Here is a 72089-nt window from a genome sequence, read left to right as displayed (position 1 = left end):
GTGAAGGCAATAATGTGTCATAACATATAGCAATCTCAGTGTTATTTTAAATAATATGGAACCAGGTGACCATGGCATACTGAATGTATGCATTCTAAGTAAATTCTTCTAGTTACAAAAATGGAATATTTTAATGTTGCAGTAAATATTTTTGCATGCTATCCTGTAATAAACAATAACTTTGGTGATAACTGAGCCCATACATAGCAAGACTGATTGACTTATTGCCTATTGCAATGATCAAGATCTATTGGAGCAGACATATATGCTTGATAGAAAGGATAGACATACCCTATGGATTGATGCCCTGAAATTTGGTAAGATTAACTTCATCACAGATATACTATGATCTTGCTTGCATTCAGCCATGATCCATACTTAACTCTGTGCTTTCCTGAGGTGTGGCACTCATTCCTGTTGCATCTCTTTCCCTGTCAATGTCCTTAGCAGCTGTGTAGAACAAGAATGAGAAGAATAAGATGCATGATAAATTACTGCATTGCCTAGCCAATGCATAGTATTGTACCGGCTGCTGAAGTCTCTCCATACTTATACAGCTCAGGGGTATTTTTGCAGTTCCAAATTCTACCTCCCATCAGCTCAGAAAGTCCTGCTTGCACCTCTTCATGTCACTGTAATTGTGATGACATTGTTCTCCAGTGCATGGAATGCCACTCATACTGGAGACAGCCTTGGCCATGCCATTCAAACTTTGCCCTACTGAGACCCAGTGTAGTCTTCCTACAGAACTCTATGTCTGCAGTTCTTTATGAGTAGAGCCACAAAAATCCTGGACTCCTCTACACACCACCTTTGGGCTATAAATGTAGCATTGCCATCAACCTTGCCTGCCATATCTTCTGAAAGACACTTAGAAATATGGCAATAATTTGCACCCAATTCAGATCTTATGTGCACCAGAATGTGCTCAATAACAAACAACTTGGCCAGCTGCATTTGCATGATTAAAAAAAAATCACCTGGTAGAGAAAACAAAAATGATTCCTTCAAAATACACTGGCTATGTGAAATATGGCAGTGAGACTTAGCCATATGTGATGCTCACTGTTTTATGTATGTTCTACTGTAAAATCTTCAAATAGTTTAGGATGATGATAACTGAATTACATTGCAAAAGAAATGTTGTCATCTCTACACATGTTCTCTGTTATGGTGGATGATAATCATTCATACAGTCTTCTGAAACAGTGAGATGACATGTCATATAATGTATTATGTTGGTGATAATCAGAGTTGATTACAGGGAAAATGTTATGACCTGGGACATAATCAATTGGAGGGACATACAAACTCCAAACTTTGAGTAATACCACCTGAGAATTAAACGTATGACTCTAAAGCCCTATCTGTGCTTTGTTAACTGTTAATGCCACAGGAGAACTAGCATTTTAATTGTATGTTGAGTTGTAACAAATTCAACATCCGTAGAGAGTTAATTATGACAAGCCTTTATGTGTGTGACTTTCACTTGTTATGCTATTTGAGTTTTATGCAAAGCCAGTATTTATTTCTATAAATCAATTTCATATGCATTGAGCTGTATGACCTGAGTAAAACATGTTGGGGTAGGTGCCATACATACTTTACATGACATGCTGTCCTACACACCTAATAGTTATACATGTTAAATTATATTTTATTTCAGTAACTATTTCTTAGATTATACATATGCAAATGTAGTTTATAGTGTCTAGCACTGTTATGCTTAACATACTTTACACAGGTTATAGTTGACTTATTTAGCAATCATTACACAGAGCTATGTGGCAAATGTAACTATTGGACAGTTTTAATTCACGTTAGATTCCCAACAAAAATTCAATGGAAATACTTATTCTGACTCCCTCACTAAAATTCTATGTCAACTAAATTCATATCCTGTATTACTTCTGTTGTTTCTCTAAACTTACTGTATTAACACCTTAAGCCACAAGGGAATGCAATCAACAGGTGTGTTTTCTGCACTCAGTACCGTCCAGAGTGCTGACTGAAGCGCAAAGGCATCAGTCTCCTTTGCACCACTAATGACAGTACAAATTAGATTTCTGAGCTTTTGCTTTCAGAAATGAACTATAGCTCACTTGTAATGACTGCTGTCAGTCAACAAAGTGCAATGCCAAAAGCTACACCAATACAGACTCCAAAAATAAGATTTTAAAATAATAAACATATAAAACATAATCCAAATAAAATTATATCTAAAAATTAACCCAGTACTTATGGCACTACCCTGACACATTCAACCTTTTAACAATGTTTTTCACATGATAACTTATATTTCTGTTGAAAGGGTCCATACATGAAATTACAGAGGCTCATTTTTGACACACCATATACAAGAAGCATGTCTTCTAAAAAAGGAAATGTACTACTGTCATGATTACTACTTCAGAAATTTGTATAATTAATCCAGAATATTATAAATATTTTCACATTCATCGTTTAACTGATTTTTTTCTCACACCTTATACATTATGTATATCAAATGTTGTTGTTGCTACTAAGAATGCTTCAGTTTCCAACATAAATCATTAGTGTCACTGTGAAGAGTATATTCAAATTATTAAAATCTAGAACCAAGCCCTTCATTATTGTTGCTGTTACACAAATGTTAGGGCATTAACACTTTGAGCCACAGAGAATCTTACATAGCAAATGTTGCCAGTCATTAAGTTGTTTAGCATTATGCATGTGAAACTATCATTTCAGTTAAATACAAGAAGTGCTATGTTTAACACAAACTCACACAGAGTACAGGCAATGTATTTGATATTCATTACACATAGTTGGGTCATTCAATTCACTATAAAAAGTAGGTGACTTATTTCATTATGACCCCCTCACTAAAACTATCTGTAGGGTAGATTTAAACCCTGCATTATCTCTTCTGTTTTTCCAAACTTACTGCACTAACACCTTGAGCCACAGTGAAATGTCATTAAGATAACTGTAAGGTATATTTTACTTACTCAGTATTGTCCACAGTGCTGACAGGAATGCATCAGAATTGGTCTTATTTGCACTCCTAATTTCATTACAAATTAAAATTGTAACTTATTGCCTTGCAAAGTGAACCATCATTCACTGCTAGTGACTGTTGACAGTCACTGAGGCACTATGTCAAAAAAAAAATGTAAACGTGTCTGTTTGATGATTCCCCAATTCTATGCTCTTATATCACGAACATGTGAACACTAAGGATCCCTTATTTACACACAGATATCACTCATCCTTTGACATTCTAACCCTTTATATTTCTGGACCAATATATCCATGTTATCAGAGTTGTGCTTTTGTCATTTCACAGTTGACATCTGCATGCTTTTTATATTTGTAGCAGTTAAACCAAGCCATGTCACAGTAATGACAAATGATAGTTATGGGGATTCATTAACACATATGTACATATTGCTCTAAGCCTACATGCTCTACTGATGTCAGTACAAGTAGCAGTGATGCTCATTGAGTATGCAAGCTGTTAAGCAAGCCTACACATTCAGTAGCTCCTATTCATGGCTGGAACACCTGAGAGTGGCCAAGAACAGGTTCATGGAAATTTGAGTACATAATATAAATAACGAGCTGTGTATACAAGCAACTCCAGTAAGTGAGCATGTACATACAGTACACAAAGGCAAGGGCTAATTGAATGACACAATTAAAGAAGGTTAAGGAGGAAAGTGTAGTTAGATATAAATTAATAACCTATCACCATTCTGAGTCTCTTCTCCTATCTCAAGATTCACTGAAAATTGATCCAGTTTTGAAATTAATGTATACATTGTACATTAACCTCTGCTTGCTTGCACACTGCATTTTGCTTGTTCATTGGAATATATATATACACAGTGTTTTTTTTTTCTATGTAATTATTCTAAACTATTCTGTTATGGTTAACATTTCTGCATTTTTTGTTTGTGAAGTGTTTTGCATTTCACCCAGGACAAGCTTGAATTTGTTCAGTATTGACCAGTGCACTATCCCATTAAATAAATATAACTAAGAAACTAAATAAATATATGTCTAGAAAAAAAAACAGTAATTAAATTTATTATTATACATATAACTAATCCTGTCCACTTTGGGACACATATACATAATAAAAAGGAAATGCTGATAAATGCTGATAAAAGATGTGGGAGGGATAAACTGTAGTGCAACAAAGGGGAGTAAATGTGATGCATGTAAAACTGATTTAAAGTACAGAGTTGCAAAATCAGTTACAAAGGACAGTAGATACATTAGAGGATATTGTAAATACTGTACTTTTCCCCATCAGATGTGTATCCAGAAAGTAACATAATGTAACTGTTATGCTGTAATCCCTGCTTATCATGTAAAATAATCTAAATGGACTCTATAGGTGTTTCCCATGCACTTCAAAAAAGTTTTTTATTGCCATTTGTCATCACTTGTAACCATAGCAAGGCTAGGGCACAGTTAAAGTTGGGTTAGCAAAGCATGTGCTGTATATTAATATACTTTACAGAACAGTTTATACAGATATAAAATCTAACTGTATGTTTTCCACAACACATTTCTTGAGGCATGTTCAGTAAATTGTTGTACTCACATGATTATATTCAAAATACCTACATCCATGTGCACATGTATAGAACTGCTCTACAATCCTAATTTATACTGTGGGAGATATGAAATGAAATACATTCTACCCACATGATTGATGCTAGATCATATATACAGGTTAAACAATTGAAAGGCTTTCAGTGCCTTATGTGTATGAAGTTAACAATACTGAAGATGTTATGGCAGTGTACACATCTGTGACAATGTGGAAATACTGAGAAGAATCATGGACCCCTGTGTAATCATTCTAATAATAGTAATAATTCAGGAAAAAAAGCATTTGTTGCAGCAACCTGCAGGCTGTGAATAGTAGAAAATGTGGAAGGACTTAATACATACACAGAAGTGTCACACTGACCAGGATATAAGCAGAATAATTATCTGATATACATTGTGTAAGTATAGTAGATGTGACATAAGTATATGCAAAGTAAGGCATGCGGCCATATGACATATGTGAACATGCACATAAATCAGGGTAGCACACATGTGTGGTCAGGCCCCTGAAAAATGCACCACATGTGTATGAATGCCATTATGTATATCACTATACATAGGATGTATTATGTGCATAAAACAAGTGGACAGGTAGCCTAGATAAGACATATACAAAACAAAATTACATGACAGCATTATGATATTATTTCATCAGCTACTGGAGAAATTAAGTAAATGTCAGGTTACAATTATATGAGTATGATGCATTCATGTTACTGTAACCAGTGATATGATGTGTGCCCTTTCTGCTCCAAGTGGCACTCCATAAATGTTGACATAAAAAAGTGCATCAAGGCATACTTGTGAATGCATATACCATGATGTAACTGATATTAGACCCAAAATGAACCTCCTTAAACACTTTATAATGCCTTTATAACACTACAGTAACATACATCATCCCCAAATAAAACAGTAACATGTATTACTGAGTGACCTGTTGACAATTTTAATTTTGCATGCACTGACTGTGCACTGGTGTGTGGCAGATGATGTCATTTTTTTTGTAAATAAACCCATACATCAGTTGCACGGACGCTGACAAAACTGACCTTCCAGTGGCTAATTCTATTTCTATTTTACAAGCAAGAACAAATGGCAAGAATGATCTCAGGTCACTGATTACTTAATTTGCTGTGTGCTAAATAGCTTCATATAATATATCATTATACTGGGTATGCCCATAAGGAAGTTCAGTAAAGACTACAATAACATCAACTACTGAAGACAAAACAAGAGTATCATAACACAGCTCCCCTCACACTTTGTGAAATATTCACTGCGTGGCACACATTAACAAATGATGAATAAGGCCTCATCTCCTTTAAAGCCCTAGAGTATAAACAAAATAACAGAATGTATATGTAAATGTTTTCATAAAGTTATGCAATACAGATCCTTATTTCTGGGAAAATAAATCATGCCTGTGAGCATTTACTCACATACTCAGCAGTTATGCCTCGCCAGACTTGAACACATGCTAAAGTAATACTTCAGAGAGAAGTATATCAACCATTGACGTCACAGACAAAGGCATATCTGATGTGTCATAAGGAACAAACTTGAAGGGTTGACTTCAATATCCTAGTATAATGGTTATGGCTCCCCTAAAATGGAGTGTGTGACCAAAAAAAACAGGCCCTCCTACTGTGACCTATCACAAGTCTGTGGCTATGCCACTCCTGTCTGTTACAGTTGCCTGACAGACAGCCCTTACTAGATTCAACCTCCTGCTGCTCATGTTCCAAACTCTGCAGAGCTGTGTAGTAATTGTGTCTGCCACAGGAGATAGCAATAGTGCCACTTAGAAAACACATCAAGATGTGAAGTAAGAAAGTCTTCTAATGTTCATTAATGTTCATTTATCCAATACAAATACTTCTAAGGAATCAAAAGGATGTAGCAATGTCATTGTTTGCAGAAGTGTGCTTTACAAATATAATTTTTGGTGGGCTAAAACGCCCTTGCCTTTCCATATTGTTTTGCACATATACATTCTCAGATTTGGGTCACTACCTGTCTGGGTACATATGATATACAAGTCAGTATTAACTGTACTGCACCACATATTTGACTGACTTGAAATCCACAAGTATTTGAAAGGATTTTGTTAGAAATAAAAATGGGCAGAAATAACCTGCTGCTGTTCTATGTGTCATGACAGTATACTCGCGTTATGTTGTCCTTTGTTGGAGTTGAATAGCTTTCTATGTAAGTCCATAATCTACAGAAATGCATATTAGCCACATGTACTACATGCAAAATCTTATCACAAGTGTGACACAGAACATAATTTAAGGAATGAAATCAGTATAGTGGTGCAAAGCAGTTGTATGAGCTAAAAGTAAAAGAGGAGTCCTCTCCCAATGTAACTGTACTCATTAACTCTGTGAGACATTTGTTTACAAGTGTGACAGTGCACATATGAAAGGATGATATCACCATAGGTTTTATGGGGTGATGCATCTGCTAAAAGTGAATGAAAGTGGTGGAAGAGCACACTATCACTGTAAAGCTATACATCATGTATGTAGTTGAAGCAATTCCTACAATAGAAGCACACACACACTTTCACAGTAAGTCACTGGTGGAGTCATACCATCTACCTATCTAGGTTACAAAACAAGAGAACATAGTATCAACAGAAATTGCCAAAGGAGAAGCCTAATTACAACACTGAGATAGTGCACATGTGAAAGCATTACCTTTCACTGAGTTAAACAAAATGAGTTTTGGCTAAAAATGCAATAAATTGATGGCTCATCCCTCTCCCAGTTTAAATATGTCTTGTATGTGGAAGTGTGCATAATGCATCTTTTGCTAGAGCCAGTTCTGGCAGTACATGCACACACACACACACACACACACACACACACACACGCACACACACGCACACACACACACACGCACACACACACACACACACACACACACACACACACACACACACACACACACACACACACACACACACACACACACACAATCAAAGCATTCACACAATGCTGGATTTAAACACACCTATCTTTTGAGTTATACAATCTGGAGTATGTAGCATCAATCACAAGTGTCACAGTAGAAGTCCTAATGTAAGAGTGATTTATAACACATTTGAAAGGTTGACCTCATCAGTGTGTAGCAGAACAAATGTTACTGTTAAAAGGGTAAGAAACTAATGTGGGAGCATTCTCCCAGATTATATGCATCTCCTGAGCTGAAGTGTATAAATCAGATCTGCTGTTTGAAGCCATACTTACCTAACACTATACACGCACACTCTACTTCAATACTGTTAAATTTGAACCAGTAAGCAAAAAAGGTGTCTGCATGCAACAAGGAACAGTTAAACAACAACAAAAGTAAACTAAGCACAAGTTGTTTGGACACCATATAAAAATCCAAAATAAAAAGTCTGAAGGCATTTTATTATCACTACCAAATTGATTAAGTGCTTTTGTCTCATGAATAAGACTTCGAGAATATAGTCCTTTTAACATCACTTTATTTAATAAACTATTACAATCCCATATAAAAATTTTTTAAAAAAAGTTACTTAAAAAATTCAATTTTATTAGTAGAAACTTCCAGAAGGCAAACATCCAGAATATAATAATAAAACAAGTCTTACAAAATATCTACAAAAATAGTACTAAGTATATATATATATATATATATATATATATATATATATATATATATATATATTTATATATATGTACTAAACACACAATTTGCAATTAACAGTGCATAACTTCAAAACTGTATAAATCAATTTAAAAGGTCTGCAGATAAAAAAATTAATAAATATAAGGATATTATATTAAATGTTTAATTCACAATTTAGCTGCACATAGCTTCAAACTGGCTGAATCAATAAATAATCATTCAAATTGGGGACGGGTAGTGACATCTAGTCAGAACTGCCATTGAAGGTCTTTAAATTCTTAATTGCACCCCCCACTGTGGTTTCTGTTCTACTTTTTCCATAACTCCACATGTTTAACTAGAGTGTTATTCGTATTATTTTTCTGAATATCATAATAGTGCTTTTATATCCTCTTCCTAAGAGGTCTCTCTATTTTACCAATATAAAAACTTGAGCATTCCAAAAGCTTCACTAAATAAACCACTACATGAGTGAAGTAGTTATCTTCTTGTAAAGTTAAAGTTGAACACACTCTATTTTAATGACAGAATCCCTTTCTAAAATGTAAGGGCACTGCTTACAAAATCCACATCCGTTGGCACCAGACTTGAGTTAATTACACCATTTTTCTTTCTTTCTCATTATTTTATAATACATTTAAAATTATGACCTGTTTTAAAAACAAACACAGATTCATATCAAACAGTTGTAAACACCACGTAATTTCCTCTCATGATATTCTAATTTTTATCAATAATATTTTAATTGATCGTGCCCAGTCATTATTATCCACTACATATGCTCTTTCAAAATTAACATCCTCATTAAAAGAATCTGCCCATTGACTAGCTGTTGCTACCAATTTTATACACAAAAAGTGTTTGTACATTTTACCTCTCTCATCTATAACATTTTTAATTATTTTTTTGACCGAAGACTTTGGATATTCCCTACCAATGAACATATTCTTTAATTTAGCAAGTTCCACCCTGAGATCATCAGTTGTTGGAGTCATCCTAGCAACTGTGATACATTGTTCTTTCACCAAACATTTTTTTAAATCAATGTGTTAAAACTCTCAAAAAATAAATAAGAGTTGCTAAATGTGGACTTTATCAATACCTTTGATTTAGATCCTATATCAGAGTGTTGGATAATAACATTAATATATTTAACACTTTGGTTGTTAAAATTAAACATACATTTTAAAACATGTTATAAAATTGTTTGCAACTTCTTCTAGACCATCCCATAAAATAAATACATCATCCAAGTACCTAAGATATAACTTACAACATTTATAAAGTCACAGTTGAATATATAGTATTTACCCTAAGCCAGAAAGACTAAATTTGCATGTATCGGGCACATAAGATTTGTGAGTTTTTTTGGCTAGGCTAACAAATGATATTTGGAAAGGTGATCTGGGTTTCTTCATGATAGACATATTTGATCTTTTTGCATTGATCCCTATGGAACAGGAGCTTTTACTATTTCAAGTTTGTTTAATTGATTGTGACTTCCTTACAGGTGAAAATAATCTAATTATGGATTTCATCTCTTTGCTTTTTGGACAACAGTTATATATGTGAAATTCTCAAACATCAAGGCAGTTGTTACTGGGGTTGCATTGACTTATTTAGCAATTATTTCACATAGCTGTGTTGCAAATGTAACATTTTTTAATAATCATTTTTACTTCATAGTCAATTCTAATAAAAATTTGTTGATATGAACTACTTTTTTCCCTTTAGTAAGACTATCTGCAATTTGGATCCAGACTCTGCATTGACTTTGCTGTTTCTCTAAACTCAATGCATTAACACCTTGAGCAACATAACAAGGTAATCTGCAGGTGTGTTTTCTTCACTCAGTACTGTCCAGAGTGCTGATGGAAGCACAGCAATATTAATCTCAGTTGTGCTACTGACAGAAGCCCAAATCAAATTTTTGAATTTTTGCCTTTAGCCATGAATCATTGTTGCCCACTGCTAAGTGGTGTTTAAATGAAGAAGCCAAAAGAATCAAAATTAAATGAAAATCAAGCAATAAAATAATCCAAGTAAAGGGTATATCTAGAAATGACCACAAAACCTGTGACATTAACATGACACATTCATCATGTTTACAGTTTTTGAACATAAGTTGCATTTTTGTTATACAACATCAGGCTTTCAGATAATGTCACTTCTTAAGAAAGAGGCCACACAGGAGATTACATAAGTCTCATTTTTGCACACCATATACAAGTAATAACAAGGAAATGTACTACTGCCATGATTACTACTTGGGAGATATGGATAATTAATTTAGAATATATAATAAATATTTCTAAATTTATCTTGTTAATGATTTTTTCTCACACTTTTGTAAATATCCGTTGTTACATCATGCGTATCAAAATTAGGCATTACTACTACAAATACTTTATTTTCCAAAAATATACCATTTGTGTTGCTGTGAGACGTACCTTGAAATTAACAAAAGCTGGAGTTAAACCCTGCAGTATTGCTACTATCACACATATGTTATTGCATTAACATGTTTTGCCAGAGAAAGTTACATAATGACTGTATTTTTATCAATCACCACTATGTATTTTTAGCAGTATGCATATGAAGGTGTTATTTCAATTAAATATGATCAGTGATATACTTAAGAGCAAGTCACACAGACAATCTGTATTGTATTTAGCATTCAATGGAAAAAGCTGGGTTGTCCGATTCATAATAAAAATGTTGTGGTGCTACTTATTCTAACACCATTAGTAAAAGTATTAGTAGGCTGGATTCAGACCCAGCATTACCTCTGCTTCATTTTCAGCCTTATTGCCTTAACACCTTGTACCGCAGACAGAGTTAGTTAAGAGGTGCATTTTTTCCACTCAGTTTTGTCCAGAGTGATGATGGACATGCACCAGCACCAGTATTATTTGAATTACTGATTTTTTTATCTTGGGAAGTGAAACACCATTTACTGTTAGTGACCGCTGACAGCCAACAGTATATAATCCAAGCAGCATGCAGCGGATGAAGTAAAAAATTATTTTTAACTAAAAAATATTTTTATCTGTCTCTTTGTGATGTTTTCTCAAATTCGTTGGCCTATATCATCCAAATATGTACATTAAATATCATGCTTTCACATAAAAAGCACACTGTCTGGAGTTGAACCTTGAAATCTTGCCATTAATATGATACATTTGAGATGATTTATATTATTTGCCATATGCACATACACACTATGAAGAGGAAATATTACTCTATGCTCAAGCTGTGATATTGAATCATTTTACATTGAGGTTCTAAGACAACTATTTTCTCACAGTTGTTCTTTGTAATCTGTTAGCAGATGTGTAGATGAATTGGATATTTCCACCAGTTAAGCTAATAATTATTGTCACAGTAGTAACAAATGTCTGTAATACAAGAATGTTTTTTTTTTACTTCTTTAGTCAGCAATACTCTGTGTTTATGTGTTTATACAATAAATTCCATCTAAATTGTATTTAGTCAGAAAATGTCTGTATATTTAAGTAGGTACTTGATATGAAGTACAGACAAATTTTTGCTCATAAACACAGTTAGGTCATAAAGATTTATTCATAAAGCTGTTATAAAGGTGATCTCCTAAGTCAATCAATGCAATACCAGATCTTCTGTTAAGACTATTTTCTCTACTCAGTAATAAATTAATTTTGTTAATGATGTCTGCATACAGTCATATTTGTTATGTTGCAAGTCACTTTAGCTCTTTTCTGATACATGCTAACAGTGTTGGCCAAATTAATAAAAACTGGTGTTTTTATTGCTTGTATTTTTGTTTTTATTGTTGTTTCGCCATATAATTCAATACAAGTATATGAAATGGCAAACAATATAATTCATGTTATATGAGAAAATGTTCTAATACAATGTTATAATATTTTGTGAATGACCCTTTGACCATTAGTAAGGATTTAACTCATTGAGGCATAGAACAGACAAGTTTATGGCAATGATCAGTCATAGAAGCATTGCGTGCCCAAGCTGAAATGAGTTCTTCAATCAGTCGCTGCTTGTTTGCTATGGTCTTTATTACCTGGCCATGGTAACACTTTAACCTTTGTGACATGGGATACCATTGTGCATGAAGATGAAGTCCTCTGTCCTGGTAAATCCCGTCTTCTTTGCCCAGTGACACAGCTGAGGGAGAAGAAGTTGCTGTAGTGTGGTTCTGTACTCTTTCTGCTTCATGTTTACCTGAACAGTGTACAGCCAACCAGTTCTGAAGATGCTCATAATGCTCCACTCCATCACTTGAGTGGGGTGCTTGATGCGCTGAATGATGCAGTCATCCCTCATCTGCTCTCCATAGGTTCATAGGTTCATAGGTAGGTACTAGACTATCTTCCCGAAGGCATTTATAAGCCTATCCAGAATGTGTTGGCTTTCGCCGCCCCTTAGATTAGTTCCTTGTGCCTCTGTCCAGCAGAGTCACTGAAGTTATCCCCGGGGTAAACTTTCTGATTCCCATCCACTCGTCAAGGTTTCTCTTGAAGAGTGCTAGCGAGGATTGTCATCTGACATGTTGTTGCTGATCTGAACACTGTATTATGCTCTTGTCACTGAAAACAACCCATTCCCAATCTTCTTCTGACCAGTTTTGAAACTCTTCCAAGCAGCACAGTCTTTTTGCCTTCATTTGGTTGGGGAAATTCTATTTCTTCAGAGGCCTGCAAGCTTGAAGCCCAACATGTAGAAGACTCCATCGAACAGTTCTGGAACTCGTGGAACACCCTGTTGTTCCAGCATCCCCTGCAGCTGTCTACTGGATGTTTTACGATTCTAATGGGATTCTCTGATCAGATATGAATCATCCAGAGGAGTTGTGGAAATTCTGCAACCACATCTGCCAGAACATCTTGGTGACAACCCTTCACCAGTATTCAGTTTCTTCTAGATTTGGCTGACAGACAGCTGACTAACTCCAACCTTCTTGGCAATTTCTGATCCAGGAACACTTTCTTTGAGCAGAATCTCTCAACTTTTACATGCTTTTGTGGCATTGAATTATCCAATTTAACCATTTTTAAGACTATGGAGCCGTGCCATTATGACATCATTTATCTTTAAATAGGTAAGTAACCTGTAGTAATTTCATGCTAAACAGTTTTTCTTAAAGAATTAGCAAACTGAAATGATTCTGTGAATTTCTAAAAAAGCCAGACTGAAAATCACTAAACAACTAAGACATTTCCATTATTAGTCAATATTTCTATTAATTTGGCCAACACTGTATATATATATATATATATATATGGGTCTACCTGACAACGTCGACAGCTGAGAACGCCGACAACCAGTTTACCGACGCCAGAAGATCGACAGTTGAGAAGACCGACGGATGAAAACACCGACGCTGAGAACACCGACATGGGAAAAGGCTGTGTAAGTATGCGGTAGTGACGGACGTTAGGGTGCGAGTAAGGTAAGTGTGCGATATTGACGGTCTGTGGGGATAGGGGTGGGTTAAGTGAGTTAGGGTTAGGTTAGGTAAGTGTGCGGTAGTGATAGTCTTTGGGTTAGGTTAAGTGAGTTAGGTTAGGCGGTTAGGTAAGTGCGGTAGTGATAGTCTTTGGGTTAGGGCGGTTAAGTGAGTTAGGGTTAGGCCGGGTTAGGTAAGTGTGCGTAGTGATAGTCTTTGGGTTAGGGCGGTTAAGTGAGTTAGGGTTAGGTTAGGTAAGTGTGTGATAGTGACGGACCTTAGGGTTAGGGTTTGGGTTAAGGTTGTAGATAGTTGTGTATGTGAGGTTTAGTGTGGGTTTGTAAGGATTTTGGTGTTGTTGTGTTGTGTGTGTGCTTTTGGACAGGGGATTTGTTTTGATGTGCTGTCGGTAAAATGGTTGTCGATGTTGTGGCTTTTCGATCTTGTGGACTGTCGGTTATGTGGTGTCGGTAAACTGGTTGTCGATGTTGTGGCTTGTCGACGTTGTCAGGTAGACCCATATATATATATATATATATATATATATATATATATATATATATATATATATATATATATATATAAATCTCTCTCTCTCTCTCTCTCTATATATATATATATATATATATATATAGATAGATAGATATAGATATATATATATATATATATATATATATATATCCCAAACAGTGAAATAACTCAAAAAAATATGGGCTATGCAAACTAGCATTCACATCTGCTGAGAAAGAGGTGATAGTGTAGCCACTCTGTCAAACTGGATTGTGCATATTAGAAAAAGTCTTAGCTGACAAACCCTTTTGTGACTGTATCTGGCAGCAGATGGTCAATGATGCTAATAATGTGGGTGGTCATAAGTGTAAACAGATCAGGCATTGAGCCAGTAGCATGATCACCAAAGCAAAGAAAAGAGCCACTTCTATAACACAGGATCATAGGGTTACTGGTGGTGCTGGCCATCCTACTACTGAATCAGCACTCACTGTGATAGAATAGCTCTGTACACTGTGAGAGATCTAGGCTGCTCATCAAATGTTGTCAATATAGTGCTTGCCATAGGTACTGAGGTGGATGATGGCCAAAGAGTGTCTACTAGAGAAGCTTCATTTATATCATTAAGTATCAAAACCAAAACTGGACACAACCACCACGATGTTATAAAACCAGTATTTAATGTCAAAGTAAAACAAAATGAGATAAAATAAGCACTTTCACATGCTACACAGGCATGCTTCTTCAGATTTCACAACCACATTTTCAAACAGTTCTTAAATACTAACTGCACAACCAAATAATTTAATAATGGATTCAATAATTGAATTCAATAATTGATTGATTGAGCAAGCAATATTTTAAGGCAACCAGCTCCTGGTTGAAAGCCAGATATAAAGTGAATCATATATAATGAAATGTGTGTATGTGTATCCTGAATACAAAAAATACAATGTGATAAGCAATATAAAGTAATAGTTAACGAACTAAAAATTAATAATTTAAACAAAACACAATTTGCAACATCATATTACACTATTCGATATAAAAAAAATATATAAAATATATCAAAACACTATTTACTAAAATGCTAATGTGCATCTAAACCCAGGGTATAAATTTGGGTCCTTAGGCATGTCCAGTGCTTATAATTCATTACCTCTTAAAACATTAACGTAGGCAATATTAATAATATATATAGTATGTAGTATATATATATATATATATATATATATATATATATATATATATATATATATATATATATATATATATATCTATATGGTTGAATCCAAAAATACATCTAAATACGTGCATCCAGTATTGGTTTAATGCTAATAGACTGGTTGAGCCCTGGTTCTACATGTGCTCTCATTCTAAAGATCCATTCAAGCTCAACTGATTCTAAGTGATTCAGGTTACTACCCCCTCGTTTATTCTGCAATATCATCTGTAACACCCTGAACCTAAAAGTATGACCTACATTTAAACTAACATGTCTGGCCAACGCGTTCTGGTTGTTCATTTTCCTGATATCGTATATATGATTATATATTCTGTCTTTTAACTTCCTCGCTGTCATGCCTACATAAATCCCTGTACATTTTGTGCATGTAGCTAAATAAATTAGATTCTTACTATCGCATGTAGCATAGAACTTAGGTTTAAACTCAAACATCATGGTAGGGTGAACAAAATGTTGTTCGAATGTTATATATCTACACATGTTACATCTCATACAACAAAAAGTACCCATTTTATTTATACTTAATCTATTGATTCTATCTTTTGTGTGTTCCTTACATAATAGCCTTTTTAAATTCTTACTATTCCTATAGTTGAATCTTGGTTTATGTCCCACTATATTCAATGTTTTAGCATCTATGGTGAGTACACTCCAATGTTTGCTTATTATGTCCACCACTTTCCTGTTGTCATTAGTGTATCTGGTAATAAACGGGGTTATATTATCATAACTCCCTCCTGACCTATTATTTGCATGATTCATGGTGATTTTAGTATTCTCATTTATATTATCCATAATGGAACATCTAACTTTATTTATCATAGAATCATTATACCCCCTGTCTAAAAACAGGGTGTGTAGATCATCAAGCTGCCTCTGTAGGTCAGGATTTTCTTTACATAACCTATATATTCTGACAAACTGTCCTTTTACCACATTAGGAAAGACATGTCTAGGGTGCATGCTACTATAACATAAAAGTGTATTCCTCCAACAAGGTTTTCTGTATAGACTCGTGGAGAGACCACCATCCATCATCCTGGTTATTTTAACATCCAAGAAACATACTTCTCTTGCAGAGATTTCTGAGGTAAATCTCAAAAAATCAGTAGTCGACTCCAAGAAACTGATAAACTCTAAGAGATCCAAGCGCTTATTTTATCTCATTTTGTTTTACTTCGACATTAAATACTGGTTTTATAACATTGTGGTGGTTGTGTCCAGTTTTGGTTTTGATACTTTTCTCTTTGGGAACTACAACCTTCAGACGGTAGCAGCACTTATTTTTCTCTATATCATTAAGTATCTTTTACAGGGAAAGAAAGAGAGAAAAGGAGAAAGGGAGGGAGAGAGTGAGAGAGAGATACATAAGGAAATGGAAAGTGCACCAGAACTCGTCGAAGATTTAGGATGCACGACTAGGCTTAAAAAGGCCCTTGTAATCATTAGCCTAGTAAACAGCTATGAACCTAACAGAGAATGTATTGAGATAAGTGTGTAAGATCTTTATTAATATGCAAAAGTATTTAAGGTTTTTGTTGCATCTTCATTGCAATGCCCATTGTCCTTCTTTCCATCTACATTTTGTCTGTCTAGGCCCATCTAGTACTGAGGTTCCATGTCCGCTTGCAAATAGTATGACATAACTTTTTTAATAATATTAAATATATGGGATTTATCTTGAAGTCTAAATTAATTTGTTTTTAAACTGCACTTGCATCTATTGTTTCTTAACTGAGGGTAATGTAGTAGAAGTCAAATCATTTTTTCCTGTATTTGACTATTTGTTGTGTTTTATTCCTTTATTCTCATGTGAGACTGCCTCCAGCACTGTAGAAATCCTACCACCTGATATCAGAGTATTGGTAGCCTCTGACAATGATGATGGTGCTGAAGAATCACAGTCTTGGGCTGTAGAGGGTCAGTCTGTCTCTGAAGTTGTGGCATCCACATCGCCTGTCATATTTTGGACAGAGCCAATATGTATGGACTACCCGTGACATTGAGCCATAAGAGATAGGGCAGGTTGAGGGTAACATGGTTTATCAGGGTAGAGTGGTAACACCACTTGCAGAACTGGCTGAATCTTTCCTAGCCATCATGAAGGTGAATTGCCACAGAGGCATGTTGGCAGAGAAGGCCTGCTTTCCACCCTCCACCTGATACTGGTGTGTCAGTAGATGCCATGCAACTTATGTGTAGGGCCATCATAAAGGCTCAGGTATGTTTCCTTAGGAGCCAGCATGTTGTGCATTCTGAAGAGTGAGACTGCCTGGACTGTGTGGGTCACTCCTTGGAATGGATGAATGACACTCTGGATTGTGCAGTATATGCAATGAAATGTCTGTTGGGGATGGATCAGCATCCACTTGGATGGAGAGCCACTACGTCCTCAGGTGATAGCCAACATGGCCATGCTAGATCCTGCTTCCATAATGACACTACTTCAATTGCTCCCTCATTGATTGATGTGTCCACACCCAGACATGGCAGATCACGTTTCATGGTCAAGGACATAGTTGTCATGAGATCTCATTCAGCAGACATTGTTCACAGACCTACACACAGTAAAAGTTGGATTGCTCATACCACCTCACACACACAAACACACACACACACACACACACACACACACACACACACACACACACACACACACACACACACACACACACACACACACACACACACACACACACACACACACATATATTAACATTACTAATAAATGATTTATATTTGTTGTTACTGGCCTTGACAATGGCTCCTTGCAGATAAACTGACTTCTCAGTCACACACTCTCACTTCTTTGGTGTCATGCTTGCCCTCCTGTGACCCCCTCTGCCCCCCACCCTGTGGAAGTGATGATGACTGTGTCCTGCCCTTTGCACATTTCTTTGTGACTTAGGGTTGCCTTTTGTCTGATGCACAGAGTGGATATCTAATGCTTGCTTACTCAGATGCTTTAATCAAATGTGTTACACTTCTATTACATTTCTTTTTCCTCTTCAATTTAAAATGATTTGTTAAGCAAAGCTTATTCCTCATTGTATCTATACTATATTTCCTATTAATGCAGTAGAACTGAATAGTAATCAGTGCCTGCTCAGCACCTTATGCAAATAGTTCTGAGATTGCCCTGGTCTATGCTGAGGTATCTATGTTGGGCAACTTTAATGCATGATGCTTTAAACATTATGATATTGGGCCGATTCATCTTTACGTCGAATGTATCACTCATGAGTTTCTGCTAAACCTCCTGTACAGTAGAGCCATGTTTCATGTTACTGACATACAATACTTGCATATAAGGGTGATTATTTACATCTCTTCTTTACCATTTCAGCACTTATTGGCACCCAACCCACATTACTTAATTGGGAAATTGGTTCACAAAAATCAGTGGAAGGTTATCTGAGGATATTGTACCATTGTACTATATTTGTGAAATAATAATTTTAGTCAAGCAGATGCAGAGGAGGGGTATACCAGCAGCATATTTAAGTTTTGACACTAAAAAGACTGAATAGTATACAGTAGGATTTTCTTTCCTCTGTGTTGACCATCTGCCAGTTCTCTCACAGCTGATCTACATATTAAAAGTCTTTTACTCAAGCTCTTGATGGTAATAACAATAGTTATTAGAGATGTCCCGCATCCCACAAGGAAACCAGGTACAATTGTACAATTATTTTTCTTTTATTATTTTTCTTTGTGATGAAAATGTTTATGGTATGGCTCAGGAATAATACAGACTATTAACTGTTCTTATCAGGAGTAAAGTGTTGAACGTAAGTCACATTGCTGATGACTTGTTGATTTATCTACCGACTCCTGATTAGTCCATACATCACATAAGGAATGTTCTCAGAAATCATAGCATTTGCTCAGATTTTGTTTCACATTTAGAATAGATGGTTGCCCTTATTTATGGTTACTTCGTGCTCACTATAAGTTTCAGTGATGTAAAAGATGCTTTGATTTAGTCAAGAGTTCACACCATAGGGATGAGTAATGATATAGTCAGACATGACATTAATTAATTAATATTAAGGGATATTGAGTCTTTTTAAGCAGAGAAACATATTTCCGAAAGCTCAACACTTGCTAGAGTGCCTGGTGTTATGATATAAAGTGAGTCTTTTCTGGCATAAATTTAATATGATTCTGAAGGAAGTTACTCTCTGATAGTTCTGCTATGTTTAGTTATCTATCGTTTCTGTTTGATGCTAATTAAAAACTATCTGTATAGACACATTCTTTTTGTATATTTTACTGTAGAATGCAACCCTGCTGTAGTAGGGGAAGGCAAGACTTTAAACCATTCATCTGGAGTACCTTTAAAGTTGATATGATTTTACAGTTTCTTTAAATAACTCTATTAGCTGCGTAAATAGCTCCTTCTCTGTTCTTTTTTTGCATGATTTATGTTTTCTAGTATACATGTTGTTGGACAGGATTAAAAAACAAAGAAAGTATGCTAACAAGACAGGATGTTGACATACCTTTCACTATTTTGTAATGCTTTTTGAATCTATGCTAATGTGTCTCTTTACATAAATATAATCTGGTATGGATCAGGAATAATCCAGACAATTAAGTGTTCCTATCAGGAATTTGTTAGAATATGTTATTTGAAACATGTCATTACAACCAAAAATATATGAAGATTTAGGCAGAACATTAGTAATACTCATTTTTAATGCACTTGTCATAGAGAACGTTGCTGTACTAAGAAAAGGCACACTAGTCAAAAAAGTCATGTTAATATCTGTCATGATTTATTAATGTAATATGATACTGAGTGTGTAGTATTTTACATTTCTCCTATGTCATCTCTATAAAATTTGTTTATGTCAAAGAGAAGTCTAAAAAAGCTATTACTAATGAAGAAAAAAACTGAAATTATTGACATATGGAATTGCATGTTTTGCATAAAACAGTATACAAAAGTGCATGTGTTGTATCTGCAGGAAGATATTACCTTCACAACATCTTGTGAAAGTTAACTAGCATCTCACATCTTGGCAAAGATGAAAACTGGAAGACATCTGCTTGTTTCTATATTTGCTTTACTTTAATGAGCATATGATTTCTTCTGTTGTTTCCTGTATATTTGGCAGGTTTAATATACTTTAACCTCCTTATTTTTTTCTTTGTGCACTGACTCTGTACTGTGATCTCCACTGCAGGGTTAGTTTACTGTAATTGCTCCGTACTCAAACAGATTGTTCATTACTGCCACCACACTTGGGACTATCACTTTGATTTAGCACTATGCTCAGTTCCTGTGCTTTGGCTCATTGCTTGGCAATGTCGTAGCAAAAACTAAGCATGGTATGCTGTATAAATAATACATGCTTGTTGCTGCATCTTTTCAGTTAGCACAAAATAAATTAGCCAGTGCTGGGTCAGATGTGAATATGATCTTGCCCTTCATTTCACTTAGGGTTTTCCTCTACGTATTATTGAACGTGTTTATTTATTTTATGGTACCAATTTAGGTAGGCAGTAAGGAAAGCTCATTTTTATGCATGGATCTGAAGATTATAAATGTAAATAGCCACAGATTAAATGTCATATTACAAGAGAGGAACTGTATCTCAGTTTATGACAGCCACAACTAAATTCAATCAAAATGACCCTGCTTCATAGTTGATAGAGGCAAAATATTGCATTATATGAAACTTGTGCAGGAAATGACAAGTGCTGATTATATGTACCTGGGAAGGCAATAATGGTTATATAGTTGATGTTCTAAATAAGGAATGTGTTAGAATATGTTACTTGAAACACAACAGGCTGAAATTTAAAGTGATTCATGAAATGAAAGCATCATATGTATCCGAACACAAGAGAGTCACTTGTTACACTTTACTTTATAGTTCTATACCAAACACACACACACAGAAACACACACTTTCAGTTCTGTACTTTAGCACTGATAGTAAAAGTAAAGGTGTAATCACAGACACCCACACATACACACATGCGTATGCACTTGTATTCCATTTCAGTTCTCTACTGCATTACTGGTAATAAAATAAAACACATACTTGCACATGCAAACTCATGTACACACATAATTTCAGTTATGTACTGTAGCACTGGTAGCTAAATTACATGTGTTATCGCAGGCACACAAGCATACACACATGCATGTGCACTTATGTATCATTTCTGGTCTCTACTGCAATACTGTTAGTAAAATAAAACACAAATACATACACATGCAAACACATGCATGTGCATATCAATTCAATGTCCTTCTTTATTACTGTTTGTAAAAATGAAATGTGACATGATATACAGACACAAACTCACATAAACATACAGACACACACACTCACACACACACACACACACACACACACACACACACACACACACACACACTCACACACGCGCACACATGTGCACACACACGCACACACACGCACACACACACACGCACACACACACACACGCACACACACACACACACATGCACACACAGGCACATATGCACAAAGACAAAGGCAATATGCACACTCACCATTTCTATTCTCTAACAGTATTCGCTATAATATTTAATGAGATGATACGCTTACTCAAAACTAGCTTAATAATGCAAATGTCATTTCTGTTTCTAAAATAAATTGACAACTATACTATTACCATGCAATGCAATCAGTAAATTTTTAATCACCACTTTAAAAATAAGTCTGGTAATCCAATATGTGTGGCTCAGTTGTTCATTGGCATACAGAAGACATTAAATCTTTAACACAAATTGTGCTAATTATGCTTTGTTCAGTGATGTATTTCTGATCCATTACTGGAATTCATTCTACTTTCATTAGCATTAATGCATCTGTTATCTATTCAGATTTATGCCCCACAGTTTAGTATCAATTAGATATTTACTATTTATTTGACTCCTGTAATGAAGGGATGGCTCAGACCTTATTTTTAATTAACATAGTTTTGCCTGCAGCACAATTTATGTCAGTATCAGCTTACTCTATTCTGTTATCCTCCTAAGATGCCTATGTGCAACTACATGACATTTACAAACAGGCATACTATAGATTTCAATTAAACCCTCAGTTCTGTGTGACTATTTTAGAAAATATAAAGGAAAAAAAGCAGCGATTCTTTAAATAGACTAACAATCCAAAAATCTTTGTGTGAAAGTATTGTTTTCAGAGCGCTGTTACTTATGAACATAAAGGTGGCCTAATGTGTGTGTTTTATTTTAATTTTTCTTTTTCTTTAATGTCTGTCTGTCTGTCAGTCTTTCCAAATGTCTTAGCGTATGTCTGTTTATCAATGCATTTGTTATCTGTTCTTTTGCAGATTTCCTTTAGATTATCTTTCAGGTTATTTAGGTCCATGTTTTTCATACGCAGCCATCTTGAGTAAGTCCATTAGCTAGAAAACTGAACTTGGTGCATAATGGATGAACATGTGACCAAAGTGGTAAGAAAATCATTCTGTCACTCAACTTGTAGGTAAGGGCATGACATCTAGATACAGGGACATCATTGTGCCACTTTACTCAGCCATCATCAGACCCATCCTTGAATATAATGCCTCCATCGGTATATACCTGACCAGACATATGAGACAACTGGAACATCCACAGAGGGTCCTCACAAAAAGAATACAGGGCATACATACAATGTCCTGTGCAGATTGTGTCAAAGCCCAATCTCTATATCTGTTTACTATAGATTACTGAGAGACAATTTACGTCTGACATATAAGACATCCTTGGATCCTGCTTTGATGGATCTTTTGCATAACCATAAAATGAACAGGACTAGAACTACTAGATCTAAGGATTTAAACTTTGCTTGTGACTTAAATAGGACATGTTGGAGGGACACGTATGTATCACAGAGAATCCCCATTTTCTGGAATAGGCTTTTCATCCATGTGAAGCAGAACCCTTCCATAACTATATTCAAGTTCAACCCAGACCAGTGGATGGGAAATTAGAAATTCACACCTTGTATGACACCTATGTCTCTAATGGACAGAGGTAACTGTTAAGTCATGCCCTAACATACACCCCTTAAAATAAGCTTTAAGGCAGAATAACTTGTGGGATACATTGGGTTGCATGACTAGGCTTATAAAGGCCCAGTGGTTGTTAGCCTGGTATACCCTTATGAATTTGTAAATCTATGAGTAGAAATAATAACTCCTAATCCCTGCCCCCCCCCCCAAAAAAAAAAAAAAATAACACAGACAAAAATTGTTAGTCTTTTGCAATGAGGATGATACTGTTAGTACAAACCATTGTACACTTTCAGGTTTTTGACATATGAAATGTTTTATTGTCCATTTTTTAAGGTATATAACTTAACTAGGATACAGTATCATGTTCAAGTATAGAAACTAGAATGCATTTTGCGAACTGTTTATATATTACAAACAGTTTAAAATAAAATGTTAGTTATGCAGAAGGACTGTTTTACGGGAGAATATGAAACAACAAACTGCCATTTTCCAGTAGTAAATAAATGAATTAAGATTATGCATTCTAGTTTCCGTAGTTGAACAAGATACTGTATCATAGTTAATTTTGTACCTTAGAAACAGTAAATCATTTCATTTGTCAGGAACTTGAAAGTGTACAATGGTTTGTATTAGATTTTGTGACAACAGAAACAGGTCTGCTGCTTTCCAAGGTGCCTGCAAACTGTTTGTCAAAGCACAGCAGTGAAGTGCTCCCTGTGACATTCGCATTAAGTATGCTAGAGTGTCTCCCGGTCTCTCAGCAGGCAAAAGAAATATGTCTGAAACATTTTTTCAGAATATTCTGAGCCCAACTCATATTTTTTTTTACACTAGAGCAAAGCCCCTCACACTTATCATGTAGCTTGTTTCACTCCCCTTAACTAAAATAATTTACTCAGTGGTCTCCAGCTCTTAAAGTATCGCCTTGGGCAGTCATGGTTCACTGTAAAGGGACTTGACTAAGCAAATGATAAGCAAATGAATGCAAACTGATTTGAAAGCATCAATTAAGATATTGACTAAACATTCTAATATCTGTTCCTCAAATTCTCTCGCCTTAAAGCAACAAAATAAAAAAAGTCATGACTGCAATTTTCTTGACTAGAGTGACTCTCTTTTGTGTAAAACTCTCTATTTTAGAAGTTGTGTACTGAAAAAAGTAATATTTCTTTAGCTGAAAAAGCTCATTATGATACTATAGGAAAGAAACGCTCAAATTTGGCAAAAATGAGTTTTTATTTTTGGTATAGAAAATGTGTCTTTTAATAGGGTTGTAAGTATGATTGCTGTTCAAAATCTCACATTTTGATATCCAAAGGTGGGTTTGTTATAAATGTTAAGGTCTTTGCCTCATAATCACATCATACAGAGTTTGATTCTAACCCTAGTTTATTAGTAAGCTCAAAATGGCCCTTCAGGGCAATTTGCTTAATATTCACTTATTGACCTATGAAGTTTCAGCATTTGCAAAAGTGCAACCTAAGCCATGACTTTACCAGACCTTGCTAACCATATTAGGCTGATTAATTTAATCAGATGAAATGTTGAATGCCTGGAACCTTACTACCATATAAACATCTGCCTATGAGGGGCGTTAGTACAGTGAATATGGTCTGGCGAAGGATAATATCAATGTCTAAAGGAAGTGCTTGGCCACATTCAAACTGCTGATGTTCTCAAGATCTTATATGACGGATTGTGCATAAAATGAACAGGATATTGCAATCAGAAATGTCAGAGAATGCTAACAATAAAAATGATCGACGTAGCTAATTAAAATGTGCAATTCTGGGGCAGTACAATAGGTATTTATTTATTAAAGAAATCAAATTACAAAAAGCAGCAGATCATATAGTCTTCCAAAGTTTAAGAGATTTAATGCGCACTGAGTTCCTTGGCTGACAGAAGAGTCTGCAAGCATGTTCACTCCATTATATCAATTTACTACTGGTATGGTGGTAGAAATGGTGGTGATACTGTAACAGGAAAGGACAGGACACATAGTGTTACATATTTACATTAGCCTTTTAAACTTACTTCAGTGATAAATGTTGTAATGTGACAGTGTAAAGAGTACACTAGGCCTCTGAAAAGAAACAATGAACATGTTATTAAATTGGCCATATTAGGATCATGTACAATTAGTAAATACAGAAGGCCTGGAGGGATTTTTTTTTTGCCTTTTTGTAGAAGACAATTTATGCAACTAGGTTAATACAAAGGGAAAAAAAAGAAATTAACATTTTTTTTTCCAACGGTGAAGTATATTATAAAGAATGTCCTCTTGACTTCTGTGTAGTATTATTCACATTAATGCATGTGGTAAGCAGAAAAACATGGAGTTGTGGGAAGTTTCAAATGAAAAAAGGGTTATCTGGTCATAGTTTCATCAAATGGCATAAGAGCAACATGAAAGAGAAATCAAGGAGTAATGCTGGAGAAATCAGAGATGTATGTAAAGAAGCACAGTCTGTAGAATAGAAGAAGTGTATTATTCCTTTCCCTAGAAAGCGGGAAGGCCTCTGTCTAGAGTACACTGTGTAGCTCTGGAGACTGTATCTGCATAGAAGAATTAAAAAATATATTCATTGTCAGATCAGAAGTCATGCAAAGGAAGTTACTAAAAGATATTAGCATGAATAATGTGATGGAAAGGATATGGAGTGTGAGGAAAACATTTAAACTCCTCCAGAGACTCAGCAGATTAAATGTAGTCACAATATTTGAAAAAAGTGAGAGGTAAGAACGAAACAAAGAGCACAGTCTTTGAGCACAAGGGAAGCAACTCAGAAATGACACAATTTTTTTAGGGATGTCAGATAATATAGCTGCTGTAGTAAAGAAGAAATAGAGTTATAATAAATGAATTATGGAATGAATCAAGCATACATACAGCCATTTATGAGAGAGGTGGGAGTGGGGAAAAGTGACAATCTGTGTAGATGTTCCTCCCTGAGATTATCCTGCTTAATAATGGGTAAACACAGACAGCTCTGTGATATGGGGCAATACATTACTCACTATGGATAAGCTGTGACAGATATAATATGGGATAATACAGTGATGACCATGGGTAAGTTAGGACAGCGCTGTAATATGGAATGATACAGTACAGACTTTGACCTAGATGTCCTGGCTTTGATTTCTGGTCCAAGTAGCAATGGAGCTGGCCTACTATATCCAATAATCATAGGCCTATGGTATTTCAGCCCATGAATGGATTTGTGCTGTTGTCGTGTTTACCACATTCCTCTGTTCAATAAATAAACTGTTAATAACATTTATATGTCTAGTAAGCAACTGGACATCCTGTTTGTGTGTTGAGTGTTAATCTTGGTGGCTTTGAAATTGCCTGCCCCTCTTGTAAATTTATATTTGGATATAACTTCTGGGCCCATCTCATTTGCTCACTCAACTGAGTGCAGTGAGGTCATATTCTGATTTCAGGCACTCCTATCCACTGTGTACAAAGAGAGCATTTAGGAAGGACAACCCTTGTAGACTGTTAATCCTGCTCTGTTCCCTCACTCAAAAAAAAAAAAAAAAAAACTTTAGTCAGCTATTCTTACTGTAACTGTCTTAGTTTGCTGTACTGTGTGCTGTTATCTGTTCAGTTGCTCTTACTCTGCACTTATTACTGCTTGTTAATAGCCTTGCAATTTACTGCCTTCTGCACTTGTTTTTACTCATTTATTAATTTAATTTAATTACACTTATTAAAACTATACTTGCCGTAATATTGCTACATACAGTTTTTCAGTACTTAATAAATAAGCACCTATTCAGGCATGTCTAAGGGTCAGCTCCCAGTGTTTTCTCCTGTCTACCTGATGAATCTGGGCATCTTGGGGAAATGCAGCAATTGCCTCATTTACACAGACAACCATCTCCTCCTACCACCCAACACTACAATCTGTGAGAGATGCACTTATATAGCCAAACTGGAAGCAAAGCTCTCTTCACCCAAGACTGGACTAGACAGTCAAGAGGAGAAGGTAAACACTTGCACCACACCACACTCATCACATAGTCCCTCAAAACCTACACCACCAAAACACACACACACACACAAACACAAAACACACACCTACATTCACGGAGGCTCTCAATAAAAATGTGCCAAACAACAGAGACCTCCAAAGCAGAAACGCAAGCAAACTCCACCCCCCAACACAACCTAAATGACACATAGCCCACAAATTCAGTGTGCCACTCAAGCACAGCCCATAAGGCATAACAACGTACCCAAAACTCTAGTCATAGGTGACTCTATAGTCAGGCACATTGATGTTCCACTCACCAGGCTAAACAAGGAGAAAGTTGCTGTCAGCTGCCTGTCAGGTGCCAGGATCTGCCAGATAATGCATGTACTCAGGTCACTCCACAACAAGTACAAATATGACTCTGTCATTGTCCATGTTGGTGTGAATGACCTGAGACGTACCTCCCTGGACTACATGAAAAGAGACATGAAAGAGCTCTCCGATCTTGTAGCCCAGGCAGGAATGACCCTAGCCCTGAGTAGCATCCTGCCATAATGCAGAATGATACCACAGTACAAGGACAAAATGTTTGATTCCAACAATTGGCTAAGCTTCTGGTGTCATTCTAAGGGGATCCAGTATTTGTCTGCCTGGGATGACATGATCGACAGACCACGATGCTTTGCCAGAGATAGTCTGCACCTGTTGCCCTTGGGATTCTGGATACTGGCTAAGGCTCTTGCCACCCCTATAGTGCCTTTTTTAGGCAAGATTCAAATGACAAATTTACCACTGTAACAGGTGCAAGCAAGCAAAATCTGAGGGTAATGCTAGAAGTCTAAACCTCAAAATGCACTCACTCGAGGCACTCCTTAAAATGGAGAACATCAACATCTGTGCAGTGACAGAGACCTGGTTCAAAGCTCCAGAGAGCACCCCTGCATTACCAGGCTATAATTCATACCACACCTTTCGGCCACCTAACCCGGACCGAAGCACTAGAGGTGGAGGTGTGTCCATATTCATTAAGGATATCCACACCTACAGGCTAGTTGCACAGTATAATGCATCCGAGATTATCCAAGTGCAACTAACTCTGGCCAAGACCGCAATCCAAATTGTAGCTTGCTACAGACCCCCCACCATGCCCCAGGATTCCAGCTCCTCATTTACTGATACACTGGAAAATATTAGGGTACAACCCAACACCGTAATAATGGGTGATTTCAACTACCCCACCATTAACTGGGAAAACTACTCATGTACCAACTCTTTTGTTCAACATTTTGTGGAATTCATAAATTCCAATGCCTTGGATCAACTTATTCACACACCGACCAGGGGCTGCAATATCCTAGACCTGGTCATTACCAACATGGGCAACCGATGTTCCACACCAGAGGTCAATTCCTCGTTGGTCAGATCCGACCACAAACTAATCACCCTAGACATCCACATACCATCCCCCACCCCCCATTAGGGAAACCACCATAAAAAACTTCTCCAAAGCCAACTTCACACTTCTTAAGATAGAAGTGGCAAACTTCATGGCACCCATGCAGCGGACAATAGAGGTACGACTGGTGAATCCTACACAAATGCACTTTATAAGCATTTACACAAGTGCATGGATCATGCTATCCCTAACAGAACCAAGATGCTATCCTCCAAAAAAGGAAGCCAATCTGGTGGTCCTCTGCCATAAACAAACTCTACAACAGAAGAAAGAAACTGTTGCAAAAAAGAGTAAAATCCCATGACTGTAGGAACTCTCTGGTCAGCCTCAGTAAGAAGCTGAGATCCCTCATAAAATCCTGCAAAGCTAGTTATGAAAACAAAATCGCCACTGACTTTAAAGACAGCCACAAAGCATTCCATAGCTATGTCAAGAATCTCAATGGCAACACTCAGATCTGCTCTGAGTTACAGCACAATGGCACTAAATATACAGAACCAACTGATATTGCCAACATCTTGGCAGATAGGTTCAGTGGTAACTTTACCCCCCTCTCACCCCCTAGAGGGCCCATCTCTATACCAGAAGAATGCAAAGTTCCTGTAATCATGGCTGCACAGGTAAAAATCACACTCTCCAAAGCCAAGAACACAGCATCCATGGGACCTGACAATATCTCAGACTGTATTCTACATGAACTACAGAACAAACTGGCAACCCACCTAAGTACCATGTTCAATCATAGCCTCACCTCAGGCTTTGTGCCCACTGAATGGCGCACCACGACAGTTATCCCACTCTATGATGGACCCCGGGAACTACCGCCCCATTAGCCTGACAAGCCTGGTCTGCAAGGCCATGGAATGTATCATCCTGGAACTCATAAACAAAGACATTGGTAATCTCCAAACTCTGGACCCCACCCAGTTTGGGTTTGTAAAAGTCAGACCATGTCTCCTAAACCTGATAGACTTCTTTGAAGCAGTCACCAAATCCATAGATGAGGGTAAGGTGGTTCACACAGCCTATCTAGATCTCGCCAAGGCATTCAACACCATCCCCCACTCTGGAATAATAAATAAACTCACTAAACTAGGTATAAATCCCTAGGTCACAAGATGGGTTGCCAACTGGCTCATGGACAGAACCTACATTGTGAAAGTAGCAGACTCCAAATCCGACTTCAGACCAGTGACAAGTGGAGTACCACAAGGTTCAGTCCTGGGTCTTCTTCTGTTTGGTATCTACTTCTCAGAAGTACAGGCTAACACAGGTCTTTGGCTAATGAAGTTTGCAGATGACTACAAACTAGGAGTCATAATTGAAACTCCTAATGATGTGGATATCCTACAAAAGGGTCTCACTGAGACAGATGCCCGGTGTCAAAGCCATGGCCTGAAGCTCAATGCCAAAAAGTGTATTATCATCCCCTTTGGTAAAAACTCTGTACCCATGAACTACCACATAGGTGGTAGTCTACTTAACATTGAAAGTGTGATAAGAGACCTTGGGACACAGGAGGACAGTAGTCTCTCCTTTGATAATCACATCACTGCAGTGGTCTGGAAATCCTTCTACGTGGCACACCTCATCAGAAAAGGCTTCTCATCCAGAAAAAAAGAGTTCATTCTTCCCCTCTACTCATCACTCATTAGACCCATTATAGAGTACACTGTCCCTTTTGGTATGTATCTCACAAGACATCTACAACAACTGGAAAGGCCACAGAAATACCTCACAAAGAGGATTACTGGCCTCAAACAGATGCCCTATGCAGACCGTCTCAAAAAACTCCAGCTTTACTCCATCGGATATCACCTACTTAGAGACGATCTCTGCCTAACATACAAAGCTATGTCAAACCCAGAGCTGTTGGACATGCTCCACTTAAAGAAATCCCAATCCCTCCAAGCTACACGCTGTAGGGACCTAAACCTTGCCACCACAATAAACAGAACATGCTGGAGGGATAGATTCCTGTCCCAGAGACTTCCCATACTCGGGAACAGGCTACCTATCTATGTTAAACAGAGCTCCTCATTAGCACTCTTCAAAAAAAATCTTGATGATTGGATGGGAAATAGGGAATTCACCCCGCGGATCACTTCTGTGGCTCTGCTCGACAGGGGCACAGGAAAATAATTTTCTTGGGTGGCGAAAGTCATGGTACCTTTTTGGCTAGGCTTATATAGGCCCTAGGGCCGATAGCCTAGTACCTATCTATGAACCTATAAACTTACATTTCCTGCTTTAGAGATCATGATAATCTTTTATTGCAAAAACTAAAGAAAGTTCATCTTTTTTTATTTGATACTTTCCTTTAGTAGTTTAAAAAGTTTTATGCGTAAGCTGTTGTTTCTTCATTTTTGGAGGCATGACATGATGAAGCATTGCACTTATTGAATAAGTGAGCCACCACAACAAAATGATACTGATAATTTTTGATTGAATGTACTAGCACCTTTTTACATGCCAACCTTTCTTTTCTTCTCTTGAATTTTTTTTTCCATAGTTGCCAGTGCCATGATACATTATCCTTCAGCAACTTACACAGCAGTATTAAAGCCATACTTTGGTTGGGCATGATATTTCTATAATAGTTAGTAAAATCTTCTTTCAGCTTTTCCTGGTTAGGGGTCGCCACTGTGGAGCTCTGGTCCACTAATGATTGGCAGTGGTTTTTTATGGTGCCGAGTTGCCAGCCCGATGCCCAACCTTCAAAGAAGGCACACCCATTCATGCATGCACCTACATGCATGTCTTGTCACTTGACCACGGGAAGGATATACAGATTCCACACAGAAGGTGCTCCAGCCGAGAATCGAACGGGAGAACCTCTTGCTGTGAGGTGACAATGCTAACCGCTGCACCACCATGGCATGATATTTCTATAATAGTTAGTGAATTTAAGAAAATGGCCATAAATCAACCATTTACAATGCAGCATCCATCACAAGGCAACATAGCCAGCTGCCAAGGGTTTGGTGCTATCTAGGGGGGCCACATAAATATTAATATAAAAAATCTTCCAGTTCATTTAAAAAATAAAAAAATACTAGTTTCCACTCCACTGTTTTTTCCTTTTCACATGTAGTAGATCTAGTTTCTTCTCTTTTATTGGTCCTACATTAGACCAAATGAAAGAGAGACTTCTGGAAACTATCAAAACAGACCAATAACCTGTAGTCTTGGTCTAGTGTGGCAAAAAGCTTGTTCCATACTCTACTGAAAAGACTCCAATGATGCTTATTGTGAATTGGCTAAGTAATTTGGGGGAAGATGATTTCAGGATGCAGAACTATCAGTAATTACAAAAGAATCCTATACTTTCAAGACAAACCAGTGCACCAAATTAAAAGAAAAAATGATTATGTACAGTTTGAACCTTCTTTTGCTTCTTGTGCAAATGGAGAGGATTTTACATATATAGCAGGTCATGTGCTTTTCGTAACATATCTAACAGAATATTGTAGATAGATTTTAACTTGCTTGTCTCTGGCAAAAAAGGAAGTTGTCCTGGGGATGAGAAGATTATTTGCCACCAAGACTGGAGCTTTTTTTTTTTTTTTAAGATATAGGGGAGAATTTAATAAAGCCTACATATTTTTTCCCATGTAGGCATCGCGGCGAGCTGCTTAAATGGGTTCAAACATGGTTAGACCTCTGTAAGTGCTGCTGAGCTGCATGCATGCATGCTCTAACATGAATACTTCCATGGCATGCATATCATCTCATAAGCAGGTGAATGTCATACAAATGAGTCAGGTACAGCAATCCAGAAAGCATCTGTTGTGACCCCTTGTCAGTGCCTGCAGTGTACATGCAAAAATTCAGTGTATAGGAGTGTAGACAGACAAAAGGGGTTGTAAAAATTGAGATATATGGACAGAAATGTCATGCCAAATACACATATGGGCAAAACTATTATCCTGTATGTTGGAAAATTAAAGGAATATGTTAAATTAAACCTGTTTCTTAATAATCTGGGCATATTTGCGCAGTGAGCAGCAGTGCACAAACATGGTTTATAGAAAAAAAAATTGGAAAAAAAAATTAAATTATGTGACAGAGATGTATTACAGGACTGTGCACGGGGTCCCTACAATGGTGCATTGGTACTGTTGCTAATGTGGTTGGGCCATGGAGTGTGTAATTTCCAGGCTGTGAGCATGGATACCTATGCAAATGAGATGGAGGTAATGAATAGCAGAAAGGAGTAATCTTGTCTGCATATCCCCTTCATGTAGGCTTAGACCCATGTTGCTGTTTAGACAGGATGTAGCTGACCCCAGGAGGGGTGTGTCTACTGACTTTTAAGCTAATTTCAGCTTAGGTGCACATGTTTGCTCGATGCACCTCCTGGCTGACTGTGCCCTTTCAGGGGGTGCATCTCCTAACTTCTAAGCTTTCTTTACCTTCTGTGTACATGTTTGGGTAGCACTCTGCCATGCCGAGCATATCTGAAAAAAAAAAGGTATTTAATTTGCTTTGAACCTTGTTTAACCTAATATAGGGCCATGAAATAATGTTAACTATATTGTAAGCAGGTGGAATGCATCATATTCAGCCAATCATACATTATGCACCTACAGCAGAGCTCTATAAAGTATACATACACCCGACATTCTGATTTTTCCCTAGTACTCTGGACTATTGGAGTACAGACTTGGGAATTTAACTGAGAGAATGCTAGGGGGTGCTGCAGGTCTGCTACACCTGTATGTGCTAGATGCTGATACTGCTGCTGCTGACAATAGGCCTAGACAGAGAAGGAAAAGAGTGTTCAGGCCCAGGGTAACCTTCCAGGAGCTACATGAGCTGGATATTGTACAGTGCTACAGGGTGGACATGGACATATTACAAGAAATCACTGAGCTCTGTCACCCTCAGCTCAGACCCAGAGCCAATAGAGGGGAAGTCATCCCATTGGAAACAAAGGTATGTGTAGCCATTAGGATACCACCTATAGTACTCCCCAAAGACCAACTGGGAGCATGATTGGGTTATCACAGGCATCAGCATCCAGGGTACTCCACCATTTCCTGGATGCCATGCTATCACACGCCAGTGAACACATTTCTTTTCCCCCTCACCACTGAGGCAAGGGCCAACAATATGCAACACTTCTACCATGTAGCACACTACCCTGAAGTACACATCAGGGCACCACCCAGTTAAGAGGGTAGAATCTATGTCAACCACAAGGGTATCACTCCATCAACTGCCAGGTCATGTGCAATGCCCAGGGGATTATCATGAATGTGTGTGCTGGCACCCCTGGCAGTTATCATGACTCCCATATTTGGCATGCATCACCGCTGTACCAGACGTTTGCTAGGAGGACAATCCCCCATGACCATTTAATGGGGATGCTGGCTATACCCTGGAACTGTGGATGATGACACCCATCAGAAATGCACATACATCCATGGAAAAATGCCATAATGAGGCATATGTATAAACTAGGAACATCATAGAGTGTATGTCTGGGCTTCTGAAGTCATGGTTCCAGCGCCTCGATATATCTAGTGGAGCCCTGCAGTACTCTCCAGCCACATGTGCGCAAATGTTCACAGTATGTGCTTTGCTACACAGTATGATCCTGTGGAAACAGCTGCAGCAGGATCAGCAAAGGGAAGAGATGCACAGCCCCCCCACCAGTGCCTAGATCACCACATCCACAGACACGGGAAGACTTGGAGGAGGAACCCCATGATGATGCCCCTGTAGGCAGACATAAGTGTGCCCAATATGCCCTGGCTTTGACTGAGAGACAACACATAACACATTCACTGACAACCTAGGGCCCTAGGGACTGACACCTTACTCCTACTCACATATATATAGTAAACCCTATGCCAGGCAATCCACACAACCTGTACCTATCCATGTATTGACTATGTACTGCTAGCATCAGACAGAGTTAGCCCTAAGCTACAGTTCTGTCAACTACTGCATTCACAAGGTAAGTCCCTAACCTACACACTACTTGTAAGGATTACTATAATATGCTATTTTATGTATGGATCTGCATTTATGCAAGAACATATAGTGGGCTATTTGGACACAAGTAACATCCACATTGGACTACAGTTACCTAGTACACTAGTATGTGTACCTTAAGATTCACTAGCCCTCGTGGTTGGAATATGCACTACATCAATCAAGGGAGATGTTAAACAGTGGGGTCATGTGATAGTTGGACTACTGTGTATCCCAGCAGATCATGTGCTGTTGCTCCCCCACACCCAATACAGCAGCTTTCCTATATGACTGCTTTAACAGTAGGTCATCAGTGGTATATCAGCAGACCAGGGAAACTCAGGGCAGTAACACAGGAATCAATCACACATTGTATGTCTCACTTAACGCAGGAAAAACAACATACATATGTATGCTGTTGATTGTGTCATAGTTTCATAGTTTCATAGTTTAGTACTAGGCTATCTGCCCTGGGGCATTTATAAGCCTAGCCATAGTGATGTGGCTTTTGCCACCCCATGTAATGGTACAAAAGTGTACAGAACAGATTTAGAATACTGTGACTCTGTCTAGTAGTGACACAGTGAAGACCCCTTTACATAATATAATTAGTTTACTGTGCCTCTGTCTAGTAGTGACACAGAGATTACCCCTGGGGTAAACCTACAATCTCCCATCCACTCATCAAGATTTCTCTTGAAGAGAGTCAGTGAGGGGCTCTGCCTAACATGAACTGGGATTCTGTTCCAGAGTATGGGAAGCCTCTGAGTTATGAATCTGTCCCTCCAGCATGTCCTATTCATATTTGTGAGGTTTAAATCTTTAGCTCTCGTGGTTCTGATGGATTTGGATTTTTTGAGGTGGAGCATGTCCATCAATTCCTGATTGGACATGGCCTTGTACGTCAGGCACAGATCACCTCTGAGTAGGTGGTATGCTACTGAATAGAGCTGGAGTTTCTTTAGTCTGGCAGCATATGACATATGTTGGAGACCCTTGATCCTCTTGGTGAGGTACTTTTGGCGTCTCTCTAGCTGTTGCAAGTGCCGGGTGAGGTACACACCAAATGGGGCATTGTACTCAATCATGGGCCTGATAAGGGAGGAGTATAGGTGTACAATGACCTCCTTTGATCTGGATGTGAATCCCTTCATGATAAGGTGGGCAAAGTAGAAAGTCTTTCTAACCACTTTGGCAACGTGGGTGTCAAATGAGAGGTCACTATCGACTTGGGTCCCCAGGTCTCTGATTACTTTTTCCGTACTCAGTGGGTTACTGTCTATGTGATAATTTGTGGGTACTTTGTTTTTCCCAAAGGGGGTGACTATACATTTTTTGGCATTTAGTTTAAGGCCATGACTCCAGCACCAGTTGTCCATTTCAGTGAGGCCTTTCTGTAGGATGTATGTGTCAGCTGGTGTATCGACTATGGCACCTAGTTTGCAGTCATCTGCGAACTTTGTCAGCCACAACCCTCCCATGTTTGCTTTCACATCTGAGAAATAAATGCCGAACAAGAGGGGTCCCAGGACAGAGCCCTGTGGGACACCACTTGTGACTGGCTTTGAGTCTGACATGGCTCCAGCGATTTTGACTTGATGGATTCTATCCTTTAGCCAGTTTGCAACCCATCTTGTAACATATGGATTTACATTTAAGCTGTTGAGCTTGTCTATGATGCCAGAGTGGGGTATTGTGTCAAAAGCTTTAGCCAAGTCCAGGTAGGCTGTATGGACTGTCTTGCCCTCATCAATGGCTCTAGTGATTGTTTTGAAAAAGTCAACCAGGTTCAAAAGGCAGGATCTGCCCTTTACAAAGTCGAACTGGTTGGGATCAAGTGTCTGTAAGTCCCCAATGTCTCTGTTTATGAGTTCCATAATGATTCCTTCCGTAGCTTTGCAGACCAGGCTGGTTAAGCTTATGGGGCGGTAGTTACCAGGGTCTATAGAGGTGCCTCCGGACTACTGTTGCTGTACGCCAGTGTTCAGGTTCATATCCTGTAGTAAGGCTAAGGTTAAATAGCATTTTTATGTGTGGGTTTAGCTCCTCTTGGAGTTCACGTAGCACGCAACCCGGGATACCGTCAGGTCCCATTGATGCTGTGTTTTTAGCTTTGCTGAGGGCGGTTCTCACCTGGACATCTGAGATAACAGGGAAGTTACATTCAGCTGGGATAAGTATTTCTTCTTTTGGGGGTGAGGGAGGGGAGAAATTTGCACTGAACCTGTCTGCCAGAATGTTGGCAATATCTGTGGGTTCAGTGTATTTTTTGTCATTGTGAACTAACTCTGAACATATCTGAGGGTTTCCGCCCAGGTTTCTAACATAGCAGAAGAAGGCCTTGTGGTTATCTTTAGTGTCCATAGCATTTTTTCTCTCAAAGTTGGCCTTGGATGTTTTTATGAGAGAACATAGCTTTCTACTAGTGCTGGTCAGAGATGCCTTCTCTTTATGGGATTTTGCTCTGTCGTGCAGTAGCTTCCTTCTTTTGTTATACAATTTGTTTATGGCTGGGGTCCACCAGACAGGACGCCTGCCCTTGGTGGAGAGGGTCTTGGTTTTATTTGGGATTGCATGATCCATGCATTCTTGGAGATGTCCGTAGAAAGCATTTGTGTAGGATTCTGCATTGTGGGATGTGGTTTCCACTGGCCCAGTGGGCTTAAAGGATACCATCTCAGTTTTAAGAAGTGTAAAGTTGGCTTTTGAGAAGTTTTTCACTGTAGTCTTTTGTGTTGGGGATGGAAGTGGGATATGTATATCCAGGGTGATTAGTTTGTGGTCAGATCTCACTAGTGAGGGGTATACTTCCGGTGTGGAGCACTTTGTCCCCATGTTTGTGAGGATCAGGTCTAGTATATTGTCTCCCCTTGTAGGAGAGGTGACTAGTTGTTTCACTGCATTTGAATTTATGAATTCCAGGAACCTTTGGGCTAGGGTGTTTGGGCTAGAATAATGCACCCAGTCTATGTTAGGGTAGTTGAAGTCTCCCAATATGATGGTGTTTTTTGAGACATTCATATCCTCCAATGTCTTCAGGAAGGCTGAATGGGGTTCCTGAGATTGGGAGGGTGGTCTGTAACATGCTACCAGTTGTAAAGCAGTTTTGCCTACGGTTAGTTGCACCTGGATGGTCTCTGGTGCTTCATATGTTGCCACTAACCTGGAGGTGTGGGTGTCCTTGATGAATATGGACACTCCCCCTCCCTTTTTTGTTTGCCCCGAGTTTTGGGGCCGAAAAGCATGATACGAGGTATAGCCTGGTAGTGCTGGGGTGCTCTCAGGAGCCTTGAACCAGGTTTCAGTTACTGCACAGACATCGATGTTCTCCATACTGAGGAGTGCTTCGAGAGCCTGCATCTTGAGATTTAGACTTCTGGCATTGAGCAGCATTATCCTTAATTTTTTTCCATTTTTGTTTTCTAAGGAGGTGGGTTTGTCTTTTGAGCCTTGCCTAAAAAAGGCACTATGGGGGTGGCAAGAGCCTTAGCCAATATCCGGAAGCCCAGTGGTGACAGATGCAAGCCGTCCCTTGCGAAGCAGTATGGCTTGTCCAGCATGTCATCCCAAGCAGACAGACATTGGATCCCCCTAGAATGACACCAGTATTTGAGCCAATTATTAAAGCTGATCATCTTGTCTTTGTATTGTGGCATCATTCTTGGTGAGGGCAAGATGCTGCTCAGGGTCAGGGTCATACCAGCCTGGGCTACATAATCAGAGAGCTCCTCTATGTCTCTTTTCATGTAGTCCAGTGAGGTACGTCTCAGGTCATTCATGCCGGCATGGACAATGACGGAGTCATATTTGTATTTGCTTTGGAGTGACCTGAGTGTGTGTGTTATGTGGCGGATCCTAGCTCCCGATAGGCAGCTCACCATTACCCTCTCCTTGTTCAGCCTGGTAAGTGGAACGTCAGTGTGTCTGACTATAGAGTCACCTATTACTAGTGTATCAGGCATGGTGTTTGGCCTTAAGGGCTGTGATTGTTTGACACACTGATTTATTGAAGTATGTGTTGCATGTGTTATGTTTTGAGGTGGTGGATTTTTGGGTGTCTGCTTTGGGAGCCTCTGTTGTTTTGGTAAGTTTTTTGTTAGAGCCTCTGAGTATGTCTTTGTGTTATTATGTGTTTGGTTTGCAGTTGTGGTAGGTCTATGTGGGACTGGGTTTGGTGTGTGTGTGGTTACCTTCTCCTCCTGTCTGGTCTTGCCAGTCCTGAGTTGAGAGAGTTCAGCCTCCAGTTTGGCTATATAGTTGCATCTCTCACATGTATTTGTGTTTGTTGGGAGGAGGAGAGGATTGTCTGTGTACATGAGGCAATTGTAGCATTGCCTCAAGATTCCCAGATTAAACAGCTGAACCGGAGAGAATGCTAGTAATCTACCACTCGACATGCTAGAATATTATAAGGGAGTGCTGTGCCTTTAAGGGAAGTGGGTACTCAAAGGGGTGGTAGGTGGATGTAGTGCTTACTTTAGTTAGCGAGTGCTTACTTAGAAGAGAGGTTTTGAGAACAAGTGCTAGGCTTATAATAAAGCGAGTAGACTGATTATTATAAGAGTAGAGCTTTCTTAAGGGAAAATTTGAAGAGCAGACTTGGCGGAGCCAGAAAAAGTTTAACCTTGTTTAACCGGTGCTGCGCTATGCGCACAAACGTGGATTTTAAACAGGGAACTTCAAAAGAGCTAGAAATGGTCCAAAACAACCAATTACTACAAGCTCTTGTGCTGAGGTCACTCCATCAGGGACAGATAGGCTGCTCAAGGCTCCCTACTCCCACTGGTGAGCAAAGAAACTTCCTTCTATCCAAGTAAGGCAATGGACAACACAGGAACTACACCACAGCCCAGAATACAGCAAAGCCTGTATACTGGTCTAAACTAGTTGAGGAGAGGCGGGAAAACAAGGATTTTTTTTGTTTTTGAGATAGAAAGCACACAGAAATGCAGGAAACAGTAATAAATCAGTTGCACAGGCTAACACACTTTAGTGGGCAGCCTCAACAGTTAAATTTAACAAACAAACAAACAACTTTCGAACAATTTTCGACTAAATGAAACTTTAAGTGCAGATAATATATAATGCAACAAACAGTAAAAGAAAACAGTTTAAGCTTGTTCAAAGTAAGCAAGAGAAGGTGTTTCAGGTAAAAAACAGCAAAAAATACTTAAATCAGGAAAGTAGTCGCTTTTCTTAGTTCTCTGCTGCTAGGACCACTCTGCAGGACCATGAGGAGCTGTTTCTGAGTAGTATATCATGAATTACTTCTTTCTGGCTGGCAGCTTGTCTGGCTAAGTGGACTAGGGAAGTTAGCATGGGTGATGACATTGGTGGGTCAAATTTGAAATATCCACATCTTTTTAATGTGAGGTATTATTATGTTAGTGTTTTCACAGACTGTCATTCTGTGTGTGGTGTAACATTATGAACCTCTGTCTCATATTAATTAAATCAGACAGCTGGAGAACGCCATGGGCATTTTGAGAGAAGTGCAGTACTGCAGAAACAGGGACAGATGTCAGTGTCTGTAACACACAAATTCCTGGACTGGAGTGGAGGTAGGTGTGGCCTGGAGTCACTTTATAAGTACTCACAGTCCCAACTGTGCATGCCCATACCCTTAGTTAAATTGAGGGCAATCCTATTGCCCCTTGATCAAAATGACATGTTAAGTATACATATATTTGTACATACATACATATATGTATACATATCAATCTGTCACTCTCTCTGTCTCACATATATAGAGTATATCTGTCTATGCATTTTCAAATAGATATATACCTATATGGGTTCTATTTAGATGCTCGAAAGTCCTTTTATGTGAATATGAAAAGAGTGACACATTGCGCGAACCACGGAAATGCAGAATGTCCAAAACCACGAAATTCAAAATGTCGAAGAGTCATGGTTGGCCGGTCTGCAGTATAGCTCCGTAAGGTAAGTGTGCGATAGTTACGGACCATAGGGTTAGGGTGCAGGTTAAGGTAAGTGCATAGATAGGTAATGTATGTAAGCTTTAGTGTAGGGTTAGAATTAGGGTTTTGTTAAATGTATGTGTGTGGATTATTTATTTTGTTTTGGTATATCTCTGTAGGGTAAGTGTGCGATAGTTACGGACCTTAGGGTTAGGGTGCAGGTTAAGGTAAGTGCATAGATAGTAATGTATGTAAGGTTTAGTGTAGGATTAGAAGTAGGGTTTTGGTGCTTTACTTTAGGGTTAGAAGTAGGGTTTTGGTTCATGTATATATGTGGTTTATTTATTTTGTTTGGGTAGGCAGTATGCAGTGGAAGGTGGAGTTGGTCGACTATGGGGATTCGACTTTTTGAGTTTTGTGGTTTAGTGCGTTCGGCATATTCACAGTTCATGCAATATGTGTCTGTGTTTTTGCATTCGCTTAAAAGGATTTTCGCTAATATAATATAGACCCTACTATATATATATATATATATATATATATATATATATATATATATATATATATGAATTCCATACACTAGATCGAAGGTTCACTACTTCGAAAAAGTGTATGGAATGCACAGTGCAGCAAAAGTGCACTCAATCGAAAGTGCACCTATGCGAAGTTCAGTACAATGAACGGGCATTGTACTGACCTTCTGTGCAGTACTCACGGACCTTAGAGTTAGGGCATGGGTAATGGTAAGGGGATACCCCTACGGGCTATCCCCTTACCATGACGCATGCCCTAACCCTAAGGTCCATGATGACTGCAGTGCAGTGAAGGACATAGCAATGTCCTCCACTATGGTGCGATAATCACGAACCTTAGGGTTAGGGCATGGGTTAGGGTAAGGGGATAGCTTTTCTAACTATCCACTTACCCTAACCAATGCCCTAACCCAAAGGTTCATGAGTATCGCACCATAGTGGAGGACATGGCTTGTTTTTTGATGTCCTTTCGTTAAAGTGAACTTTCGCGAAGTGAGGCTTCCTATTATAAATTCAAAGTTGTGAACTTTCTTTCTTGGAATAGGAATCCATATATATATATATATATATATATATATATATATATATATATATATATAGATAGATATATAAACATACATCTCAGTCTCTCCCCATATAGCTACATATCACATATACATATCATGCACACAGAGCTACATTTATATATATACATCCCTGATATATATATATATATATATATATATATATATATATATATATATATATATATATATGTATATATACAGAAATATGTGTGTGGATGCCTGTATTGTCCTACATACCCTCATAATGGTGAGTAAAGCTGCTCTATGACACATCTGTAATGTTGCACAAAGGATCCAAAGTAAGGCCTCAATAGTACATAATGCACTTACCTACAGACCCCTGTACCTGCTGAATGTCACCACATAGACAGCAACAGGTAAGCAGGTGGTCTAATTTATAATGTTGTCTATGCACGCATAGACAAGCCACATTGTTCCTGGCCACAGGCTTGCCCATCCAAGTGCAAACAGCCACATATGGCCAGATTGGTAACTGTAGACGCATAGCTAGGATAATAACAGTTATCTCACTGCTAAGATACTAGATGCAGATAACAGTATAAAGCAATATCACTCAGAAGGCCACTGATGCTGTTCAACACAAGCCTAGTTTGTGTAACCCACAAGTAATTTGCCTGCAATCATACGTAAAACAGACATCAACCGTGTTGCATGCGATAAGTATTGTGATCTGTAGTTCTAATTTCACTGTAGGCCACTGTGTGTTTGTGTGTGTGTGTGTGTGTGTGTGTGTGTGTGTGTGTGTGTGTGTGTGTGTGTGTGTGTGTGTGTTTACCCTCCCCCATGCAAACTCCTCCACAGCCATAAAATTGCAATGTTTATGCAGTTTGTGGCTCTGTAAGTTGCTGCTGGCTTCCAAACTGACATCTTCTACAAGGCCTGATGATGTCATCTACCTTAAGATTACCAGCTGCCATTATAGCATTCAGCTTAAGCTGTGGCACATGTTATAAGTATTATGATTTATAGTATGTAAAACTTGATAAACAGGAGCACAAATCTCACTCCAGTCCATTTGATGAATGGGTGTGTCCATATCACATAAGTATGATCACCTCAGTAACTGAGAAAGTGTTAGGGTTTTGCAGAATTTTATTTGTAGCAGGTGATGTGGCCCTCCAAATGCCTGACCACAACTAGGCCTGCTGATGTCATCAAGCATAACATTTCCTAAACCAATAGTACTATCAGACATGAGGTGTGTTGTGTGCATCACGTGCTGTGATCTGTAGTGTGTACCATTACATAGGTAAATTTTTGAATCTACATACAGCCTACCTGCACTAGGTGTGCCCCATGCCATGTCCTGTAAGCAGTAATTGGAAGAGGTACTATCCTCAATGTAGCCATATTTGTGTGTGTGTGTGTGTGTGTGTGTGTGTGTGTGTGTGTGTGTGTGTGTGTGTGTGTGTGTGTGTGTGTGTGTGTGTGTGTGTGTGTGTGTGTGTGTGTGTGTGTGTGTGTGTGTGTGTGTGTGTGTGTGTGTGTGTGTGGCTGTTAGAGCAATTTACTTCAGCTTATGGAATTGTAGGATGTTTGAACTTCAGTACCATAATGGTCATATAGCCATCACAATAGTATACAACTGTATACCCTTATTTACATGATCAGCATACAGTGACCCAGTCCAAGAGAGACACAGGCAGAAGCTCTGTTGTAAAATGATGGTTGCCCAGCCAGTCATACAGATGGCATGTGCTGAGGTGCACTAAGATGCTCTGTTTCCTATTAGCAAGGATTCTGTTTCAATGATGGGTTAAAGTCTGCTAGACAAATCTCTCCCACCAGCATGTATTAGTAATGTCACATATTAGGTTAATGCCTTAGAGTGATTAATCCATGTACTCTGCCACCAACAGATATGGAGCATTTACAATCAAGCAGGGTTACATACTGTCCCATATGCAAGGCAGAGAACACCTCTGAGTAGACTATATGCCACAAGTTACAATGACACTCAGTTCAGACGATCCCCATTGAACACATGCTGAAAACATGAAGTTCCCTTGTGAGGGGCCATACTGCTTTGTGCAAATGCCAGTACTACTTGGAAAGGTCCATTAGCAAATGGCCATTGCACTCAGATATTGGCATGCTGAGAGAAGAGTACATGGAGGTTATAAGTATGTCATTTACGGGTAATTGTGCCCTCAGCTATGACATATGATTCCCGTCATACCACTGGGGAGACATGGTGATCTCAGGCACATTAGGTGTAAACATGTGTGGCCAGGTCTGTGTGGCTATTTCTTTTACCTCTGCGTATGTGCATCACTTGTTGCGACTGATGTGCAACCTACCAGGTACATAGGCGCTAGCGATGGAAATGATACTACATATATATTTGCATGGAATTTATGACCATTACTATGTTAACAGGCATGTGTACATCAAGACCCTCTTGAAGGATATTGATAAAATTCACAAACTCCATGAGTGCTCAGAGTTTGCAGGCATCAGCCAATATTGTTAGCCAGTGACAGTCAGTATTCACTTTATTGTGGTTAAATGGATTCCAAGCAGTAGAGGACCCAGAACTGAGCCTGTTCAACACTGCTGCTTACAGATCAGCTATTGGAGGCAGATGTCCCTATGGTGAGTATGTGTGCCATTAATGGGCCACTAAGTGACCCCTACAATAATAGTCCCATGGATGCCTAAGCGGGTGCTTTGTAAATGATGCCTGAGTGGTGGATATAGTCAGATGGCTTGGCTCAGTCCAGGGGGTTGTATGCCCTGATGTCCCCTCACCCAGGTCCTTGGTGATTGCCTCGGAAATGTCCACCACATTTAACAGTCATGATCCCCCCGTCAGACATCCAAACTGTGTACAGTCAACTGTGTGTAGATCACATATATGTGTGCTGACAAGCTCCATGATGATTGTCCCTATGGACATACAGATACTGTTACTTCAGCAAAGAGATCTACAGTTCTGGTGGTCTGTGCATGCGCCACCTCTGTGCAAGGGTATAACAATTGTCATTGTCCATTTAGCTGGGGTCCAGCCAGTGACTTCAGTATGATTGCAAGGTGTTCCCAATGATGTTAGTAGTCTTTGTCTGATCTCATGTAGGATGCATCCTGGGATGTTAGCATGTCCAGTAGATGCTGTGTATCCTCCACATTTATAACCTGCTCTGTAGATATGCAAGTTACAGGACAGGTTATAGGAATGTCATATGTCATGTGGTAGGGACAGGGGAGTGATTTTGATGCAGACATATGGGAGTACAGGTTAGCTATGAGTACAGATCCATTCTGTGTGGCATCATTATGCATTAGTTCACCAACAATCTGGGCCTGCCCTTTGAGGTTGCACAGGTAACTACACTGTGCATTGTGGTTCTGCTTTGTGTGGCTGGCTAATTTTGTCACTTATTGTGTCTACACAACATCACAACAACACTATGTGGTTGTTTTAGCTGAGGAAGTCGTGCCACCATTTTAGGGGGCACCCTCACCCCAACTGTCACACAGCAATGTCCATATCTTTTTGTACAGCCTGATAATGGCAGCTGTCCACAAGGAAGGTTCATTTTGCCATGGGGAGCCTGTGTTCCTCCTGTCAGGTACAGCTGAGTTCATGCAGTTCTAATGCTGGTGGCATAATGCATGGGTGTGGAGCTCTGCATACTTGCCTGTCCCATCAGAGATGGGCGGTACAGTCAAACTATGTAAACCATCCCACAGGAGGTAATAAATGGCTTTGTTGAAATATGTGTCTGTATTGCCTGCAAGGGGGGTTAGTGATGGTAGTTTTAATGACACTGATCTGTGGTCAAATCACACCAGGGAGGATCTTACATGGGGGGGCTGCAGTGGTCATCCATATTGGTAAATACATGATACAATACATTGGTTCCCCTTGGGGGGATGTCACCGCACTGCTCCAGATCATTGTAGTTAAAGACGTAGACTAACATTTAGGCAAGTGAGCTGCTGCATAACTAAGCAACACAGCTGGTGGTCACGTAATGCAACCCCACAGCATAATGTAATGATATATCTTGAAAACACACATATATAAAAATACACACAATGGGAGTTTGGATTCATGGCACTAATCCTGTAGCCAGTTATTGCTTGATTATGTGCCCCTCCAGTACTGAATGGTGCCTGTAGTGTCCCTGGGAAATCACAGTGTTTCACAACATCTGGATATGCATCTATTCTTTGTATGTGTACACCACCTGCATTACATTGAACACTGTTATTTTGAGATGTGAAGATGTGGATGGGTATGTAGTCTGGTATGGCTGTGGTGCTGTCCACAGCCTTGAAGCAGATGTCCTTGACTGCACACATCTGTATAATCTGGGGTAGGCACACATTCCACAGAGTGGAGTTCAGTGTTGCCATACCCACCGTGTAACAGCATAACCATGATGTTGTATAAAGATGGTGTTTTCATTGCCAACTTTTCCCTCTACAGTGCATCTCAGATGCATTGTGGAAGTGTCAGTAGCCATGGCTGTTACTCCAAATCTCAGGGCTGAGAGATAAACACCATCACTGGTGAAACATTGATGTCTGTTGAGCAAGGCATCCCAGGCAGACATATAGTAGATACCCTGACAATGACCCCCCCATGCTAAGGCAATTATTGACTTCAATCAGTTTCTGTGTGCATGCAGGCATCATCTTAGGTGAGGGTCAACTGCATCCGAAAGCTATATGTATACCCGCGAGAGACAATGACTGGCTAAGCACAGTCATGTGTCTGCATACAGGCCAGTGATCTATGTCCCAAGTCATACACCCCTGCAAGAGCTATGATGTCAACATTATGTCAACTGATATCCCTTGATTTGCAGCAATGTGTGGTAAGGCCTATTGTGTCAACCCATAGACAGCTGTCTGTGATCTTTCCCATATGTAGCCACTTGACACAGACATCAATGTGTCTCACAATGTAATCACCTCTGACTAAGAGGTGTGATTTTGTGTTTTGTCTCTGGTGTTTGAGCAGTGAGAGTGTGGTGCATGCAGTATTATGTGTATTGTAAAATCCAGAGGCAGGATGTTCTCAGGTGTCTGTTTGTCAATGTGTCTGGTAAGGAGCTGCACACATGCAGATGTGTGTGATGTGGGTGTGAGTGGTGCAGGAAGTGAGCTGTGCATGTTAGCATAATGCCATCACTGCCATATATAATGACTGCTGTTGGAGACCATGGCAACAAGGTTTCAAATGCAGTCACATCTGTCACATGTTTTGTTTGTGTGTCATAGGAGTAGAAGAGTGAGGACACTCACAACATGTCAGCAGCAGGTCCTGCAAAGGTAGGGTCATGCTGCCACATCCTTAGGTTGACAGCCTGATATACAGTGCTTGTAGGCACACCTTGCAGTGAAAATGTGGATGCCTGTGCATCCATAGGTTGATAGGTTCATAGGTAGGTAATAGGCTATCGGCCCAAGGGCCTAAGTAAGCCTAGCCAACAAAGTTCCCAGGCTTACGCCAACCCAAGAAAGTTAATTTTCTGTGACCCTGTCGAGCAGAGCCACAGAAGTGATCCCCAGGGTACATTTCCTATTTCCCATCCACTCATCAAGATTTTTCTTGAAGACTGTTACTGAGGAACTTTGCTTGACATAGATGGGTAGCTTGTTCGAGAGTGTGGGAAGTCTCTGGGACAGGAATTTATCCATCCAGCATGTCCTGTTTATTGTGGTGACAAGGTTTAAGTCCCCAGAGCGTGTAGCTTGGAGGGATTGGGATTTCTTTAGGTGTAGCATGTCCAACAGCTCTGGGTTTTACATAGCTTTATATGTTAGGCATAGATCACCTCGGAGTAGGTGATATGCTATGGAGTAAAGCTGGAGTTTTTTGAGATGTTCAGTGTAGGGCATTTGTTTGAGGCCAGTAATACTCTTTGTGAGGTACTTAGGTTCACAGGTTCATAGGTAGGTAGGTACTAGGCTATATGCCCAAAGGCATTTATAAGCCTAGCCGGAATGTGTTGGCTTTTGCCACCCCCTTAAATTAGTTCCCTGTGCCTCTGTCCAGCAGAGCCATTGAAGTGATCCCTGGGGTAAACTTTCTGTTTCCCATCCACTCGTCAAGGTTTCTCTTGAAGAGGGTTAGCGAGGAGTTCTGCCTAATGTAGATTGGAATCTTGTTCCAGAGCATGGGAAGTCTCTGGGACAGGAATCTATCTCTCCAGCATGTTCTATTTATTGTTGTGGTGAGGTTTATATCCCTGGAGCATGTGGCTTGAGGAGATATGGTTTTCATTACGTGGAACATGCCCATCAATTCTGGGTTGGACATGGCCTTGTATATCAGGCAGAGATCACCTCTGAGTAGACGGTATGCAACCGAGTACAGCTGGAGTTTCTTCAGTCGAGCTGCATAGGGCATCTGCTTGATGCCAGTGATCCTCTTGGTGAGGAACTTCTGTGGTCTTTCCAGTTGTTGCAGGTGTCTTGTAAGGTACATCCCAAATGGGGCATTGTACTCTATGGTGGGTCTTATGAGTGAAGCGTAGAGGGGCCCAATGACCTCATTCAATCTGGATGCAAACCATTTTGTGATTAGGTGGGCCACATTGAAGGATTTTCTAACCACTTTGGCAATGTGATTATCAAAGGAGAGATTACTATCTACTTGGGTCCCCAGATCCCTTATTATGTCTTCTGTGTTTAAGGGGCTACCACCAATGTGGTAGTTTGTGGGTACTTTGTTTTTTCCAAAGGGGATGACTATGCACTTTTTCACATTTAGCTTGAGGCCATGATTTTGACACCAGGTATCTGTCTCAGTGAGACCCTTTTGGAGGATGTCTGTGTCAGCCGGAGAGTCAATTATAGCCCCTAGTTTGCAATCGTCTGTGGACTTGGTCAGCCATAGTCCTCCTGTGCTTGCCTGAACCTCTGAGACATATATGCCGAACAGGAGGGGTCCTAGGACTGAGCCCTGGGGAATGCCACTTGTAACCGATTTAGAGTCAGATCTAGCTCCCACACTCTTACCATGTGGGTTCTGTCCATGAGCCAGTTGGCAATGCATTTCATGAAGTATGGGGATATGTTCAGGCTGGTGAGCTTGTCTATAGTACCAGAGTGGGGAATGGTGTTGAAGGCCTTTGCGAGGTCTAGGTAGGCTGTGTGGACCACCTTTCTCTCATCTATAGCCTTGGTAACTGTCTCAAAGAAGTCCACCAGGTTTAGGAGGCATGATCTCCCCTTAACAAAGCCGAACTGGGTAGGGTCCAGTGTTTGGAGGTTTCCAATGTCTCTGTAAATGAGATCCATGATGATATGCTTCATAGCTTTGCAGACAAAAGCTAGTCAGGCTTATATCGCGGTAGTTCTCGGGGTCCATTGTGGCTCCACCTTTGTGGAGTGGAATAACCGTTGCCGTGCACCACTCTGTGGGCATGTAGCCTGTGGAGAGGCTGAGTTTAAACAGTGTGTTTAGGTGAGGGGTTAGTTCATCTTTGAGCTCATGTAGGACACAGCCTGGGACACCATCCGTTCCCATTGATGCTGTGTTTTTGGCTTTGGGGAGGGCTTTTTTAACCTGAGTGTCTCTGATTTCAGGGGCACTACATTCTTCTGGTATAGTTATGGGCCCTTTTGGGGGTGAGAGGGGGTGAAGTTTGCACTGAACCTGTATGCCAGGATGTTGGCTATATCGATCGGTTCAGTCTATTTTGTGCCATTCTACACTAACTCCAAGCAGATCTGAGAATTGCCACTTAGATTCTTGACATAGCTAAAGAATGCCTTGAGGTTATCTTTGGAGTCCATGGCAATATTTCTTTCGAAGCTAGCCTTGGATGATTTTATGAGGGAAAGTAGTTTCTTGCTGATACTGATCAGGGATGTCTTCCCTTCTTGGGATTTTATTCTTTTCTGTACTAGTTTCCTCCTTCTATTGTATAGCTTGTTTATGGCAGGGGTCCACCAGACTGGTTTTCTTTTCTTGGAGGAGTGAGTCTTGGTTTTGTTTGGGATAGCACGATCCATGCATTCTTGTAGGTGCCCGTAGAGTGCATTAGTAAAGGATTTTGCAGCTTGGACAGCGTTATCCTTTAGCATGGAGGTTTTGAAACTTCCCACCTCGGTCTTAAGTAATGTGAAGCTTGCATCTGAAAATTTTTTTACCGTGGTTTCTTGGACTGGGGGTGGTGGCGGAATGTGGATATCCAGAGTGATTAGTTTATGGTCAGATATATCCAGTGAGGGGTTGACCACTGGTTTGGAACACCGGTCACTCATGTTGGTGATGACCAGGTCCAATATGTTGTCACCTCTGGTGGGTGTGTTGACCAGTTGATCCAGAGCATTTGAGTTTAATGTGTAATCTTGGTATGGTTGTATGCCTGGAATGTCTGTGAAAGTTTGCTGAAGTTCTATCCCCATGCCTGCCAAGCAAGGCATGATAGTTGTTTACTTTCTGCACTGTACACATACATGTCTCTCAAGTATCATGCTGTCACAGAATGTAATTACTGTTGCGTAATCCCTCTGTCACAGATGTATCATCAACATGATTATGTCAATAGCACAATAACACTTCATCAGTCCAAAGTACACCTTGGTAGTTATATAGGTCCACCTGATGTGTAAGTGTTCTCTGTAGTTGTGTACCTGCAGGTGTTACTGCCTGGCCCATACTGTCCCATATGGATAGCTTGAGAGGTATTTATGTGCTACAGCAGCTATAGGGCAATGTTATACATAAAGGAAGGACAGACCTGTAGAGTATATAGCAGTACTGTTGTAAACTATATAGCCTATACTAATATTAATGGACTATATTTCTCTCTCTCTCTCCCCACCCCTTATCTTCATCTAAATTTATTATTGTTATTCGTTGGTTATGGTTTACAATTAACATATGTTATTATCTAAACTTTATTTTGGGGAATGTGTTTTATTATTGTTATGTATTATAATGGTTGTGTATTAACATATCTTGTTGAATTACCTATGTTGTTGGCCTTATACAATAACTGTTGCTGGCATGCTGTTAATATACTGACTGTTATGTTATTTATTGTTGTGTTCCATATAATATGCATTGCTATGTTAATTGGTTATTGCCAATGTTCCAGCATGCTTTTAGAACTAACAAAATGTTTTGTTCATAACTAATCTATACAAATTGCTATACCTCTATCATCATAGCATGACAGGGTAGGCCAGTTTCTGCTGATCCTCCTACCCTACCAAAGTTGGCCGTGACATCAGGTTCCAGCAAATTTGGGATTTAGGCTGGTGATGCCCCCTCTGTTGGCCCTGAACCACCCTGGGTAGAACAGCTTCAGAGGATGGGGTGCATCCCCCCTTGGGAGCAGTGGCAGAGGTGTGATAGCCAACCAAGATCAACTACTGGCCATGGTGCATAGGATTGTGCATAGAAGCTATGAACAACATGTGCACCAGATTGAGGGCAGCCCTTTCAACCTGCTGGGGCCTGGTGGCCATGGCGCCCAACCTACAGCTCAGCCACCTTCAGGGAATGAAAGAGCAGTGTTGACTGCCCATGGGTGGAGATATCAGTCATGATGCTGATGTCTGGGGGCACATGCATCTGTGATTCCACAACACCTTCCCCATCCAAGGTGTTCACCCCCTCATGTATCACACACCACCCCTGCAAATGCAACATCCCCTACCCAGCATCCCTCCCCACATGTATCTACATCCCTACCCCAACATTTCACTCTCTACTTAAAAATATTGGCAACTGTACCACAAAAAATATCTCCTCATACGTAGCTCTCCATTTTACACATATGTCCACTGTACACAACTAAGTCCAATTGGCTTGATAACATATTTATGTTGTCCTCACCCATCACTCTGGTGTTTGAGGTCCAAATTCATGTATACCATCTGTAAACACATACAGATGTTGCTGTACAAGAAATGGAAAGCTATGGTACTTTCCTACACCATTCCTGCACATCCCTACCTGCCTTTCAGTGTGCTTTTTCCCCTGCTTCCCCCTATTTCTCCACTGTACTATCATCCCCTTTTTCTTTTCTTTTTAAATTTTTAGTGCAGGTTTGCATAGAGCTAAGTGGTGCACCATGCAAACCCGCGTAAACCCACTTAAATGTGCCTTAATGATCTTTGTGTTTCTCACAGTGTTAGGCACATCTAAAAAAATATTAAGCCCTGCCACATCTCGAATCCAGGTCCCTATCAACTACAGCATAATGTATTAGCCCATTAGGCCACTCAACTCTTAATTAAAGCAGGTGTTTCCAGAAAAATATACCGATTGCCACTGACAGATTGCAAGTACATCTAATGGGAAAAATGGGAGTGCCCCTTGATCTCTGATGCAAATAGTCCACCTGTACACAGCCAAATAAATAATAATGGATGTATGTGAGGCCTAGGATAGCAGGTAAATATACAATTTTATCAGCAACATCTTTAAACAAACCTGCTAAGGCAGCAATGGCAAAGTACTTGTGTACAACTGGGATCCTGCTGCAGAACAACTGCCTTTTAAAGCCATGCACATAATGATGGATGCAGACAACGCGTGTCACAGACTGTATGTATGCACATATATCTTGCAAATATACCTTCACTAACACTGACTCAGTAGCTCAGTCTGTTAAATGCCTTGCATACTGTACATTTTGCCACCCACAGTTGTGAGTTCGAATCCAGTGTGTTGCACTTCAGTTACATTGTTGTGAACACAGCAAATAATGACTGAGTAATGCAATTTCAACCCACACAGGTTGCTGCTACTGAATTAACTGCTACCCATGTTTGCAAGTCAAAGGCCTGTAGGTAGGGACACACTGCACATATTTGTATAGCCTAACTATATGTCGCCTACTACTGTGTGAATGGCACTTACCCTTGCTCTGCTGTAATGACAGAGCTGACACTGCTGCCTCAGTTACATGTACAGCTTGCTATTCTCCGAAGTGTTGACACTGTCCCCATGTGTCCTAGGCTGCAGCAGCAGCTGTAGCCTGGGACATACACAGCTGTATGTTAAGCTAGCTGCTAGAGACCTACCATACCTCACAACCCTCTAGAACAAGGGATCAAGACAAAACCATAAATAGAGGGTGGGTCAGGAGGGCAAGGGTCCAGAGACAGGGACATGTTTCACGGTTTGCTCCTACAGAGATAATGAGCTGATAGAATAACAGCTACTGCATCAGCATGCATATTCTGATGGGTATCATGTCTGACACTCACATGTCTCTCTCTTCTTACTGACCACAACCCACATTGTATATCACTGGACTGCCAGATAATTGCATTGTCAAGGGACAATGGCCAAACATATTGTGCAAAGCTGTGGACATACCTCATAAATCTCAACAGTGGACAGTGTTTGTATCTACCCTCTGTGATGCTGTAGTCTCCACACCTCACTAATGTCCATCTGAAAGACTAAAGGGGCCAAGGCTTAAATGAACCCCTTAAATATTGCACTATAGTGCCAAATCATTGGCTAATGAAAGTGCAACCCAGCTGTCTGAATGCAATTAACAAGTCTGAGCCACAGATTGCTGCACACTCAATTACCTGTTAATGAACATTACCTACAAAAGGCAATCAACTGCTTATGAGGAACAGGTCTGTATGTTGCTTTACTCCGACAGATAATGGTTTTGCAAACTGTTTGCAGAGGTTCTGGTCAAAATAAGATTTCTTCACTCTACCAGGTATGTAATACATGTCCCCATATAATGGGATGCAGATGGGAGGATGGAGGTATGGGGAATAAGGATTACAACAGTAGGTCTGTAGTACATCTATAGTATTGACATGTTGGTGATACTCTGTTGTCCAACAGCTACAGGTATGCCTCTCAACTGTCCCTGCTTTGAATCAGATCACAGCTCTGTCTCTTTTACTCCCACCTACAATAGTCAGCTGTTGTAGGAAAGCTAGTGGAGTATGCGTTAGACATATTGACAGTAAGGGAGTACACAGCTGTAATATCAAATGATGTACTTTAATTCACCTCCTCTCAGTCTGTCAATGTCACACAGAAATAGTTCTGACATTGTAAAGTTATCCCTGACTATCCCTGATGTACTCTGGCTAGGTCAATGTTTTGTTGACATTCTTACCTCATTGCTTGAGAGCTATGGCTAACATACCTGTCAACTACTTACAGCAGGAATTCAGGTCATAGTCATAATTGGTGGGGGGTACAGGCCCAAACTCAGCAACAGAGTATACATATTGGCCATACAAAGTAAGACTATGAATAGATTAACAAATATTACTATAGCATCATTGTTTTCTGAGGTGTCTGGCATGTGACAGCCAGATTCTCTATATTCTGACAACAACTATCAATAAGTGGCCAACCATTTGTCAGACATCCATATGTGTGTGCCAAAAGTACCACATCTATGAGGCACACGTTCACATTCTGGAAACGTCTGTCTAGTGGAGAGGTATGATGCCTACAGGAAAGATGTACTACAGCAGGTTTGCATTGCTGTCTGTCATTGTGGCACACTAGTGTTGCTGGACTGTCCCCATATAGTTGTTGTAATAGCACACAGCTATTTGTCTGACAGTGGCTGTATGACACACCACAGTAGACTGCAGTGATGGATGTAGAGACATACAGCTGACTCTGTCACAGCACACAAGGGCATAATCAGTAGTGCTACTATCTTGGTGATAGCCACACATGTGTGTTGATAGACTGCGGGGAATGATATGTGAGGGAGCGGTGGATAGTGCAGCCCATTATGATTGTGGAGGGTCTGTACATAGTGGCTGTCCACTTATCTGGTCCTGTGATGTGCTCCCCTCTTGTTGTCTTTCAGGAATGGTGTATCACAGGAGGCATCCACCATTTACAGCTGCAAAAAAATAATGTTATCCTGGATGGCCTCTGACTGCATCATCACATTCTGCTGTCCAGGAGTCATCAACATTGTGACCAATGTGTAGCATTTTGGGCTGACCTCATCACAGCAGCTAACCAAATTGGCCAACAGGACAGAACATATAAGCAGGTCCAACATCGGGCCACAGATATGGTCAATGCTGTATGGCAAAGGGCAGCTGCTGTGGGCAGGGACTGTGCTCCCACTGGTGGACAGCCTGCAACAGAACAACCACTCTTGGCCACAGAGGAATTCCTGACAAACCTGGAATCAACCACCAGCTCCAAGGCATCCATCACCCCAAACATCCTGGAGGTGGGTACCACAGAATCCACATCAGAGGACCATCCAGGTAAGCTTACTGTGTTCATCAGTCTAGTACTGTATCAGTCATTGTGGCAGGCTGCGCATACCAGTACTCTGATGTCAGGTCTATCTGCATGGGGGTTTTGGTTTTAATGCACGCTTGTGCACACATACTCAGACTGTCAGCAATGTAGGCAGTAACACATTAGCTACTGTACATGTGGATATATGCACATATTACCTTGTAACAATGCAACATTTGGTACTGCTGACAATACCTCTCCCTCATATTTTCATAGGTACCTCCGGTGTGGCCCGAGTCCGAGGTCCTGTACCTGGTAAGTGTGATACTGTTGTTTCTATATCATATATACCCTAAGAATGTAAAGGGCTGTCATGTTGCCCTTGGCACAACTGTTATGCTTGGCCAGAGTAGAATAGTTGTATGTGCCATTTCAGAGCAGTTAACTGAAGTGCATAGAATGGGTAATCACAGCTGTGTATTTGCTGGAACATTAACACATTTGCACATATTGTTAGGAAGGACTATGCAGCCTGCTATACAGGAGGGAATCACTCCAAGATACCTGTTCACACACAGTATGGAGATGGTACATACCTGAGGCAGTGATACTACAACTGGCATATTATGCTCAAGAACGGTCATAGGTTCATAGGTTCATAGGTAGGTGCTAGGCTATTGGCCCTAAGGCTTATACAAGCCTAGCCAAAAATGTACCCTGACGTTTGCCACCCAAGAAAATTATTTTCCTGTGCCCCTGTCAAGCAGAGCCACAGAAGTGATCCCCAGGGTGAATTTCCTATTACCCATCCAATCATCAAGATTTTTCTTGAAGAGTGCTAATGAGGAGCTCTGTTTGACATAGATAGGTAGTCTGTTCCAGAGTATGGGAAGTCTCTGGGACAGGAATCTATCCCTCCAGCATGTTCTGTTTATTGTGGTGACAAGGTTTAGGTCCCTAGAGCGTGTAGCTTGGAAGGATTGGGATTTCTTTAAGTGGAGCATATTCAACAGCTCTAGGATTGACATAGCTTTGTATGTTAGGCAGAGATCACCTCTGAGTAGGCAATATGTGACGGACTAAAGCTGGAGTTTTTTGAGACGGTCTGCGTAAGGCACCTGTTTGAGGCCAGTAATCCTCTTTGTGAGGTATTCTTGCAGACTTTCCAGTTGTTGTAGATGTCTTGTGAAATACATACCAAAAGGGGTGTTGTACTCTATAATGGGTCTAATGAGTGATGAGTAGAGGGGTACAATGACCTCTTTTTTTTTTCTGGATGAGAAACCTTTTGTGATGAGGTGTGCCACATAGAAGGATTTCCTGACCACTTTGGCGATATGATTATTAAAGGAGAGACTACTGTCCACCTGTGTCCTAAGGTCTCTTATAACACTTTCGGTGTTAAGTAGACTACCGCCTATGTGGTAGTTCATGGGTACAGAATTTTTACAAAGGGCATGACAATGCACTTTTTGGCATTGAGCTTGAGACCATGTCTTTGACACCAGGCATCTGTCTCAGTGAGGCCCTTTTGTAGGATGTCCACATCGTTAGGAGTTTCAATTATGATTCCTAGTTTGCAGTCATCTGCGAATTTGGTTAGCCAAAGACCTTCTGTGTTAGCCTGTACTTCAGAGAAGTAGATACCAAACAGGAGAGGACCCAGTGGTATTCCACTTGTCACTGGTCTGAAGTCTGATTTGGAGTCTGCTACTTTCACAGTGTGGGTTCTTTCAGTAAGCCAGTTGGCAACCCATCTTGTGACATAGGGATTTATACCTAGTTTAGTGAGTTTATCTATAATTCCAGAGTGGGGGATGGTGTCAAATGCCTTGGCAAGATCTAGATAGGCTGTGTGAACCACCTTACCCTCATCTATGGCTTTGGTGACTACTTCAAAGAAGTCTGTCAGGTTTAGGAGACATGATCTGCCTTTTACAAACCCAAACTGTGTGGGGTCCAGGGTTTGGAGATCTCCAATGTCTTTGTTTATGAGTTCCATGATGATACGTTCCATGGCCTTGCAGACGAGGCTCGTCAGGCTAATGGGGCGGTAGTTCCTGGGGTCTGTTGTGGCCCCCCCCTTTTTGGAGTGGGATAACTGTCGCGGTCAGCTGTTCAATGGGCACAAAGCCTGAGGTGAGGCTATGATTGAACATGATACTTAGGTGGGGTGCCAGTTCATTCTGTAATTCATGTAGAAGGCAGCCTGGGATGTTGTCAGGTCCCATGGATGCTGTGTTCTTGGCTTTGGAGAGTGAAGTTTTTACCTGTGCAGCCGTGATTACAGGAACTTTGCATTCTTCTGGGATAAAGATGGGCCCTTTAAGGGGGTGAGAGGGGGATAAAGTTAGCACTGAACCTATCTGCCAGGATGTTGGCAATATCAGTTGGTTCTGTATATTTAGTGTCATTGTGCTGTAACTCAGAGCAGATCTGAGTGTTGCCATTTAGATTTTTGACATAGCTATAGAATGCTTTGTGGTTGTCTTTAGAATCAGTGGCAATTTTGTTTTCATGACTAGCTTTGCAGGATTTTATGAGGGATCTCAGCTTCTTACTGAGGCTGACCAGGGAGTTCCTCCAATCATGGGATTTTACTCTTTTTTGCAACAGTTTCTTTCTTCTGTTGTAGAGTTTGTTTATGGCAGAAGACCACCAGATTGGCTTCCTTTTTTTGGAGGATAGCATTTTGGTTCTGTTAGGGATAGCATGATCCATGTACTCATGTAAGTGCTTATAAAGTGCATTTTTGTAGGATTCAGCAGTCGTACCTCTATTGTCCATTTGCATGGATGTCATGAAGTTTGCCACTTCTGTCTTAAGAAGCGTGAAATTGGCTTTGGAGAAATTTTTTACAGTTGTTTTCCTAATGGGGGGTGGGAGTGGGATGTGGATGTCTGGGGTGATTAGCTTGTGGTCGGATCTGACCAATGAGGAGCTGACCTCTGGTGTGGAACATCGGTCATCCATGTTGGTGATGACCAGGTCTAGGATATTGCTGTCTCTGGTGGGGGTGTGGATAAGTTGATCCAAAGCATTGGAATTGATGATTTCCAGAAAACGTTGAGCAAAAGAGTTGGTACATGAGTAGTTTTCCCAGTTAATGGTAGGGTAGTTGAAATCACCCATTATTAGAGTGTTGGGTTGTACCTTAATATTTTCCAGTGTATCAAGAAAAGAGGAGTGGAAATCCTGGGGCATGGTGGGGGGTCTGTAGCAAGCTACAATCTGGTTTGCAGTTTTGCCCAGAGTTAGTTGAATTTGGATAATCTCGGATGCATTATGCTGAGCAACTAGCTTGGAGGTGTGGATATCCTTAATGAATATGGACACACCTCCACCTTTAGTGTTTCAGTCTGGGTTTGGTGGCCGAAAGGTGTGGTATGAATTATAGCCTGGTAATGCAGGGGTGCTCTCTGGAGCTTTGAACCAGGTCTCTGTCACTGCACAGATGTCAATGTTCTCCATTTTAAGGAGTGCCTCGAGTGAGTGCATTTTGAGGTTTAGACTTCTAGCATTGAGTAGCATTACCCTCATATTTTGCTTGCTTGTACCTGTTACGTGGTGAATTTGTCATTTGAACCTTGCCTAAAAAAGGCACTATAGGGGTGGCAAGAGCCTTTGCCAGTATCCGGAATCCCAAGGCCATCTCTGGCAAAGCAGCGTCGTCTGTCGATCATGTCATCCCAGCAGACAGATACTGGATTCCCTTAGAATGACACCAGAAGCTTAGCCAATTGTTAAAGTCAATCATTTTGTTCTTGTACTGTGGTTTTAAGTGTAGGTCTATCACATACACTGTCATATTGCTTACCTCACAGGTTTATTGTACTGGCAACATTAACTGGATTTAGCTGCAGTGTATGTTATAAAGGGCCTGTCTTGTCTATGTATGTTGTTGTTGTTGTGTGTGTGTGTGTGTGTGTGTGTGTGTGTGTGTGTGTGTGTGTGTGTGTGTGTGTGTGTGTGTGTGTGTTGCACATGGGATCAGAAATAAGATGTGAGATGTATAATGCAGTTATGGCTCCTCACCTGTATGTTTCTGTGTGGATTACCATACATAATAGTGCAAATAGTAATGTACTGATTTTGTTTTTGTCCCCACAGGTGAAAATGGAGGTTGGGGTCTGTCCCCCTCAACAATTTGATGTCAGTGTCTCATCAGACTCTGATGATGATGGTGGCCATAGTTAGACACAGTTGGGGTTTTTGGGGGCTGAATCTATCGAAGGGTTTGACATCCCTCTACCTCCCCCATTGTCCCCGCACACAGTCAGTATGCCCACACATACCTAGTCCCCTGAGGGCACAGATATCAGACAGTCAGAGGGTAGTAACATTGAACAGGACAGTGTGGCAACTGTGGCATCAGTGAGTGTAGATACTGGCCATAGCCAGAGAGCTGGTGAGGTCCCACACAGGCAGAGGACAGGGGTGCTCAAAGGAGGACAGTTGCCCATTCACCACCTGTCAAAGGTGTCACATCATGAGTCACTCTCCCCATGTTTTGGTCTGTCATGGAGGCACAGGCATGTTCTGAATGCAACACCAGATGGATACTCAGGATTATGGATGCAGCACAATCTGACATCCTTGATTGCCTCCACTGCTTTGGTGACACCATAGATCATTTCACTGCTGTAGTGGAAAGATGGTGGTCTGAGACAGTGCCAGTCTTTCATTGCATGTGGTCTGTACTGGAACATCTTGTTGGAGTAGGGCATCGGACATGTGGACATAGGTCAGCAACACCATCTGCTGAGACTCCACATGGCCATGAACACTCATGTTCCTGTGGTTGGCAGTACCTCCAGCACTACAGATGAAAGTGTGCTGTCCACACCACAACATGGCAGGCCATGGGCACGTGGTCCTTGGTGATCCTGTGTGGGACATGGGCCCAGAAGACAGCATTCACCATCAGCTACTAGTACCACATCTGACCCTGGGCATGGTGAGGGTTCCAGTGTCACTCCTGGCAGAGCCATTTCCCATGTTTGTGGCCAGAGACTGTGAACTGTCCACTCTGCCATGTACAGCACACAGCTGTCCAACATACATATGTATAGGGCTAGCACTGTGCTTGACTGTGTACATGCACACACTCAAACATACAATAAAATAAAACATGAAATTGCCACCATGTCTAAAGTCAGAAATTCAATTAACAAAACAACCAAAAAATGAATGTATAAAGTTAAAAGCAATGTTTTAATAGCAAAACAATAAAACCAGGTAAGTGCTTTCATGGATAAACAATGTCTGTTTTATCAGAGCTAAAGCAACTCAATTATCTGAGAACTGAAATAATCAATCACCATGTCACGTGAAATAGTAATACATACAAAAATCCATTAAATGCCACCCTGATACAAAATAATATCTGCTTACAGTCTAAAATATATAGGCTGTTCAATTACTTATAAAATGTATAAATATAAAAAGACTTACTTAGAACCAATGATTACAACCCAGTACCAATAGGTTGTGTAAAAACAACTTGCGTATCAGTGTAGGAGTGGCCGTGCCTTTAGAACAGGTTTTAAAGAGATACTAACATTAATGCCCAGTGGTTTATGTGCATTAAGATGTAAAATCCAGTGAAGTTTAATCATTGGTTCTAAGTAGGTCTTTTTTATATTTATACATTTTATATGTAATTGAACTGCCTATATATTTTAGACTGTAAGCAGATATTCTTTTGTATCAGGGTGGCATGTAATGGATGTTTGCATGCGTGACTATTTCACGTGACGTGTTGAGTGATTCTCTACATTTGCAGATAACTGAGTTGCTTTAAGTCTGATGAAGAGGACATTGTTTATCAATGAAAGCAATTACTTGTTTTATTGTTTGCTATTAAAACTTTGCTTTTAGCTGTATACATTCATTCTTTGGTCATTTTGTTAATTAAGTTTCTGCCTATAGTCATGGTATCCATTTTATGTTTTATTTTATTGTATTTTTTCTGGTTACAAGATGGCTTTTACTCTTTGGGCTGCTGCTTGTTTTGCACTTTACACACTCAAACATCACTGTCACATGCATGTCACCAACAGACACACATGGCACTTCTCCATGGCCCATCTAACCAGCACCCCTTCCATACTCACACTCATGCTGTCAAATGTTTGGCACAGCCTAGGCCTCTGGCACCCACACACCACATCCTGTGCATGTGATGATACCTGTGCCACATCCTTGTCATTAATGCCATCGATGCAGGGACATGCAAATATGTGTCTGATGCACATGGTGGCTATATTACTTTATATGTACTTGTGTAGTGCAGTATTGTTATGCCATGGTAGGTGTTGTGGGCCATGACAGGTGTTGTGTGCTGGCATGTGTCATGACTACACATCAAACTTTGTGTATCTTTGTTGCATGATGTTAGACTGGCAGTAGTGTTACAGAATGACATGTGTCTCACAGACCTGTGCATGTTTCTGTCCCAGGGTTCCAGTGGTTAAGCTAGGGAGAGCTGGTGAAATACAGTGGCACAGGATGGCATGGCAGTACAGCAGAAATATGACATCAGCAGGGTATGGCTGTATGTGTGTGTGGTTACCTAGGTGCATATGTGTAGAACAGTGTGTCAGGGACAATGAGGCAGTCAGTGTAATCAAGCATACATACTCTGTGACAAAGTCTGATACCCTTGCCATGTGTCACCTGGGTGTTCCATACATACAAATCTAGGTGGTGGTGGACAGCAGTTATGCCTACATAGATGAGAGTTATTTAGGGACAGCAGCTAGTCACAGGGCAGTAAAATGCATGACCATTAAACATAAATAGCCCATATGGCCATGTGTGTACTGCTGCAAAGTAATATATTTGTACACGCACATACACACACACACACACACACACACACACACACACACACACACACACACACACACACACACACACACACACACACACACACACACACACACAGACACTCTATGTAGATGAGGGCTATTTAGTGGCAGCAGCTAGTCACAGGGCAGTAAAATGCATGATCATTGCTCATAAATAGTCCATATGGCCATATATGTACTGCTGTAAGGGAATATATTTGTACACAGAGAGAGTTGCCTGTTGTGGGAGTAGAACTCATAACTTTCTAGTAGTGCATACTATAGCATAATATACTTATTGCATGTGCCATGGCACTTATCTGTTATTAGATTGTCAGCCAGTGCTACTAAGATGGATGACATCAGCAGGTGTTGTAAGGGAGACAAATTTTGAGGTAGACGCTAGTCACAGAGCCATAAAAGTAATGACCACTGTACAGACATAGGGCAGATGGGCATATGGGCATGTCTGTACTGCTGTAGGGGAAAATCTGTATAGACACACACAAGGTGGCTAACCATTGTACAGGGATATTCCAAATGGGCATGTCTGTACTGCTGTAGGGGAAATATCTACACACACACACACACACACACACACAGTGGCTGATGTGAGAGTAGAACCCCTACCTCCCTACTATTGTATACTATAGCTCACAATACTTATTGCACATGCCACAAGTTATATCTGTTGTACATGTGAATGCAGCCACAGTACTTGTGGATTATGCAAAGTGGCTTTGTATTACACAGCATGTGTGGCCTGCAGAGTTAACCTGCTTGATGCTGTTAATGTATCTAGTGCCCCAGGAATGGGTTACCTGTTAACACCCCTGTTATGTTTTTACAGTTACCAGTATCACCATGTCTGGCTGGTTGCAGTTTTGTAGATGGAAAATGGGCCAGTGACAATATGGCCTGTCCAAGTCCTGCATTGCAACCATTGTACATTACGCCACCTGCTCACCCTTGTCTGTCTACAGAGTGACATTTCACAGGCACAGGGGTCTGTGGGTGAGTGGAGTATGTCCTTTTGTGGCCTTGGTCTGTTACCATCACCCAACTGATGTAATGTGTAGGAATATATATATATATATATATATATATATATATATATATATATATATATATATTTATATATATATAAAATAGGGATGTCATCTTAACTGTTGCTGTGTGTGCACGTTATGCAAATGTGTTATGTAGATATATGTGGAGAGTCTATATCAGTCTACACATTTATTTAACTATTTATATACATATATATCTATCTATCTATATATATATATCTTTATATATATATATATATATATATATATATATATATATATATATATATATATATATATATATATATATATATATGTGCCACACACCAATAGTTAGGGTAATCATATGTGAAGGAGTTAGGAAGAGGAAGATACATATACAAAGCTATTTGTATGCACAAACATATTTCCACGTAGCAGTTCTTTGGGCAGATGAGGCAACAGACATGAGCTCAAGTTAGCTAAGTATAGGAGCATACCCAGTGTGACTGTCAGCACTTACAAGGTGACTCCAGGCCAGATCTACCTGTACTCCAGTCCAGGAGTTTGTGTGCTGCAGCCATCTGGCTGTTGGATCTGTTTCCACAGTCCAGCACATCCCTGATATTTTGTCCAAGGCATTACCCGGCTGTTTGCTGAATGTAATATGTGACCCATACCTATCAGCTGTACAGATTGTAATAGAATGTGTAGAGTTTTGCATCATATTTTTGGTATATTTTATATAACATTGTGATTTTCTGGCACATTAGGGTCAAAACATTGTAGACTGACATTTAGAAATGATGAGAGACATTTGAGTTACTGACTCCGTACACATCAGGAGATTCATGCTAATGTAAGACCTGTTATTCTATCACCTTTCCACATTTGTCTGGTCAATAGTTAATCCTTCTTCTTATGTTTAGGCTTTTGTCTCACTATTGTTCATGGCTTTGTCCAGATTCCCTGTTCTATGAGGTTGAAAGGCATGATGTGACTGGGGTGCAGGTTGTAATACTACACACAGGGGACAGGCTGCATACCTCTCACTGTACATGGTTTTGCAGAATGGCCATCATTCCAACCCATATGTCTACTCTATTGCTCATACAGTTGGTTTTTTTTCAGGTAATATACTATAAAATGCAGTCCAAAGAATTGTTGTAAGTACTGACACAGTTAAGTGATGACCTTTACATACTGCAGCTAATCTGATCTGTTGCAACCTGATGTTATACTAGCCACCTTATAGGTTACTCAGAGCATGTATAATTGTCTGTAGGTTTGGACGTCTGCCCCCTAATTTTCTTTGGCTTTGTCCAGCTTCCTTGCAGTAACAGATTTCGGTGTTATGAGAGTCTGTGGGAATCCTACCATATGTGTAACTCACATGCAAAAGTTGTAGGTGTGGCCAGCTTTGAACCATCAACACCATCAACCATGCTAATGTCCTTAGCCCAGTGAGCCACATCTGCCTCTAGAAAGTGAGGTTTAATTCCTCATCTCTGCTAAGCACTGCAGTGTGACATGCAAACCTGTGCTGCAAATATAAACAATGCTCAGCACTCAATGGACACACCCCCATAGATGGGCATGCTCAGCACAGTGGCACACCATGCAAATACACTCAAACTAGTTAAAACACAGGCCGTGAAGTTAAACAAAGCTTATCAGGCACTGGGCACACACCCCTGCTCAGCTCAGTGGCATGGTGAGCAAACAGATGCCGCTGAGCTCCAATGTGCTTAAAGAAATACAGATGCACCCCCTGATGATGTCAGCTACTTCTTCTGTGGACACCAGCATGGTTCTGGGGCTACATGAATGTGATTTGCGGGCATAGAAATCCATTATTGCTATTCAGTAACCCCAGCTCATTTGCATACAGATCCATGCACACAACCAGGAAACTACATTATTTTAGACCCTGCCTCCTTAGCAACCACAGACATCTACCATTGTACATACTCCATGCAAAGCTCTATAATGCATTATTGTCACATATTTTATTTTTTTGTTTTTACACTTTTAAATATTTTCTTTTTGCCTAACAGCATTTTGCACATTGCTGCATGCAGTGCAAACATAATATGAGTATTAAAAAAAATAATTATTTTCCATTAATTTTTGGACACATGGGGCATTGTTTTGCACATATATGTTTCTGCTATGCAATTTCTGTCCTTCTAACTGGACTTTTACAGCCCCAATTTACTTTTTTATCTCATGCACACAGAATTTTTCCATGTACATTTTGGACACCAACACAGGGTCTTCAGGACTGCCCATCTGCTTGCTGGATCACTCCAACACCCTCATTTGCATGCAGTGCATCTGCTTATGAGGTGATTTGCATGCAATGGACACTTCCATGTTTGCACATTCGTGCACACCCCTCATCTCCGTTTACTGGATTGCATGGCTGATTCATTCTGTGTAAGGTTTTTGCCACTATGCCTACAGGGAAAATTAATCCATGTAGGCTTTACTGAATTCCCCCCACTGCCTACTTGACACTGTGTAGTACTCGTTCTCAGTTTTATATAGGGAAAAGCTACAGGAAATCGAGGATGAGAATTTGCGAACATAATGTTGCAATTAAAAAGGCTGATTTAAAGACTTCTTTAGCCAAACACAGTTTGAATTGTACTGGGTTTCGAAAATATTTGTATGTGCTCGAACAGGTTAATTCATTTAGTTTTGTGACAGGTTGCAACAAAGTACTGGAAGCATGTGAATTATTTTGGCAAATCAAGCTTAGAGGAGATAGGTTTCCAGGGCTCAATGAAATGATTAATGCCAAATGCTTACTTAAATATTGACGCATGTATGGCATTACAAATACATTTAAATAAAATTAAATTTATACACACAATTTAATACAGATCAGTTATTAAAAATTTTAACATTTGTTTTACACTTTTAAAATTTCTTAATATAGGTATTTAGGATCATTGTACCACACCATTTGTTAAGTTTTATGTAAGAAACTGATTATAGGAAGTGATGTCATTTTAATTTTTTGGTAGGATGCTTTTATTCTTGATTTAATTGGTTTATTTGCTTTTTGCTGTTAATATGTTTTGCATTTTTATATGAGGCAGTATTATTGTTAATTTGTTCTGAGGAAGTTCCAGTGATTAATAAAAAGGAGCGAAAAATTTTTTCATTTTCCATTTGTGTATGCAGCCTGATTCCAGTTCTGTTTCAACTAGGCTTTTTGCTTTGTGTTTTAGTATTTTAACTTGGTTACAGATGTTTTAGTAAATATAAATAAACATACAACATCAGCCTGTGCCGCATGATTCTACAGCAGCTGTGTATCTCTATCAGTATTCTTCATATGTAAGGTAATGTTGAATACTTTTGAAAGCGTGAAATTTTGTTCAGAAAACAGTTTGCCTGCCATAGCTCACTTTGAATGATAGGACAGAATATCTCTATCACTGTCTCTATCTGTTGCATCCAAATACAAACTAATTTCATAGCTTAGAGCATATCATTTCAGTTTAACAGCTTACTGTATCATGGGCTCATTATTTCTCTAAATATAATGATTAAAATGAATATATCTGCATTTAACTATAATTTATGCTCAACTTGTCCCTTTTTACATTTTAACAATTTGGTCAGTGTGGATTAATCTTTAGGATTTTTGCAGTTGAACTTAATCCACAGCACATTATAATGCTGTCTTACAGTACATTTATAGAAAAAAAGATAGAAGAAGCCATTTTATTTCTACATGTGCAGACCGTAACTCTATCACAGGCTTAAATCCTTCAATTTTTTTTCAGCTAAGCAATCAAAAATCTCATTGTCCCTTTGTTTTCTTAGTTAGATATACACTGTGAATATGGGTATATGTAACCCAGGAATGGGGTAGAAAATTTCCCCCACTATTAGGCATAGGTATTCAAAAGAACAATCCACACAACAATACAGAGGGTGAATATTATAATAGGGCCTGTATTGTGAAGTATGGACATTATACACAGCAGGTTAAGCAAATTATTACCAAACACTGGCACATTTTGACAAGCGATTCAGTGATTAAGGACAAAATCCCCCCTGTACCCAATTTTGTGTATAAGACAGGTAATAGCCTCAAAAGGCTTATAGAAATAAGGCAGAGTGCTATACAAGACACAAAGACCTTTAAAAGGGGTACTACGAAGTGTGGGAGCTGTAGTTATTGTAAGTATATATATGAAGGCAAAAGCATAGTATTAAAGGACAGAAATAGAACTAAGGTTCATTTTAAACATGGTAATTGTTTAACTAGACATGTGGTATATCTAGCTATTTGTGACACATGTCAAAGTTATTATGTTGGAATGACGGACCGGTTTCTTAAAAATAGAATTTATGACCACACCTATTGCATTAAGAGAAACGATACCAATAACGCATTGTCCCGTCATATACTCAATAGCGAGACATGCACGGGTTTTAAATTTGGTATTTTGGATGTGGTCATTATAAATCCTAGAGGAGGTAATACAAAGGCCATTGTGGGAGAAAAAGAAATCAAGTGGCAGCTGCGGCTCGAGGCTGCCACACCACCTGGCCTAAATGAAGTAATTCCTACTAAACCCTTAGTGAGGGTATAATCTTGATTTTGTGGAAATATTGAGGCAAATAAAAAATGTTAGATATTATACAAGATAAGCTATCACTATGTATGTAACAACAGTTATTGTGTTGGTTGATTCTTTTTGCATTTTTATCAAATTATTTATCAAATTTTATTTTTTTTATTATAAATATATATTTTATTTATATATTCTTTAATCCATACCAGCACTATCTGCACATACAGTAATAATATGTTTCATTTTTGAATACTGATCTGTTTCAAGTTATATTTTAACAACAGCACATTATGCAGTAAGTTTGCAATAGAGTTAAAGGATAAGATGGTTAATCAAGTTTGAGATGGATATTTTACTGCATAAGTGATGCATAGGGTTAAATGTATGTAATTGGGTAATTGTTTTTAGAAAAAGGCGGGAAATTAAGGTATTTAAAGTGTATTCAAATAGTTTGTCTGATGTTCTGAAGAAATCTAGATTCACTAGATGAAAGCGCTCAACTAATAGTGTCATCGTTGGTGCATGGTTTTTTAATAAAAGAAACTAACTGCAGTACTATCGTGGTTCCTGACTCGTTGAGCTGTGTTGGGCTTACAAGTTGTGAGTTGTGTTGTGGACTTCAGGAACTTTTGTGTGAGATACACTGTGAAGACACTTACACAGTGAGCATGTATAATAACTTTACTGGCAACAAGTACTGAGCATTAACTGGAAATATACTGACTTCACTGTGATCATGCTCAACAACCTTATTTACTAATATGTGGGCTCTCATTTATTGAGCTATGCACATTGCGAAATACAATACAAAAATAATAGTATATTTATTAAAATAATAAAATGAAAACATGCATATGATTTGAGCAATTCACAAAAGTGCACAGCTACAGAGATACAGTCATCCTAAAACAGTGACACTGTTAAGAGGTTCACATAATGTCAACCAATATTCTAACAAACGCAAAAGAAAGAAACATTATCCAACCAATCCTTCTGACACATTGTATAGTTGCCAAATTCAGTGATCCAATGCATACAATAATACACACCAGAGGTCACTAATAGAGTCAAAATGAGCCTTTGAACTCTTGCCCAGTGTGGCCAAATTTTAGCAATAAACTTGAGAACAGATGTAGTAGGGCACAGCTTTCCAATATTTAAAAAAAAAAAATAGATCACCAGTGTGATTGGTAATCATCTGCTATATCCCAGTGCTAACTTCTTTAGACATATCCACTTGCTCGTGTGGGATACCAAATATCTAGATATATGGTACATTTAATAAAGGCAGGGAGATCCTTGCCACACACTCTGCACCATCTCTTGCTTTGATCCATGAATGATGCACTGCTTTACGTTCTTAAAGCAAATTCCCATAAAGATAAAAACTCTCATCAAACTGAATAGGCAACTAAGATGACTAATTAGGTCAGGCAAAGCCATCTCTGAGGTTAAGACAGTCTCCTGGGTGAAAGATAAACATAAGGCCTTATTCAGCTGTTTAAGAAACATCATGGGCAGCACACAGCAGTGTGCTGAACTGGTGGTTAATGGTGCCAAATTCACTGAGTCTGTCGATATAGTGAACCTAGTGGGCAAATTCAGTTCCACCTTTACCCTCTCCTCTCACACTCAACCATCCTCCCCCAAAATACTGTCAAACATAACCCCACCAACTATAACTAGAGAACATGTACTGGTTGTGCTCGCTAAAGTCAAGAACACGGCATCAATGGGCCCTGATAACATCCCAGGATGCCTCTTGAAGAATGTAAAACATGGCTTATCAGGACTCTTGGAGTCATTATTAATTATAATCTTAAAACAGGCTTTAAGCCACATGAATGGAGAAATATATCTTCCCCCTTCATAAGCGAGGACCTTCAACAGATCCTGGAAACTTCTGACCCATTAGTCTGATTAGTCTTACATGCAAAGCTGTAGAAAGGATTATCATGGAAATTAACAGCAAAGACATAGGAGACCTCCAGACACTGGATCCATCCCATTTTGGCTTTGTCAAAAAAAGGTCATACTGAATTTGTTATACTTTTTTGAAAAGGTCACTAAGACAATGGATGAGGTGAAAACGATGCATATTGCTTATCTAGATCTGGCTAAAGCATTTGATACAACACCATACTCAGGCACTAAGAAAAAATTTACAGAACTAGGTATAAACCCATTTAAGAATACTGGATAGAAAGCTGGTTCATTGATAAGACCCAGGAGGTTAGAATCACTGAGACCACCTCCACAAAGAGGCTGGTCACCAGTGGAATCCCCCAAGAGTCCCTGCTAGGCCAGTTGCTCTTTGGTATCTACTTCTTGGATGTCAAAGCCAATGTCAAACATCTTGTGCTAACAAAGATCACAGATAATTATAAAGTTGGAGTTGAATACGTCCAATATGAAAACACCCTTCAGGAAAGTGCCAAAGCCATTGCTTAAAACTCAATACCAAGAAATGTACCTTTTGGGAATTCTGCCACCCTAGGTAAGTATGCCATCAATAGAACACCCCTAAAATGTGGTTCATTGATCAGGGATCTGGAAACATATGTAGATAGTAGCCTTGCCTCCAACCAACATGTGCCCAAGGTAATAAGAAAATCCTTTTGTGTTGCTCAAAGTATAAGCAAGGGCATGGCATAAATGTCCATAGAGGTCATCTTAGCACTGTACTCTTCTCTCATCAGACCCATCATAGAATATGCCTCTCTCAGTATGCACCTAACCAGTCACAGACAACTGGAATGCCCATGAAGGTTACTTGCAAAAACAACACAGGGAGTAAATGTAATGTCCTATGCTGATCGCCTCAATACCCTGTCTGTCTGCTCAGTATTATACAGTATCATACAGACTTCTGAGAGGTGATCTTTTCTGGCATACAAGGCATCCCTGAACCCTGTTTTGATAAACCTTTTGCACATCCACAAAACAAACCGCATCAGATCTACTAGACTAAAATACCTACATTTTGCTTGAGATATAAATAGGACATGTTAGAGAGACAGATATGTTTCTCAGCAAATTTGCATTCATTCAAACAAGCGCTCCATCCATGTGAAGCAGAGAAAAATAAAAATTGCACATTTAATGAACAGCACGCCGATGCTCTTTTCTTGTTTGACAATGTAATATTTACAGGTTTCTACGTATCTATTTAGTCTAACAGATTGAATAAATTCATTAATACAAATAATAGAGAAAAGATACTTTTAGTAGCTGATGGTGTTAATCCATAACTGTTAGTGTTACTCCTTGACTGACTTTTTTCTTTTTAGATTTTATTACTTTGAAAATATCTGATGAGGAAAATAAATGCACATTTACATGTCAATATAGTGTGTGTTCATGTGTGTGTGCGTGTGTGTGTGTGTGTGTGTGTGTGGGGGGGGGGGTTGTCCAAAGAAAACACTTGTCCTGGATAGGAGGGTAAAACATGATATAAGCCAAAAAAGACCAAGCAAAAAAACAGGCACCACAATATAATCCAAGAGTTTAGTGCTTTCACCATTTTAATAAGACGCTTCTCTTGAAATCTATGAGTAGGGTTGAGACCCACCCTGCACAACCTACATATAGAAGTTAAGTCAAAGTACTATGCTAAGGCTGTATAAAGGTAGCTTGCCAATCCTGTTGCCAGTATTTTTTTTTCTGAGCATCTCTTGGCAAATTTGTGACTTCTGAGGCCAATCTGTGCTTAAAAGTATTTAACTTAATGCCTGCAAAACATATTTGTGCATAACTTGCTCAGAAATATGCTTACACATATTTTTTTAACCTGTTGGGTGAGGTAGGTGAACATTTTTGCAGGGGAAATATTTGGACAGCTGTACACATTTTCTGAAAGTATGGCACAATGGGTAAACCATATAAAGCTTTGAGTACAAAACTGAATTTTCTGACTTCATGCATTAAAAAGAGCAAAAACATTATTTCTATTTTTAATAAAACAATGACAAAAGTGCCAAGCAAGTGATTGGTGTAATGTGCTAGATGCATTAGATCACCAGAAAATCATATTTTTAAATGTATGAACAATAGAGGAAAACACATTTATGTAAAAGTCCATAAATAAAACATGTACAGGTGGAGTGGTGGTACTGAATGAGGGAACATTATATATCTGAAGCATTCAGAAGGGGGCATGGATGAGCAAAACTATATTGCATATGCTGCTAACTGGAAAATGGGGTATTTTCTTGCATCTTAACAAAGTGCATCTACACAAATCACACAGTCCAGTATGTGATATATGTCTGACACTCACTCTGCAGTCAATTACAGATGTACTATCATTTTACACAAACAAGTTACATGGCACAATGGATTCCTATTACAAGACCAACAGTTCACAACTTCGAACTTGTAATAGGAAGCCTCACTTATGCGAAAGTTCACTTTAACGAAAGTCAACTTCTGCGAAAGTGCACTTCACCAAAAGTACCGCAGTACAGTGGAGGACATCAAAAAACAAGCTATGT

Source organism: Protopterus annectens, chromosome 1.part2 (genome assembly GCF_019279795.1).
Source record: "Protopterus annectens isolate FY-2018-M chromosome 1.part2, PAN1.0, whole genome shotgun sequence".
Lineage (NCBI taxonomy): Eukaryota > Metazoa > Chordata > Ceratodontiformes > Protopteridae > Protopterus > Protopterus annectens.
Note: the sequence above shows the minus strand (reverse complement) of the source record.